Source organism: Erythrolamprus reginae, chromosome 6 (assembly GCF_031021105.1).
Source record: "Erythrolamprus reginae isolate rEryReg1 chromosome 6, rEryReg1.hap1, whole genome shotgun sequence".
Taxonomy (NCBI): domain Eukaryota; kingdom Metazoa; phylum Chordata; class Lepidosauria; order Squamata; family Dipsadidae; genus Erythrolamprus; species Erythrolamprus reginae.
This window is the reverse complement of record NC_091955.1, coordinates 10,975,293-11,047,381: the sequence shown is the minus strand read 5'-3', so window position 1 is coordinate 11,047,381 and position 72,089 is coordinate 10,975,293. Positions and strand designations below refer to the sequence as shown.

Here is a 72,089-nt window from a genome sequence, read left to right as displayed (position 1 = left end):
CCTTAAAACCCACCTTTGCCGTTAGGCATGGGGGAATTGAATCATCTCCCCCGGGCCTATACAATTTAAGTATGGTATGTCTGTGTGTATGTATGTATGTTTTAATAGCGGGGATTTTAATGTTTTATTTTTTAATCGTTAAAATTATTAGATTTGTTATGAACTGTTTTCTATTGTTGTTGTGAGCCGCCTCGAGTCTGCGGAGAGGGGCGGCATACAAATCTAATAAATAGATAGATAGATAGATAGATAGATAGATAGATAGATAGATAGATAGATAGATAGATAGATAAATAAGCAATAAAGCCAGGGTTTAATCCCCAATCTCCAATGTTTCTTAGAAGCCTTAGAGACTTTTAAGAGAGTGATGGCAGAGATGGATATGCTGTCAAAGAAACTAGAAGGGAAAGAAGACTCAGAAAATTATAAGATATGGGAGAATTTTTATCATTGGCTAGAACAGGACTAGGCAAAGTTGGCTCCTCTATGACAGGTGGACTTCAACTCCCAGAATTCCTGAGCTAGCATGATTGGCTCAGGAATTCTGGGAGTTGAAGTCCACAAGTCATGAGAAGTGACAAACTTACCTACCCCCTAGGCTAGAGGAAAGGAAGGATAAAAGAAAAGAAACTATATAGAAAGATAATGCCTGGGGAGGGCAAAAGCAGCTTCCTCTGCCCCCTGGAGCCCTCTGGAGGCTGGAAATGGCCTGTTCCTCAACTTCTGGTGGGCCCAGTAGGCTTGTGTTTTGCCCTCTAAGCTCCAACGGCTTCCTTGGAGCTGTAGGAGGGTAAAAACACCTTCCCAGAGCCTCTGTGAGCCAAAAATCACCTGGCTGGAGCACACATGCATGTTGGAGCTGAGCTAGGGCAACGGCTCATGTGCCAACAGATATGGCTCTGTGTGTGCCACCTGTGGCACCCGTGCCATAGGTTTGCCATCACTGTCCTATAGGATCCATTTCTTCCTTTCTACATAATGGCCTGATCTACACTAACTGGTCAGAAATCAGTTCAAATGCTTAGAGGAAGAATGTATTGCTGGTACCGACTGTTATTTTAAAGAAACCTATAGCTTTAAAACCATGTGCCGTAGGATAATAAATAACAAACGGACTCAATAAAACAAAGCATTTATTTTCCCTGCTCAATTGTATGGAAATCCTTCGTGTAGATGGCCATGTGGAAGAACCTTTGGAAGGACCTGGCATTCATTATACCAGGGGTCGGCAACCTTAAATACTCAGAGAACCACAAAGTTTCTAACTGGAATCCCCTCCATTAAATTTTGGAGCCAACCGGAAGTCCTGTTCCCCCACCATGGAGTCACCTCCTAGTATGGCATCCTTTTTCCTCTACTTGTCCTAGCCCAGGGGTAGGAAAGTTGGCTCTTCTATGACATGGACTTCAACTCCCAGAATTCCTGAGTTAGCATGATGGGCTCAGGAATTCTGGGAGTTGAAGTCCACAAGTCATACAAGAGCCAACTTTGCCTACCTCGATCTTAACCGAAAGCCCTATCAATTGTGAAGCCGACCGGCGACAGGGAGCTACAGCAGAAGGCTCAAAAGAGCCACAGGTTGCCGACCCCTGAATTATACAAATGTGTTCGGTGGGTTTGAATTAATAGGCCAGGCAATTTTTTTCTCTTTCGCTTCTCTGTTGAAAGAATCATATATGGTGTCTTTGGAAACAGTTTTTGGTGCAACGGGCAATTCTGAGATCCCGACATAATTTTTCTTGGCCATCTTGGAGCTGGTGGTGATAGTATAGGCGTTACTCCGGTAACATTTCATGGAGGACATACAGAAAGTCTCCCTTACCCCCCTCCTGAAGTTGGCATTATATGCCGAATACAACGTAGGTTTCAAGGCCGAGGAACTAAACGAGATCCAAGTCACCACCAGAAAAACCAAGGAGCTTTTCCTGCGATCGGCCTCGAGTGGGTGCCACAGCTGCACCACGTAAAACGGGAGCCACGCGAGGAGGAAGAGAGCATTTAACATCAGGAACATTTTAATGGTTTTCACTTTGGTCCTAGGCACCACGTTCATCGTTCTCCGGACGGTTCTGCCCTCGCTCCCGATTTTCCAAATGTGCTTGATGACTTTTTGGTAAAAGTAAAGGATGAGGATCGATGGAATCAGGAAAGCCACTAATACGTGGATGATGCTATAAACGGCGCCATCCCAAGAATAAGGAGGGAAAAAACGGCAGTGGTGTTCTCTGTCCAAGCCTCCGAAAATAAAAACTGGAGACATCAAGGCCGCGCTGAAGATCCAAGACCCTGCAATCATCTTTTTGGCTTTTTCCCTCGTCACCTTGAAACTTAGCGGGTAGACGATGGTGTAGAACCTGTCAATGCAGATGGAGAGCAAGACGTAAATTTGAACCCCGGGGGTGACGTACTGAAAATACCGGATTGTTTTGCACATCATATTTCCCAAGGTCCATCCGTCGGACGCCAACTGGAACAGGACAAGCGGTGTGCACCCGACGCTAACCAGCAAGTCTGCACAGGCCATGGAGACCACGAAATAATTGGTGGTCGATTGAGTCCTTCTGCTCCTGTAGATGACGAGGCAAACCAGGGAGTTTCCGAAAACGGACAATAACCACAACACACCCCAAAGCAAGCTGGCAATGATAATTTCTCCAGGCATCAACTCATAGTGCAAAGCTGTGCCGTTTTTCTCAAGCCCAGGCTCCTTGGATAAAGTGGTGGCCTCGTGGTTTCCCAAAGGATTCGTGGTTTCTGTCGGAGGGTGGCTTTGTTGCAGGAGACCTGAGGTTGGAGGGAGAAGAGGCATGGTGTGGCGATCCGTGTCTTGGGACAGCAGCATAGCCAGCCTTCCTCCTTAGAGGACTGTATGGGGAGAAAGATCTCATCAGTTGTTTTAGGAGTAAAGGAATAATAACATAGAAACATAGAAGATTGAAGGCAGAAAAAGATCTCATGGTCCATCTAGTCTGTCCTTATACTATCTCCTGTATTTTATCTTAGGGTGGATATTATTATTATTATTATTATTATTATTATTATTATTATTATTATTATTATTATTAATTGGATTTATATGCCTCCCCTCATCCCAGGCATGTTTACATTCAGTTACTGTGGATTTACCAACCATGTCTGCTGGGAGTTTGTTCCAAGCATCTACTCCTCTTTCCTAAAACACGATCTAAGTATTGCCCACAAGATCATATGCTGCAATGTTCTACCTGTCAATGACAACTTCAGCTTCAACTGCAACAACACAAGAGCATGCAACAGATTCAAACTTAATGTTAACCGCTCCAAACGTGACTGTAAAAAATATGACTTCAGCAACTGAGTTGTCGAAGCATGGAACTCATTACCTGACTCAGTAGTGTCAACTCCTAACCTCCAACATTTTTCCCTTAGACTATCCACAATTGACCTCTCCAGGTTCCTTAGAGGTCAGTAAGGGGCGTGCATAAGGGCACCAGGGTGCCTTCCATCCCCTGTCCAATTGTCTCTCCTTATCTCATTTATCTTTTCTTCCTTTCAAATATGTTCACCTATACTTTTATATCTTTTCTTCTATTCTTTTCTTTACTTATATTATTACATATCTTTCTCTTCAATGTGTATTATGTATTGGACAAAATAAATAAATAAATAAATAAATAAAAATAAATAAATAAATAAATAAATAAATAATATTTTCTCACGTTGCTTCTGATCTTTCCCCCAACTAACCTCAGATTGTGCCCCCTTGTTCTTGGGTTCCCTTTCCTATTATAAACACTTCCCTCCTGAACCTTATTTAACCCTTTAACATATTTAAATCTTTCGATCATGTCCCCCCTTTCCCTTCTGTCCTCCAGACCAGACAGATTGAGTTCATGAAGTCTTTCCTGATAGGTTTTGATGCTTAAGACCTTCCACCATTTTTGTAGCCCGTCTTTGGACCTGTTCAAAAGCAATACCCGGGAAAGCGAGCACTGATGAACTGGTAAGGAAGGTAAGTTCCCCCACATCAATCCCCACAGTCCTTGGAGCAGGAGCTGGCCAAAGGCCAACCACAACGTGACCATGGAGAGATTCAACCTATAAATAAGGAAGAACTTTCTGATGGTGAGAGCGCTCAACCAGTGGAACGGCTTGCCAGTCGAAGTTGTGAATGCCCAACACTCAACACTTTCAAAAAGAGTTTGGACTGCCATCTGTCTTGGGTAGTGTAGAGTCTCCTGCTTGAGTAGGGGTTAGACTAGATGACCTGCAAGGTCCCTTCCATCTCAAATAAATAAAATAAAAATGAATAAATAAATAAAAATAAAATGAAGAACAACGTTCAGGAAGAATTACAAAAGCATTTTGTGCAGAGTGTCTGCATGGGGAGATCAGGAGAGAAATCCCTGAAAACAGTGGAAGTGATGTGCCGGTGCCTGGAGGCTGTTGGGGCCTGGATGGGTGTCAACAAACTCAAACTCAATCCAGACAAGACGGAGTGGCTGTGGATCTTGCCTCCCAAGGACAATTCCATCTGTGCATCCATTACCCTGGGGGGGGGAATTATTGACCCCCTCAGAGAGGGTTTGCAACTTGGGCGTCCTCCTCGATCCACAGCTCACATTAGAGAAACATCTTTCAGCTGTGGCGAGGGGGGCGTTTGCCCAGGTTCGCCTGGTGCGCCAGTTGCAGCCCTATTTGGACCGGGAGTCATTGCTCACAGTCACTCATGCCCTCATCACCTTGAGGCTCAACTACTGTAACGCTCTCTACATGTGGCTACCTTTGAAAAGTGTTCGGAAACTTCAGATCGTGCAGAATGCAGCTGCGAGAGCAATCATGGGCTTCTCTAAGTATGCCCATATCACTCCAACACTCCGCAATCTGCATTGGTTGCTGATCAGTTTCCGGTCACAATTCAAAGTGTTGGTTATGACCTATAAAGCCCTTCATGGCACCGGACCAGAATATCTCCGGGACCGCCTTCTGCCGCACGAATCCCAGCGACCGGTTCGGTCCCACAGAGTTGGCCTTCTCCGGGTTCCGTCAACTAAACAATGTCGTCTGGCGGGACCCAGGGGAAGAGCCTTCTCTGTGGCGGCTCCGACCCTCTGGAACCAGCTCCCCCCTGAGATTAGGATTGCCCCCACCCTCCTTGCCTTTCGCAAACTCCTTAAAACCCATCTCTGCCGTTAGGCATGGGGGAACTGAAACATCTCCCCCTTGCCCATGTTGTTCTGGTGTTAGATTGATTGTGTGCTTGTTTTTTAATATTCTGGGGTTGTTTTTTATGAATTTTTTATCTTAAGATTGTAATTGGATTGGTGGGTATTGGATTTGTTATTATGTATTGTTTTTACCTTGTTGTGAGCCGCCCCGAGTTTGCAGAGAGGGGTGGCATATAAATCCAATAAATCTAGTCTAATCTAATCTAACATATAATTCTCCTAGCAATAGCCATCCCGAGTCTTCGGAGAGGGGCGGCATACAAATCTAATAAATTATTATTATTATTATTATTATTATTATTAATAATAATAATTGTATATAAAAGGGGCATGATTAGTACCTCACTTAGCACTTACGTTTCCAACATTTCTGGTGTTGCATTCCAGGACAGATGGATGTGTGCCACGATTACTTATGTTTTAAAAAATTAAACACTTATCCAAAGGATTTGGTTCAACTAACCATTTCCAAGAAAATAGCGTAATATAAACTGTAGACTCTTCATGTTTATAAACTACAGGCATATAGATGTCACATCCAGGTTTTTTATTTCTTGAACTGCTATGTCTTCCAGGGAAATATTTGCACAGGAGTCCAAGTGCCAATATTTTTTTTTCTGCATTTCACAATAGGTGTTATCTCAATAATTTGAAATATTATAACATACAATTGACTTAATCTGTTGGCAGATGAAATCCTATAGTAGGCTCCTAAAATTTGACTTCTTCCAAAGAGACAAAGGAGTAAAGACAGCTTTTGCTACTCTTCGTTGTTTACTACTAGCAGTCATTGAGTTGCCAAGGGTAAAGAGCTCCCACTTGAGTTGACATGAAAAATTATTATTATTATTATTATTGTTATTGTTGTTGTTGCTGCTGCTATTATTATTATTGTTGTTGCTGCTGCTGCTATTATTATTATTATTATTATTATTATTATTATTATTATTATATGCACTACCAGAAAATGTTGGAAATGAAAGTGCGAAGTGAGGTACTAATCATGCACTGTTTATATACAACTATGCTAGCAGAGTTATATGTTTTAGGAGTAAAAGAATAGTAACATAGAAACATAGAAGATTGACGGCAGAAAAAGACCTCCTGGTCCATCTAGTCTGCCCTTATACTATTTCCTGTATTTTATCTTAGGATGGACATATGTTTATCCCAGGCATGTTTAAATTCAATGACTGTGGATTTACCAGCCACGTCTGCTAGGAGTTTGTTCCAAGCATCTACTACTCTTTCAGTAAATTAATATTTTCTCACGTTGCTTCTGATCTCCCCCCCAACTAACCTTAGATTGTGCCCCCTTGTTCTTGTGTTCACTTTCCGATGAAAAACACTCCCCTCCTGAACCTTATTTAACCCTTTAACATATTTAAACGTTTCGATCATGTCCCCCCTTTTCCTTCTGTCCTCCAGACTCTACAGATTGAGTTCATTAAATCTTTCCTGATACGTTTTATGCTTAAGACCTTCCACCATTTTTGTAGCCCGTCTTTGGACCCCTTCAAAAGTGAGACTCGGGAAAGCGAGCACTTCTGAACTGGTAGGGAAGGTAAGTAGATTTCACTGGTGGCTTCACTCCGTCTTCTCTGTGGTAGCCCATGAGATATTGGAACACTGCTATCATGATACCCCTGATCCCTTTTTGTCATTAAAATAGACATACCCAGTTCCTGCAACCGTTCATATATTTTAGCCTCCAGAATAAAAGTCAAGATGGAGACTACCAACTGTTTGTGGGAAAGCTGTTCTGAAGGACCATCCCAGATACCAAATGGCATTGTTTCTGAGCCTCATCTACACTTTTCTCTAGTGGAGCACCAATAGAATTATTCCCGAGTAGACTGAACTAATTGAACAGAATCCAACAGGGAAATACATGCACTATTTTAAATCAGAGTTAGAATTTTAAATTAGCTACCTAATATGCTGCAACATTCTACCTGTCAATGACTACTTCAGCTTCAACCGCAACAACACAAGAGCATGCAACAGATTCAAACTTAATATTAACCGCTCCAAACGTGACTGTAAAAAATATGACTTCAGCAACCGAGTTGTCGAAGCGTGGAACTCATTACCTGACTCAGTAGTGTCAACCCCTAACCCCCAACATTTTTTCCCTTAGACTATCCACGATTGACCTCTCCAGGTTCCTTAGAGGTCAGTAAGGGGCGTGCATAAGTGCACCAGTGTGCCTTCCGTCCCCTGTCCACTTGTCTCTCCCTTATCTCATTTATCTTTTCTTCCTTTCAAATATGTTCACCTATACTTTTATATCTTTTCTTCTATTCTTTTCTTTATTTATATTACTACATATCTATTCTCATCAATGTGTATTATGTATTGGACTAAATAAACAAACAAACAAACAAACAAACAAACAAACAAACAAATAAATAAAATTAGCCAATTAGGTGGCAATTGGCAAAAACAATTGCTGCCAACTTGCCTTCCATTGAAGACCTGCATACTAAACACGTCCCAAAGTGGGCTGTGTAAATTCTTACAGACCCTTCACATCCTGGACACAAATTGTTTCAACTTCTACCCTTAAAACAATGCAACAGAGCACCGCACACCAGAAAACCCACCTTTGTCGTCAGGCATGGGGGAATTGAAACATCTCCCCCTGGGCATGTTTAATTTATATATGGTATGCGTGTGTGTATGTCTGTTAGTATATGGGGTCTTTTAAATCTTTAAACATTTTAAAAATTGTTAGATTATTTATGATTTGTTGTTACATGTTGTGAGCCGCCCCGAGTCTTCAGAGAGGGGCGGCATACAAATCGAATAAATAATAATAATAATAATAATAATAATAATAATAATAATAATAATAATAATAAACATCTAGACACAAGGACAGTTTTCCCCCAAATGCCATCATTCTGCTAAAGAGCTAATTCGCACAAGACTGTCAAATAATTTCCTAAATTTCTATCATTATTCTATTATTGTTTTATTAACTTCTATTATCCTTCTCTTCCTTGCTAGTATCTATCTCTTCCCACTTATTACTACAACCATGTTGTTTGCATCTTTCAATTTATACTGTTTTTAAAAAAATATGTTTTTATTATAATAGAAAGATTAAAAAAAAGAGCAAGTATATGTTGTTTTACATCTTATATCATCTCATAACATTTCAGAACATAATCATAATTATATAGTCGTTGAACTTGAGTTTTAAATATTTTGTACAAATGTTTTATATCATTTCAGAACGTAATTGTAATTATATAGCCGTTGTACTTAAATTCTAAGTGTTTTGTACAGATATTTTATACAATACTGCCCTTAATTTATACTGTTTTTATTTGTTTCCTAGTACAATTTGATAGCTTATTAGTAACCTCGATGAATACTGTGTATTTTATTCTCATGTACACTGAGAGCATCTGCACCAAAGACAAATTCCTTGTGTATCCAATCACACTTGGCCAATAAAGAATTCTATTATTCTATTCTATTCTATTCTATTCTAGTCCTATCCCCATCCCTATTCTATTTTAAATTAGAAACATGGGTTGCTAATTTCTATTGTAATTGGAATCGAATACAGTTTACATACCGATCCATCAATATTGTGAAATATAGTTAGCAACATTGTATTTCCTTTTAGTGATGGACATAAACTCACCTTTCTTTAGAAGAATATCCTTCTTATCAGCCTTATTGTATTGGTTATTGGATTTAATTGACAGTCTCCCTGGTTATTAGGTTTGTTTTCAATCCATTGTTTTAGGCACATGGATTTCTAGCTCTTGGCTTTATTTTTCATTTGTAGGATATGTAGAATTGTTAAAAGAAAATGTAAATTACCATAGCTTCATTAAAGCTATGATTTGGGCGTGAAGGCTTGGTTTCTTTTGTTAATTTCTGAAAGGGCTTCACAACTGCCTTTGGTGAGGAGACATTCAAACCGAGTCTCAGCATGTGTCATATAATAAGAAGCTAAAAAAATGCATGATTCAGTTCTAACACAAACAGGCAGCAGAATGGAACAAGATGTTTTGTCCAAAGTATGTACTTTTTCACAATGGCTGTATTTCAATGCATTTAACATTCAGAACCAAGGCAGAGATTTTAAAAAATGTGGGGGTTTGGGGGAGGGGGGGAATAATAAAAAGAGGTTTTTTTAAAAAAAAAACCCTCTGTGTTTGACCATTGGCGGGACCCAGGGGAAGAGCCTTCTCTGTGGCGGCCCCGACCCTCTGGAACCAACTCCCCCCAGAGATTAGAATTGCTCCCACCCTCCTTGCCTTTCGTAAGCTTCTTAAAACCCACCTCTGCCGCCAGGCATGGGGGAACTAAGATACTCTTTCCCCCTAGGCCTTTACAATTTTATGCATGGTATGTCTGTATGTATGTTTGGTTTTACAATAAGGGTTTTTAACTGTTTATATTGGATTGTCATATGCTGTTTACTACTGTTGTTAGCCGCCCCGAGTCTACGGAGAGGGGCGGCATACAAATCCAATCCAATCCAATCAAATTTCTTACTAGAGGGCAATCAAAAACATACCAAGTTAATGATAGAAGAGAATATCTTTAACTCAAGGTTAAATTGTGGAGTCCTTGATGCTCTCTAAGATTGGTTGTTTGCTTGCTTATCTCTGCCTTGGTTCTGAACGTTAAATGCATTGAAATATAGCAAGCATGAAAAAGTACATACTTTGGACAAAATGTCTTGTTCTATTCGCATCTTGGACATCAACACCCTCGAAAAAGTCCAAAGATACTTCACCAGAAGAGCCCTTCACTCCTCCACTCAAAACAGAATACCCTACGAAAATAGACTAACAATACTAGGTCTAGAAAGCTTAGAACTACGAAGCCTAAAACACGATCTAAGTATTGCCCACAGGATCATATGCTGCAACGTCCTGCCTGTCAATGACTACTTCAGCTTCAACCGCAACAACACAAGAGCACGCAACAGATTCAAACTTAATGTTAACCGCTCCAAACTTGACTGTAAAAAAATATGACTTTAACAATTGAGTTGTTGAAGCGTGGAACTCATTACCGGACTCAGCGGTGTCAACCCCTAACCCCCAACATTTTCCCCTTAGATTATCCATGATTGACCTCTCCAGGTTCCTAAGAGGTCATTAAGGGGCGTACATAAGTGCTCCAGTGTGCCTTTCATCCCCTGTCCAATTGTCTCTCTTTTATTTCATATATCTTCTCCTCTATTTTTATATCTTTTCTTCCATCCTTTTCTTTATATATATTACTACATGTCTATTCTCTTCAATACGTGTTCTGTCGGGCTCTCTGGTAGAATCCTCCCAAAAATTCACAGGTACAAATTTCAGACACACACACGTTTGAAAATTCAAAACAATGTTCTTTATAATGAAAATTCACTTAAACCAAGCCCTCTTTTGGTATAGCAAAGAGCACTCGTCTCCAAACAAACTGGTAATTTGTACAAATCCTTTATCAGTTCTGTGATACTTAGCTTGCAGCTGTGAGGCAATTCACAGTCCTTCTTCTTTCACAAAGTGAAACACACTTTGCCCTGGTTTAGTTTCAAAGTGGGGAAAAATCAGCACACAAAAGGTCAAAGTCAGTAAAGCAGTCACGAAACACAACGATCAGATAATCCTCCACAATGGCCAAACTCACAGGCTGCTATTTATAGCAGCCTCACTAATTACCACAGCCCCACCCAACCACAAGTGGCCTCATTTTCTTTGATAATAATCTCTCAGTTGTTGCTGCCTATGCATCGCTCTCCGCATGCGTGGCTGTATCATTAACTCTTGTTCTGAATCCAAGGAGGAGCTAGATAATTGATCTCCTTCTGAGCTGTCTGCCACACTCTCCTCATCCCTGTCACTCATGTCTTCTTGGTCAGAGGAGCCTTCATCAGCAGATTCCACCGGGGGGGCAAAACAGGCCTGCAGCATGTGGATGTCTCCCCCACATCCACAGTCCTTGGGGCAGGAGCAGGGCCAGAGTTAACCACAACAATACGTATTGTGTATTGGACAAATAAATAAATAAATAAATAAAATAAAATAAAATAAAATAAAATAAAATAATAAATAAATAAATAAAATAAAATAAAATAAATAAAATAAAATAAAATAAAATAAAATAAAATAAAATAAAATAAAATAAATAAAATAAAATAAAATAAAATAAAATAAAATAAAATAAATAAATAAAATAAAATAAAATAAAATAAATAAAATAAAAATAAAATAAAATAAAATAAAATAAAATAAATAAATTCTGCTGTCTGTTCATTTGTTTCATTACCCAGCTAGGTAACATCATCAGAGAAGATGAAGGACCCCATAGATACCAAGTTAATGCCTTTTCTTTGGTGAATTATCCTCTGCTTTGAATGCGAAGGCAAACAGATGCTCACAAAAGAAATGCTACGGAAATGTGACCTGGGGCGACAATGTGCTTGTCAGAAGAGAGGCTCAGCATGCCACCTCTGGCATGCGTGCCGTGGGCTCACCATCACAAGTATAGCCACACTAGCAAGGTCGAAAGGAAAATAATATTAAAAATTAAAATTGGAATGTTTTCCCCTGATCCTATCACTTGCTTCCCAGAAGGAAGAATGCAAGAACGACGCCTACCTGTTTCCAAGCACAATCCCCAATTAACACAAAGTTCCGCATGGGGAATTTTGGTTGCAAGGGCCAGCTTCATCTTGGAGACCCATTTCGATGATATTCGCTGCTGCTCGACACCTGGATGTTGGTCCTCCAAGGGTTAAATGAAAGTCAAACATGTTGCGCTTCCTTCTTTCCCTGGGGAAAAAAAAAGAAATAAGGTTTTGCTTGGAGCTCAGTGCTGACACCCCTTCCGAACGCTTGCCTAAGGGGATCGCATGGAAAATGAGTCACGTGGCTCTCCTCTCCAAGAGTTAAATTAAAACTCCCCCATCTCTTTTCAAGAAACAAAGAAAAGAAAGAAAGAGAAAGAAAGAAAGAAAGAAGGGGGGATGGAGAGAGAGAGAAAGAAAGAAAGGCGTGAGAGAGAGAGAGAAAGAAAGAAAGAAAGAAAGAAAGAAAGAAAGGGGGGATGGAGAGAGAGAGAAAGAAAGAAAGAAAGGCGTGAGAGAGAAAGAGAAAGAAAGAAAGAGAAAGAAAGAAAGAAAGAAAGAAAGAAAGAAAGGGGAATGGAGAGAGAGAAAGAAAGAAAGAAAGAAAAGCATGTGAGAGAAAGAAAGAAAGAAAGAGAAAGAAAGGAAGAAAGAAAGAAAGAAAGAAAGGGGGAGAGCGAGAGGGAGAAAGAGATAAAGAAAGAAAGAGGGAGAGAGAGAGAAAGAAAAGAAAAGAAAGAAAGAGAGAGGAAGGGAGAGAAAGAAAGAAAGAGGGAGGGAGGAAGAGAGGGAGGGAGAGAGAGCAGGAGAGAGAGACAAAGAAAGAAAGAAAGAAAGGGAGAGAGAAAGAAAGAGGGATGGAGGGAGAGAGAGAGAGAGAAAGAAAGAAAGAAGAAAAAAGGAAGGAAGGAGGGATGGAAGGAAGGAAGGAAGGAAGGAAGAAAGGAAAAAAATATTTGCTATTCAAGAACAATCCCTTTGCGCTAACCAAGAGTCCTCAAATTTATCTGCATACGTTCCTAACTCTTAGGGGGAACTTGCCTGTAATACGTGAGGAGGGGTGGGGGAATCCACACGTAACCCCCACCTTGTTGAAAGTCATTTATGCCGTAGGTAAATAAGGAACATTCAGCACCACGGACAGCGGCAGTCTCCGAAAGGAACGGCCATTCCTAAGAGTCTCGAAACAGTTGCTTCTCTTGGGAGATTCCATTAACCCCCTTTCCTCCCCCGCCCCCGGCGGCAGACATGATGAGATCCATAGAATCATAGACTCGCAGGGCTGGAAGGGACTTCGGAGGTCTTCTAGACCACCCCCCCTCCCCGCCTCCCCAAGGCAGGAGATCTTATTGCATCCCAGACCAATGGCTGTCCAAGCTATTCTTGGAAGTCTCCACTGATGCACCTACAACTCCCGGGGTGAATGGGGGGGCGAGTTAAGCCGTTATTGATTGATTATTGATTAATATTGATTAATTGATTAATTGATTGTTTTTATTGCCAGGAAATTCCTCCTTAGTTCCAGGTTATATATGATATATATATATATATATATATATATATATGTCACATTTTTTTTGCTGAATTTGAAAATTAAGGGAGACTAGGATAGATCTATTTCGGCCTTATTTTGGCCTCATCAGCTAGCCATACCCTCACTGGGACTTGAACCTGCAACCTTTGCCTTGTAAGGCAGAGAATTAACCTCTAGGCTACAGTATCCAATCCCTTCAGCTCTGCACCAGGGAAGGGTTACATTTTGTGTCGAATCACCCTGGTATATATATATCTATATATATGTTTTAAATGAGCTTCGCCCCTACTTCTTGTCCTGCGCCAAGAATGCCCCCCCTCTTCTTTTTTAAAAAATAAATATTTTTATTAATTTTTATAATATCAATCAACAATCGAACGTGCACACAACATATAGCAATGTGCTCAGTTTAAGTGAGAATAGCAACCCCCTCCAACTGAACTCTGTCCACCTGAACAACAACACTCCACTCTCACTTACCTTGGCCATCCCCCTCCAGGGGAAACGCTCCCCCCTGGCCACGATTCTTCTCCATCTCGTCCCCCCCACTGCCCTGCTCCATCCCTTTTCACCTCAAATGCTTCCAATCCCAAAGGAAGCAGGAAAATCAGATGGCATCCAGTTGCCGTCTCATGCTGACGTCCTGGTTGCCATGGAGCCCAGTGATTGTTGAAGAGGATGGGTGTGTGTGTGTTTTTTTTTGCAACAGTCACCCTAGGCCCCCTATAATAATCAGAGTGGAAGAGGAAAGAAGGGAGAAAACCAGGAATGACAAAGGAGATGGCATTTCCCCTAGATTCAGTAAAAAAAGCCTGGCTTCCAGGTTAAACTCTTATTTTTCTGCTCATGGTTTGCCTCCTGGAATTTACAGTCTATGTTCAATTCGGCCTCTTTTCCTGTGTGCTGGCTTCATCCTCACTGAATTCATCTTTAAAAGATCAAAGGACCCAGGGGGAGAGCCTTCTCTATGGCGGCCCCGACCCTCTGGAAGCAACTCCCCCCAGATATCAGAGTTGCCCCCACCCTCCTTGCCTTTTGTAAGCTCCTTAAAACTGTTAAAACTTTCGTCAGGCATGGGAGAACTGAGATATTCCCTTCCCCCTGGGCTTATTAAAAATTATGCATGGTATTTGTCTGTATGTATGATTGGTTTCTTAAATTAGGGTTTTAAAAAAAATAATTTAAATATTAGATTTGTTTATATTGTTTATTTATTTATTGTTAGAGTTGAAAAGGACCATGCCGGCCATCGAGTTCACCCCCTGCCCAAGCAGGAACCCTATAGTACACCAGTCAAGTGGCAGTTCAATCTTCTCTTAAAAATGTCCAGAGTGTTGGAGTTCACAACGTCCGCTGGTAGGTTGTTCCATTGGTTGATCGCTCTGACCGTCAGGAAGTTCCTCCTTATCTCCATGTTGAATCTCTCCTTGGTCAGCTTCCAGCCGTTGTTCTTCATCTGGCCCTCTGGTGCCCTGAAGAATAAAGTGATCCCCTCCTCTCTGTGACATCCCCTCGTATACTTGTAGACTGCTATCATGTCCGCTCTGGCCCTCCTTTTCTCTAGGCTATCCATGCCCAGTTCCCTCAGTCTCTCTTCGTAAGTCTTGGTTTCCAGTCCCTTAATCATCTTGGTTGCTCTTTTTTGCACCTTCTCCAGAGTTTCAATGTCTCTTTTGAAGTGTGGTGATCAGAACTGAATACAGTACTCCAGGTGTGGTTGGACCAGGGTGTAGTAGAGTGGTATTAAGACTTCCCTGGTCTTGGAGTGTATTCCCCTGTTGATGCATCTTAGGATTGTGTTGGCTTTTTTAGCTGCTGCTGCACATTGTTGGCTCATGTTTAGTTGATTGTCCACCAAGACTCCGAGGTCTCTTTCGCAGTCGCTACTGCTAAGAGGGGTTTCTCCCAGGTTGTATGTGTGTCCAGGTTTTTTTCTGCCTAGGTGAAGGGCTTTGCTCTTGTCGATGTTAAACATCATTTTGTTGGTGTGGGCCCACTGTGTTAGTCTGTTAGTCTGTCTAGGTATTTCTGCAATTTGAGCCTGTCTTCCAAGGTGTTGGCTACCCCCACCAGCTTGGTGTCATCTGTGAATTTGATCTTATTATTGTCTTATTATTGTTGTTAGCCACCCTGAGTCTACGGAGAGGGGCGGCATACAAATCTAATACCGAAATACCGAAATACCGAAATACCGAAATACCGAAATACCGAAATACCGAAATACCGAAATACCGAAATACCGAAATAACTAAATAACTAAATACCGAAATAACTAAATAACTAAATAACTAAATAACTAAATAACTAAATAACTAACTAAATAAATAAATAAGTAAGTAAGTAAGTAAATAAGTAAATAAGTAAATAAGTAAGTAAGTAAGTAAATAAGTAAATAAGTAAGTAAACAAAGAAACAAACAAACAAACAAACAAATAAATCCTTTTTTAGAAACCTTCTGTGGCCAAATGTCTATGAAATTCTCAATCATCCAGATCATAGTGATATCAAAAGCGGCTTTCGTTTTTTTGAAAAAGCATCTGGACTGATTTTTTTGTTTTTTTGAGGAAAAAGAAGACAATGTTTTGCTTCCTATCCTGGAAGATTCCTTCCTCAAAAAAATCACACCCATCGCCTTTTCAAGAATAAAAATCACTTTTGACATAACCTTTCTATGGCTTCTCACAGTTACCAAGCACATATATCTGGGTGAAATTACAGATATATTCTCATTGCCTGGTCTCAATAAACCATTTTGCTTTAATCATGTACCACAGGTAAAAGTTGGCCAAAACCAGCAATCAGGTCGATGGACAAGACTTGAGGGACATACTAGAGAATGGTTTCCACTTCTATTTAATAATTATGATAATGATAATAGTGATAATAGTGTTAATAGTGATAATAGTGATAATAGTGATAATAATGATGATAATGATAATAATGATGATAATGATAATGATGATGATGATGATGATAATAATGATAATAATAATAATAATAGAACAGAATAGAGTAGAGTAGAATAAATGCAGGGTTTTTTTGTCAACTAGCTGAACCTACATGATTACTCATGAAATCTCTGGGTTCCAAATTGTCCCTCTGCTGCCAGGAGAAAAAAAAAGGTGGGATCATTGTCGGACCAGATGTCCAGAAGTTGTGAACTGAGCCCTGGTTGTCTCACACGCCACATTTACGATGGCAATGATAACTACCAAGCCACCACCCCAAAGCTTGAGGAGCGATTTGAATCGACCAGTTTTGCACATTTATTATTATTATTATTATTATTATTATTATTATTATTATTATTATTATTATATTTGTACCCCGCCCCTTTCCGGAGACTTGGAGCGGAGGCCCGAGGCCCGTCACTATAGTCATTTGTGGTATTTATAAAAAATGGCAGAATGTCACCAAGAGTATAAAATTCTTGTTTTGTTGCGATATTCAATAGGAGAAGCTGACAAATATTGGTGTTTCTGAACAGAATATATCTACCCTGTTTCCCCGAAAATAAGACGTACCCCGAAAGTAAGGCATGTCAGAGGTTTTGCAGAATTTGCTAATATAAGGCACCCCCCGAAAATAAGGCATAGTCAAGTTTACATACGGTATGGTGGAAAAACATACGGTACCATTCAAAGCTGTTCATAGCGGTACCGTAATAATGTGGCGTCCCCTGCTGGCCCCTTCCATCGCTTTGTACCGTCCAGTACAACAGACACAGTCTGCTGCTGTCTCACCGCCATTACAGTCTCCACTACAGTGCGTAGACTGTAGTGCCTCTGGTGGCCGGAAGCTGCAATAGCGGGAGTATACTGCTGTACCATATAAGTGCCGTCGTTTGTGTGTGTGGGTGCCATACTGACAGGTACCGTACCGTAATCAGTGTACCGTATGGTACACTTTCTTTGGGGGTGTCAGCTTTTCTGCCTGTGAATTTGTCTTATTTGAGAAATACAAGGCACCCCCCGAAAATAAGACGTAGCACAACTTTTGGAGCAAAAATTAATATAAGACAGTGTCTTATTTTCGGGGAAACACGGTAGTAACAGATTAACAGAACTGGAAGGGACTTTGTAGATCATCTAGTCCACCCCCCACCCCCCAAGCAAGAGACCCTACATTATTTCTGACCCTACATTATTTCTTCTTGAAAGCTTCCAGTGATGAAGCTCCCCAACCTTCTGAAGGCAACTTCTGTTCCATGGGTTGATTGCTCTCACTGTCAGAAAATGTTTTCCTTATTTCCAGGTTGACTATCTCCTTGTTGAGTTTCCATCCATTATTCTTTGTCTGGCTTTCAGGTGCTTTGGAAAATAGCTTCATCCCTTCCTTTCTGTGGCAGGCCCTCAAATATTGGAAAATTGCTATCATGTCTCCCCTGGTCCTTCTCTTCATTATACTAGCCATGCCCAATTCCTGAAAACGTTCATCATATGTTTTAGCCTCCAGTCCCCTCATCATCTTGGTTGCTCTTCTCTGCACTCTTTCTAGAGTCTCAACATTTTTTTATAGTGTGGGGACCAAAACTGGATGTATTCTAGGTGTGGTCTTACTAAGACTAGTAATGACTAACTATAGATACCTCTCCCCCATTTCACCCCCATTCCCCCACCAAGCTTGCTGGATCTTTCCTACAGTTTGGGTGATAACATACTGTTACGTGCATTGAATTTATTACACCTTCTCAGAAATTCTTGCAACTGGTGTTGTAAAAAGTCCTAATTTTACCCTCCATGAGCAACTTTAAGGAGTTTTAAGTACACAAATCCAAGCAGAGATTCATCAGCACAACTGGAGGAGGAGGAGAAAGATGATGAAGAAGAAGAGGGGGAGGAGGAGGAGAAGGAGAAGGAGAACTAGAAGGAGGAGGAGGAGGAGGAGAAGAAGAAGGAGAATTAGAAGGAGGAGGAGAAGAAGGAGGAGAAGAAGAAGAAGAAGAAGAAGAAGAAGAAGAAGAAGAAGAAGAAGAAGAAGGAGAAGAACTAGAAGAAGGAGGAGGAGGAGGAGAAGAAGAAGAAGAAGAAGAAGGAGAAGAAGAAGGAGAAGAACTAGAAGGAGGAGGAGAAGAAGAAGAAGAAGAAGAAGGAGAAGGAGAAGAACTAGAAGAAGGAGGAGGAGGAGAAGAAGGAGAAGAAGAAGGAGAAGAAGAAGAAGAAGAAGAAGAAGAAGAAGGAGAAGAACTAGAAGGAGGAGGAGAAGAAGAAGAAGAAGAAGAAGAAGGAGAAGAACTAGAAGGAGGAGGAGGAGGAGGAGGAGGAGGAGAAGGAGAAGAAGAAGAAGAAGAAGAAGAAGAAGAAGGAGAAGAACTAGAAGAAGGAGAAGAAGAAGAAGAAGAAGAAGGAGAAGAAGAAGAAGGAGAAGAACTAGAAGGAGGAGGAGGAGGAAAAGAAGAAGAAGAAGAAGAAGAAGAAGAAGAAATAATGAAACCTAAAACAAAACTACAAATGTGGCAAAGAAAAATCCTAATGGAGAAGTTGTGCATTGCACAATTACATGTACATCCACCAGGTGAAGCTGTAGGACTGTTCATTAAATTCAATGGAAGATAGGAACTCAGACAACCTATTCTATTCTATTCTATTCTATTCTATTCCATTCCATTCCATTCCATTCCATTCTATTCCATTCCATTCTATTCTACTTACTTATTTGATTTCTATGCCGCCCTTCTCCTGAGACAGCATTATTTGTTGAGGAGCACAAGTAACATTTTAAGATTTTTGTATGGAATGCACAAGGTTCAGTATGATAACAGATTAGGCAAGTAGCTCAATTTTCCTTAATTGCCCTAAAAGTTCAGTTCTGGATAATGACTAAAATGATTAAAGTGTTTAGGGGTAAAAACATACTATTTAATTATTTCCTATTTTAGGAACTAAAATACTAAGGTACTAGAGAAGGAAGGACAATTTAAAAAAAACTATTAAGTATTCAATATATAGTGCATAAACTTACTACCTCCACTCCATCCCACCACTCCCATGGGGTCAGCAGTCCATTACTGATGGTCGGTGGAGAATTCTGGGAGTTAAATTCACATATTTCTTTTCTTTTTTTAAAAAAAATACTTTATTTATAAATACAAAGAAAAGAAGGGGGGAAAGAAGGGGGAAGGAAAGGATGAAGAAAAAAAAGGGGGAGGTAGGAAAAGGGGATACAAAATCAAGAGACATGGAAAGGTAGTAACATTTTACATCATACATTATACATCGTAGCACATATTTTCCTTAATATCGTTATAATGTTTCTTAAACAATGTAAATAAACAATATCCTTACTGTTACCAACTATATCTTAAATTAGAATAGTAAATCTTACATCTCATTTCCAGTAATTTATCAATTTCTAGTATGTATATGTATCTATATATTTTGGATAATAGTAAATGTTCTGTCTGGGTCCCCCCAGACACAACACCAACCAAAAAGAGTAGTCAGACACACTGGTAAAAAGCAAAGGCAGTTTATATACAGTGGTACCTCGAGATACGAGTTTAATTCGTTCCGGACCTGGGCTCTTAAGTCGAGCAGCTCTTATCTCGAACGACTTTTCCCCATAGGAATTAATGTAAATAATTTTAATTGGTTCCAGCCCTCAAAAAACTCACAAAGTTAGTCTAAATTATGCAGAAAGACATGTTTTTAATGAAGAAATGTACATGTACATATAAATGAATAATGAAGTTTCTTTCACTTAACTTGTAAACTTTCTTAAACTTTTAAATTTACATATGTTCAACTTCTCTGCCACCCAATCCTGTAGGACAGAGGTCCCCAACCCTTTTTGCACCAGGGACCGGCTTTAAGCGATCAAGAGAGGAATGGGTGAATGAATGGACGGAGGGTGGGAAGGAAGGAAGGAAAGAGGGAAGGGACAGGAACAGAGGAAGGAAGCAAGGAAACTTATGAAAGGGGAGAGTAAGAGAAGAATGAGTGAAGGGAGGGAGGGAGGGAAGAAGGTGGGAAGGAGAAAGAAAAGAAGAAATAGAGGAAGGGAAGGTAAAAGAGAGAAAGAAAAAGAGCAAGAAAGAAAGCAAGAAAGAAAGCAAGAAAGAAAGAAAGGGGGAAGGGACAGGAACAGAGGAAGGAATCAAGGAAACTTATGAAAGGGGAGAGTAAGAGAGGAATGAGTGAAGGGAGGGAGGGAAGAAGGTGGGAAGGAGAAAGAAAAGAAGAAATAGAGGAAGGGAAGGTAAAAGAGAGAAAGAAAAAGAGCAAGAAAGAAAGCTGCAAGCACCCCCCCGAGCCCCCCAGGCCGGCTGCAACCTTTTAAAACACGCGCGCCGCTTCGCAGCTGTCTCCTGAAGCCGAACGCGGAAGTTAGCGTTCGGCTTCAGGAGACAGCTCCTTGGCGCTTGTATCTCGAATTTGGGCTTGTAAGTAGAACAAAAATATCTCTCCCCTCCCAGCTCTTATCTCGAGTTGCTCTTAAGTAGAGCAGCTCTTATGTCGGGGTTCCACTGTACTGGAAAGCAAACACAGGTAACAAAAACTGTTCTTACAGACAGGAACACGATGAAGCTTCACAGAGGTTTCATGAAGGCCAGGCAATAAAACAGGATTCTTGCTGGCAAAAACAACACTGGAGATAATAAACCCCACGCCTCCCCCAAGTCTTTCAGCCTTCTAGGCCACAAGCCAAGATCAGAGATGCCGAGAATCGAAGCAAGGTCACAGGACTCCCAGTTGATAACTCTCCACAAGACTGTAAGGGCGGGCCTGCCTTTTCAACCCTGCTGAGGAGAACCACACCCAAACCCAGCTGTTGCCAATTCAGGGATGGAAATACCTTTCTAATTGGCCCCTTCTTTGAGCTGCACGTCTCTGCCTCATGTCTATTATAGCCTGTGTGTCTTCATCCAATGAATCCAGGCTACCAGCTGGGGAGAGCCCCCCCCGGGGGTCTCAGGCTGCTCTCCCTCCTCCTCTTCCTGACGTTCCTCTCCCCCGTCTGCCTGGTCCTCCCCCTCCTGGTCACTGTCCTCCTCCTCTGGGCATGGATCCGGCAGAGCTCCAGCCGGTCCCTGAGGAGCCTCAGGCTGAATCACAACAAGTAAATAGATGAAAGTATTTTACAAATGGGGCGAGTAAAGGCAAAGGGGTATGAAAATATTAAAGTTTATTTAGAAAGAGAAAGATTTAGGGTTGAAAAAGAAAAGAAAAAGAAGTTTGGAAAGAAAAGAAAGAAAATGTGAAAAACAAGAAATTTGCGTGTGACGCAGACGTTTTTAGGTAATGCGACATTGTATAAGGAGATAATAGGAGCTGTATATGTATAGTGTAATAAGTATATTTTTGTATATAAAGAAAAGAGGTGTAAAAATTGACACATATTTCAAAGATGCCAACACTGAAAAATACTGACGTGGAGGATTATAAAGAGAAGAAAGGATACGGTATTTTCTCCAGTTCTTATCATACCGGGAAAAGAAAGATAAATAAAAAAGAATGAATGCTTCACCATGGAAGGGACTGTGGGAATTCCTAAAAGGTAAAGGTTCCCCTCACACATATGTGCTAGTTGTTCTCGACTCTAGAGGGCGGTGCTCATTTCCATTTCTAAGCTGAAGAGCTGATGACATCTCCGTGGCCATGTGGCTATGTGGCCAACATGACTAAATGCCAAAGGCGCATGGAATGCTGTAACTTTCTGTTCTGCCGGCGTGTCCCAACCGCCTGTAATTACAGGGTAATTAGTCCAGAAAGACCCACACCACATGATAGACGGAAAACCAAAAGTTTTTATAAACAGAAAAACAGAAACAGCTCCCTTTTTAAATGTCAAAGGGATTTTCTGGTACACACAAGGCACAGGGTAAATGCAATCCAATTGCTCACCCAATAACTGGGGAATTGAGTCCAATTCTAAAGTCCAGAAAGTCCACACACAGTCTTGAACAGCAAAAACCACGATCTTGACGAAACTATGAATCAGATAAACTGCCATGAGGCTATAACACCAGGTTGCACTTTTATCTGTAGCACTAATTACAGCAGCCCCACCCAACCACAGGTGGCCTCACTTATCTCCTGTAATAATCCTTCAGTTGTTTTCTCCTATGTATCACTCTACGCATGCGTGGGTCTGTCATAAGTTCTTGTTCAGAATCCAGGGATGATACAGATGATTAATCTCCTCCTGGGCTGTCTGCCAAACTCCCCTCTTCCAAGTCACCCCCACCTTCTTCTTCTTCCGAGGAAACTTCACTACCTGACTCTGTCGGCAATAAAACAGGCCTTTGACATGTGGATGTTTCCCCTGCATCCACCTCCACATTCCTTGGGGCAGGAGCTGGGCCAGAGCCAACCACAACACCTTCCCACCAAAGATCGTTCATAGTTTTGTACTTGCATTTTACATGTTTTTGAACTGCTAAGTTTGCAGAAGCTGGGACAAGTAACGGGAGCTCAGCCCATTAGGCAGCACTAAGGATTCGAACTGTTGACCTGCCGACGTTCTGATCAACAAGCTCAAATTCTTCTTAGCCACTGAACCACCACGTCCATAACGATGATTCCCAAACCGGAATAGCTTTTAATAATAATAATAATAATAATAATAATAATAATAATAATAATAATAATAATTATAATTATAATTATAATTATAATTATAATTATAATTATAATTATAATTATAATTATAATTATAATTATAATAATAATTATAATTATAATTATAATTATAATTATAATTATAATTATAATTATAATTATAATTATAATTATAATTATAATTATAATTATAATTATTATTATAATTATTATTATAATTATAATTATAATTATAATTATAATTATAATTATAATTATTATTATAATTATTATTATAATTATAATTATAATTATAATTATAATTATTATTATTATTTATTAGATTTGTATGCCGCCCCTCTCTGAAGACTCGGGGCAGCTCACAACAGTAATAAAAACAGTATGACAATGGAACAAATTTAATAATAAAAATTATATTAAAAATCCCAACTGTTAAAAACCATACAACACATACATACCAAACATAAAATATAAGAAAGCCTGGGGGAGATGTCTTAGTTCCCCCATGCCTGGCGATATAGGTGGGTCTTGAGTAACTTGCGAAAGACAAGGAGGGCAGGGGCTGTTCTAATCTCCGGGGGGAGTTGATTCCAGAGAGCTGGGGCCGCCACAGAGAAGGGTCTTCCCCTGGGGCCCGCCAAATGACATTGTTTGGTCGACAGGATCCGGAGAAGGCCAACTCTGTGGGACCTTATTGGCCGCTGGGATTCGTGCGGTAGAAGGCGGTTCCGGAGGTATTCTGGTCCAATGCCATGAAGGGCTTTAAAGGTCATTATCAACACTTTGAATTGTGACCAGAAACTGATTGGCAGGGGAGAAGGCATATTTATCAAGGTTCTCTGTAGAATAGCAAGCAACCTCCTGCTGGGAACATAAATGTCTCTAATGTATTATGATGGCAACACTTCCCTATCTTGATGTGACATCATTGAACAGTGTGTTCTGTCTTTGTCCCTGGCCAGCCCAACCAATCCATTATTATTAGGGTAGGGCAAGATTAATGATTGTCAGCCTTCTGGCCAGGCACAACAGTTAATCTCACCTCTTCTGATACTCATCACCCACGTGCAGAAACAGCAGCAGGAATTGATAAATACAGGATGCGTTCCAAAAGTAATGCGATTATTTTTTTAAAAAAGTAATTTATTGAACAGATTTGCACAAACACTTAAAATTCTTCAAAGGACTGTCCTTGGGACTCTGCACTTTTTTTCCAGTGACTCTGCCATGACCGGTACGAGCCCTGGAAGGCGTCTTTGGGACCTCTCGCAAGGTCTTCGTCACGGTTGATTGGATCTCTTCTATGGATGAAAAACGCGCCTTGCCACAACATGGTACGAGTCCATGAGTTCCTGGCCTAACACCAGGTGCCAATGCTGCCCCACCCTCCCTATAGTCCTGATGTCGCCCTAGCAGACTTCTTTTTGTTCCCAGCCCTGGCAGTAAAAATTTTGGCAGCCCATCACTGCCGACCATAATAATAATTAATAATAATAATTTATTGGATTTGTATGCCGCCCCTCTCCGCAGACTCGGGGCGGCTAACAACAATAATAAACACAACATGTACAATCCAATAATAAAAAACAACTAAAAACCCCTATTATAAACCCAAACATACACACAAACATACCATGCATAACTTGTAATGGCCTAGGGGGAAGAGCTATCTCAACTCCCCCATGCCTGGCGGTATAAATGAGTCTTGAGTAGTTTACGAAAAACAGGGAGGGTGGGGACAGTTCTAATCTCCGGGGGGAGTTGGTTCCAGAGGGCCGGGGCCACCACAGAGAAGGCTCTTCCCCTGGGGCCCACCAAATGACATTGTTTAGTCGACGGGACCCGGAGAAGGCCAACTCTGTGGGACCTTATTGGTCGCTGGGATTCGTGCGGTAGCAGGCGGTTCCGGAGGTAATCTGGTCCATTGCCATGTAGGGCTTTAAAGGTCATGACCAACACTTTGAATTGTGACCGGAAACTGATTGGCAGTCAATGCAAGCCACGGAGTGTTGAAGAAACGTGGGCGAATCTTGGAAGCCCCACAATGGCTCTCGCGGCTGCGTTCTGCATGATCTGAAGTTTCCGAACACTTTTCAAAGGTAGCCCCATGTAGAGAGTGTTGCAGTACTTTTCAGATGTAAGTACTTCAACTTCCAGATTTTCCCAGGTAGCAAGCCGGCTAGAGAATTCTGGGAATTGAAATCCACACCTCATAAACTTACTAAGGTTGGTAAAACACTGCTCTGAGTTATGTAATATTTATTATATTTTTATAGTTGTCTTATCATATTATAAGGCATAACAAACAACATGCTGTTTAGATAAAGCTATATTTATACTGTGTTCTCTAGCAATTATTAACTCACTTATATTTAGATAACTTAAATGTTTAAAGATAGAGCGAAAAAAGGTCTACTAGTAGTCCCTGCTTAATGACTAGTCACTTAAAAAAAGTCTTTATTAACCCAAAAGATACTTATGACCCAAGTTTGGAGTTACGACCGCAGTACCCTCACCCATGTCGTCATGTGACTGCATTTTTGAATACTTTGACAGCCAGTTGCAATATTCTGTAGTCACGTGATTAAATTTAAAATCTTTTTCTTTCCTTTTTTGCAGAAAACTTCCCAGCAAAACAACCCACCATTGATTTAAGGCTCACTACAAAAAAGGTTATAAAATCAGTTTGTCTCAATGTAAGACTTTCTGACTTATGACACTCCCACAGTCACATGATCATCAAGCCACTCCCACCTGGCCATACCCACAAAATAAGCCACACCCACAGTGTGGTAGTAAAAAAAATGTGTAGCCCTTCACTGCCTGCAGTAGTCAAACCATCCAGATAGGTTGCAAAACCATTCCTTCTTTTTTTCATCGTGGACCTCAAGTGTAAGCTAGTCCACCTATTTAATTTTAGATTTAAGTACTGCTTAAAATATTGCTACTTAATGTTCTGTCTGGGTCACTCCAGAAGCCAAGACCAACCCAAAAAGAGAAGCCAGACACACCGGTAAAAGGCAAAGGCACTTTATAAAATTCAAGAAAAACACAGGTAACAGAAAATGTCCTTACAAACAGGAAAACGCTGTATCTTCAGATATATTTATGAAGGCAAAAGTCCATGCAGCAATACAGAATTCTTGCTGCCAAGACGAGGCTTTAGATAGCAGACCTACACCTCCCACGGGTCTTCCAAACTGCTGGGCCACAAGCCAGGAACAGAGACGCCGAGAACAAAGCAGGGCACCGTAACTCCAACTGATAACACTCCACATGGCTTCAAGGGCTTGCCTGCCTTTTAAACCCTGCTAAGGAGGACCACACTCAAGCCCAGCTGTTCCTAATTCAGTGCTGATAATACTTCTTTAATTGCTCCCTTCTTTGATCTGAACGTCTCTGTCGCATGTCAATGATGGCTTGTGCTTCATCACCTAATGACTCCAAGCTTCTGGCTGGGGAGAGCCCCCCCCCCCGGGGCTCTCTTGCTGTTCTCCTTCATCCCATTCCTGACTTTCCTCTCCCCCGTCTGACTGTTCAGCCCCCTCCTCTTCGCTGTCATCCTCCTCCGGGCATGGAGCCAGCAAAGACACAGCCGGTCCCTGAGCAGCCTCAGGCTGAACCACAACACTTAATATTAAGCAATACTTAAATATTGCTTTGAATATTTGCTTAATGCTTCCCACTTGCTTTCGGATGGGGGTTGTGAATTAAACCCTCTTCCGCAGGTCAGCTAACTGAAAGATTTAGAAAATTAGATTGGCAGTTGTAAACATTTGTAACCCCAGGTGACCTGCTCGTTTCTGACTCCACCCAAGTTCTTGGCAGGTGTTCAAAAGTCCTGGCAAAAGCTTCAGACATCCGCAGCGACGGGTGCCAACGGATTGTTTTGTCTGTAGATGTGGCAGAGAGATGAGGAAGTTCAGAACTGATGGCCCCCTTAATATGTTCCTCGCAAAATATGGAATTCCACACCTCCTCTGCCAGGGACATCCAGAATTAGATTTCTGCAAAATAACACCGCTCCCCAGGATGTTGTTTGTCTCCCTAACCTTTTGTCTGTGACCTCATGCAATTTTCAAATGTTGACCGTAGCAGGATGGGAATGGAAGGGAACAGATGAGAAGAATCTGGACAGGCTGACCTATCCAGATTCCTAAGAGGTCAGTAAGGGGCGAGTACAAGTGCACTAGAGCAGTGTTTCCCAACCTTTTTTGAGCCGGGGCACATTATTCATATTTTCAAAATCCTGGGGAACATTGAAAGGGGGGGCGAGGGGGGGCGGGCTAAAGAAAAGTTTGGACAAAAGAACCCTCTCTCTTCCTCCCTTTCGCTCTATTTCTCCCTCTTTCTCTCTCCCTCCTTCCCTTCCTCTATGTCTTTCTCTCTCCCTTGCTCTCTCTCTCTCTCTCTCTTGCTATCTCTTTCTTGATTTTTTCTCTCTTTCTTGCTCTTTCTCTCTCTTTCACTGTCTCTTGCTATATGTCTCTTTCTTTCTCTTTGCCTCTCTTGCTATCTCTCTTTCTCTCTCTTTCTCTCTTTCTCTCTCTCTGTCTCTCTTGCTATGTCTCTCTTTCTTTCTCTTTCTCTCTCTCTCTGTGCCTCTCTTGCTAAGTCTCTCTTTCTCTCTTGCTATGTCTCTCTTTCTTTTTCTCTCTCTCTGCCTCTCTTGCTATGTCTCTCTTTCTCTCTCTCTTTCACTCTCTTTCTCTGCCTCTCTTGCTGACTTTCTTTCTTGCTCTGTCTCTCTCTCTCTGCCTCTCTTGCTAAGTCTCTCTTTTTCTCTTGCTATGTCTCTCTTTCTTTTTCTCTCTCTCTGCCTCTCTTACTATGTCTCTCTTTCTCTCGTGCTATGTCTCTCTTTCTTTTTCTCTCTCTCTGCCTCTCTTGCTATGTCTCTCTTTCTCTCTCTCTTTCTCTATCTCTCTTTCTCTGCCTCTCTTGCTGTCTCTCTTTCTCTGCCTCTCTTGCTATGTCTCTCTTTCTTTCTCTCTCTCTCTCTCTCTGCCTCTCTTATATGTCTCTCTTTCTTTCTCTCTTTCTCTCTCTCTCAGCTGACTGCAAGTGGGAGCCCTGACGGCGGCAGCTGGATGTGCTGCTGGACGCCGTATATGCCAGGCCCGCAGCGCCAGCATGTATGGCGCCCAGCAGCACGTCCAACCGCCACCGTCAGGGCTCCCGCTTGCAGTCAGCTGAGAGAGAGAGAGCTCCCTCTCGCCGCTGCCTGGAGCTCCCTCTCGCCGCCGCCATCTCCCCGCGACTGCCTGCGGCCGCTGCAGCCCCCCCCGCTCCCACCGCCAGTGCCCTCCCGCCGGGCCCCAAAGGACACTTGCCGCCGATGCCAGGGAAGCTCCAGCTGGGCGAGGCGCTGCCAGTGCCTCCGACCTGGGGCTCCCACTCGCAGCTGTCCCCCGGCTCCTGCTTGATGCCGCGGTTTCTGGCGCTCTCCTGCTGGGCCCCAAAGAAGGAAGGCGGGAAAAAGGCACGAAGAATGAAGCTCTCCTTCTTCCTGCCTTCCTTCTTTGGGGCCCAGCAGGAGAGCGCCGAAAACCGCGGCATCGAGCAGGAGCCAGGGGACAGCTGCGAGCGGGAGCTCCAGGTCGGCACTGGCAGCGCCCTGCCCAGCTGGAGCTTCCCTAGGAGCTTCGCGGCACACCTGACCGTGTCTCGCGGCACACTAGTGTGCCGCGGCACACCGGTTGGGAAACGCTGCACTAGAGTGCCTTCCGTCCCCTGTCCTATTGCTCTCCCATATCTCCTATACGTTTCTTCTATTCCTATATCTCTTCTTCTATTGACAAAATTGAACAGGTCCAAAGACGGGCTACAAGAATGGTGGAAGGTCTTAAGCATAAAACGTATCAGGAAAGACTTCATGAACTCAATCTGTATAGTCTGGAGGACAGAAGGAAAAGGGGGGACACGATCGAAACATTTAAATATGTTAATGGATTAAATAAGGTCCAGGAGGGAAGTGTTTTTAACAGGAAAGTGAACACAAGAACAAGGGGACACAATCTGAAGTTAGTTGGGGGAAAGATCAAAAGCAACATGAGAAAATATTATTTTAGTGAAAGAGTAGTAGATCCTTGGAACAAACTTCCAGCAGACGTGGTTGGTAAATCCACAGTAACCGAATTTAAACATGCCTGGGATAAACATATATCCATCCTAAGATAAAATACAAAAAATAGTATAAGGGCAGACTAGATGGACCATGAGGTCTTTTTCTGCAGTCAGTCTTCTATGTTTCTATGTTTCTATGTTTCTATTCTCTCATTTTATACAAATTGAACCTCATTTACTGCAATAGGAAAAACATACCCAGAGCTCAGAAGGGGAATAAAAAGAAAAAAAATTCAAACTTTTTCTACCGGTTCTGCGTATCTGACCGTGCCAGTAGGAGCCTATCACTGACTATAGGTCACCTAGATATGTAGCTGGGATATGGGATTTAAACTTAGCTTTGGTCACTGAGCTGCGGACCTATATAAGAATCAGGGGGAGGTCTTTCTTTTTTTTAAAAAGTTTTTCTTTATTTTTTCTACCAACTTTACATCCATAGATATACCCTAATATCGATATATTAGACACTTAGAAATTTTCCCCAAATATCATTAATGAATATCCTACATTTGCATTGTTTATACTTTTATCTCCTGTTTGTTTTCCTTCTATATTTCGGGTTACACCCTCCCTCTATCTCCCTCTCTTCCCTTTAACTTATTTCTCCTTCTCTCCCTCTTACCTACTTCCCTCCTACCTCTCTCCTCTTCCTTCCTACTTCCTCTTCCCTTTTCTTGACCTTCCCTGGGTATGCCAACCCCCACTCAGTAAAAGACCTTGGAATAATAATATCAAATGATCTAAGTGCCAAAGCCCACTGCAACAATATCGCCAAAAAGGCTTCTAGAGTTGTTAACCTGATCCTACGCAGCTTCTGCTCTGGCAATCTCACGCTACTCACCAGAGCCTACAAAACTTTTGCCAGACCCATCCTTGAATACAGTTCATCTGTCTGGAACCCATACCACATCTCGGACATCAACACCCTTGAAAATGTCCAAAGATACTTCACCAGAAGAGCCCTTCACTCCTCCACTCGAAACAGAATACCCTACGAAAGCAGACTTTCAATCCTAGGTCTAGAAAGCTTAGAACTACGTCACCTAAAACACGATCTAAGTATTGCCCACAAGATCATATGCTGCAACGTTCTACCTGTCAATGACTATTTCAGCTTCAACTGCAACAACACAAGAGCACGCAACAGATTCAAACTTAATATTAACCACTCCAAACTTGACTGTAAAAAATATGACTTCAGCAACCGAGTTGTTGAAGCGTGGAACTCATTACCGGACTCAGTAGTGTCAACCCCTAACCCCAAACATTTTTCCCTTAGACTATCCATGATTGACCTCTCCAGGTTCCTTAGAGGTCAGTAAGGGGCGTGCATAAGTGCACCAGTCTGCCTTCCGTCCACTGTCCAATTGTCTCTCCCTTATCTCATTTATCTTTTCTTCCTTTCAAATATGTTCACCTATACTTTTATATCTTTTCTTCTATTCTTTTCTTTATTTATATTATTACATATCTTTCTCTTCAAGGTGTATTATGTATTGGACAAAATAAATAAATAAAAATAAATAAATATTTCTAATCTTAATCTCCCCTTGCCTATGTAGTTTGTGTATGATATGACTGTGTGTATGTTTTTTATATATTGGGGTCTTTTTCTTTTTAGACTTTTTAAATGTAAAAGTGTTATTTTAGATTTGAATTATTAGATTTGTTACCATGTATTGTTTTTATCACTGTTGTGAGCCGCCCCGAGTCTGCGGAGAGGGGCGGCATACAAATCTAATAAATAATAATAATAATAATAATAATAATAATAATAATAATAATAATAATAATAATAATAATAATAGTAGTAATAATAATAATCTGTTATGTGGTTGACAGATGAGTTATCCCGAGCTTTAAGTTTACCCCAACATTGGTGCTATTCTTAAACTAACATCTTCCCTTTATCTATATTTAAATATATAATTTATGTTTAATATATATAATTTATTCTTCTAGGTCAGTGGTTCTCAATCTTTCTAATGCATGGATTCTGTTGCTTGTATACGTTTCCGGAGAAACCTATATATGGCAAATTTTTGGGCAGCTTCTTAGTTTTTTGTCTTAAGGCAGCGCTTCTCAACCTTTCTAATACCGCGACCCCTTAATACAGTTCCTCGTGTTGTGGTGACCCCCAGCCATAAGTCTAGCGCCAATTCTCCCAACAGAGCTTTAAGATGATTGGCAGGAAGGTCAGAGGGACACCCCCCACTGTAAATGTCTGATTGATCGGATTGTAAAAAATATGTTCCAAGGCGCCAGAATAGAAGCTTTAGTTCCTAACACCATGGGAGATTTGTCTTTTCCCGTGGTCTTAGGCGACCCCTGTGAAACGGTCGTTCGATCCCCCCAAAGAGGTTCTCAACCTGACCCTCAGGTTGGAAATCTCTGAGTTAGACACAACCTGCTGGTCTTCTGCCCCAGTCTACTCTATTTCCTTGGCTCTCTTCAATAGCTCATGTTGTGCAATGCTTCCCCGACCCTCCCTCCCTCCTTTCTTTCTTTCTTTCTTTCTTTCTTTCTTTCTTTCTTTCTTTCTTTCTTTCTTTCTTTCTTTCTTTCTTTCCTTCCTTTCTATCCCCTCTTTCTTTCTTTCCATCCTTTCTTCTTTCCTTCTTTTTTTCCTTCCTTCCCTCCCCCTCTTTCTTTTTCTTTCTTTCTTTCTTTCTTTCATTCTTTCTTTCTTTCATTCCTTCTTTCTTTCTTTCCTTCCTTCTTTCTTTCTTTCTTTTTTCTTTCTTTCTTTCTTTCATTCTTTCTTTCTTTCATTCTTTCTTTCTTTCCTTCTTTCTTTCCTTTCTATCCCCTCTTTCTTTCTTTCTTTCCTTTCTATCCCCTCTTTCTTTCTTTCTTTCTTTCTTTTTTCCATTCATTCTTTCTTTCTTTCATTCTTTCTTTCTTTCCTTCCCTCCCCCTTCTCTTTCTTTCTTTCTTTCATTCCTTCTTTCTTTCTTTCTTTCCTTCCTTCCTTCTTTCTTTCTTTCTTTCTTTCTTTCTTTCTAGCTCTAGTTCTCACCAGTGACTCACACTATCCGGAAAAAAACCCACTCTCGGTTGAATATTGGTGTGTGTGTGTGTGTGTGTGTGTGTGGTTTTTGTGTGTGTTGTAAACAGAGGAGAGAAAGCCACATGGTTTCGGGCTCTGTGAGAGAAAGACGTTTGCAAACAAGGGAGCCACACAATCATTCTCCCTTCCTCCCTCCGCCCCACTCCCATTCTGAGATCCTCTTGTTATTTATAGCTTCAGAGTTCTGGATGTTCCATGAGGACAGGCTGGTTCAGCAGAGGACAACCCAATCAAAAACACAACACACACACACACACACACTGGGCGGTAAGTTCATGATTTCTCCCTTCCTTTTTTCCACTGCTAAAATATATTTTCCCATTGCTGCCCTGACCTACATCTTCAAAAATGGCGCCGCCTAAATATCAACGCTACCTAACATTCCTGGCCTCCAGAGTTCCACCCATCAAAGGCTTTTGTCTTTCTATGCGGCTTCTGGTGGTTGATCACCCTTCTGGTTTGTTGATGCAAACTCTGATCCTCCTCTACCACCCTCCCTCCCTCCCTCCAGCCCCAAAGAGAAAGGCAGGGGTTTGCCCGGATGACTAATCAAAGCTTGTAGAGAAGAGAAAAAGTTGAACCTGTGAGGAAATTGTCACATTGCCAGGGGGGAAGTTCCACACGAAGGCGCAGAGCAGTGATGGCTAACCTTTTCCAGACCGAGTGGCTGACACATGTGCGTATGCGCAAGTGGTAGGAGTGAAGGGCTGCCCGTCGCCGGCACTGCCAGTGACCAAAGCAGGCTCATGCATGTCTGCAGGGGTGGGAAGCAGGCAGGACGCGGTGGAACGCAGTTCCACCGGTGGTAATGAAGATGCGTGCACAGCTCCAGCTGATCGGCGGCTGTCACTTCCTGGATTACTGGTCTTTTATTTTATTTTTTTATTTATTCATTTGTCCAATACATAAATACATAGGAAGAAAATAGACATGTGATAATATAAAAGAGGGTGAAAGTGAACTTAGAGGAGAGGATATATGAAAGGAAGAGAATATATAAGATAGGTGAAAGAAAGGAAAGACAATTGGACAGGGGACGAAAGGCACACCAGTGCACTTATGTACGCCCCTTACTGGCCTCTTAGGAACCTGGAGAGGTCAATCGTGGAGAGTCTAAGGGAGAAGTGTTGGAGGTTAGGGGTTGACACTATTGAGTCCGGTAATGAGTTCCACGCTTCGATAACTCGATTGTTGAAATATATTTTTTTTTACAGTCAAGTTTGGAGCGGTTCGTATTAAGTTTGAACCTGTTGCATGCTCTTGTGTTGTTGCGGTTGAAGCTGAAGTAGTCATTGACAGGTAGGACATTGCAGCATATGATCTTGTGGGCAATACTCAGATCGTGTTTTAGGCGCCGTAGTTCTAGGCTTTCTAGGCCCAGGATTGTTAGTCTATTGTTAGTAGGATATTCTGTTTCGAGTGGAGGAGTGAAGGGCTCTTCTGGTGAAATATCTTTGGACATTTTCAAGGGTGTTGATGTCCGAGATGTGGTATGGGTTCCAGACAGATGAAATGTATTCAAGGATGGGTCTGGCAAAAGTTTTGTAGGCTCTTGTGAGTAGAGTGAGATTGCCGGAGCAGAAGCTGCGTAAGATCAGGTTAACAACTCTAGAGGCTTTTTTGGAGATATTGTTGCAGTGGGCTTTAGCACTTAGGTCATTCGATATTAGTATTGGTCTTGGCTCGGCTCTCCTTTTTTTCCCTGCTGCGTCTGCGCTCCTTGCTTTTCCCCTCTTTCCTCCTTCCTGGCCTCGGACGAGCTTCCCTCTCTCCTGCCCGGCTCCCCTCCAGCCTCACGCGGCCACCTCCCGCCTGAGGTGCAAGCAGAAGGCATGGGTGGAAGCGCCGCTGGCAGCATTTATGCTTCTGGCAGCACCCGTTCGCCTGGCTACCCAGCCTGAGGTGGGGGGCAGCCGACCCATGAAGGGGAGCGTGGGAAACGTGAAGCAAATTGTCACCCCAGCGAGCGACACTGGTAAGATTGTAAGTCGAGGACTTAACAGTTCACTTGAACGATGATGATCATGTCAAGACACTCCCACTGGATCACATGGCCGGCAAGCCACACCCACAAAATAAACCACACCCACAGTGTGGCAGTAAAAATTTTGCCTGCCCATTACTGGGTGTCTGGTGTGCACTCACGCGCACATCGACATAAGATTCAACTTCTACACTTGCGCAAGAAATTTCACACGAGGATGCTTGTGCACATGAGATTTTGCCGATGTTTGGCGATTTCTTTCATTCCGCGCACTCGCGGAAGCAAAGTAAAGAGCCCCAAATCGGCGAAATCCCACGGGCGTGTATGAAGTATTTCTTAGCAAAAGAGGCTCAGGCAGAAATGAAGAGAAACCAACCTTAGAACTAGCAGAACGATAGAACTAGCGAAGAGAAACAGAATCTCCTCAGCTGCGTCCGACAGTTCTTTTATACGAGCTGTCCATTGGGGCAGCCAATCGCAAGCTTGCATTTTCCCGCCGTTTTGTAAACCAATCGGCTTCCTCCTCGGCTGTCTCCGGGAAGATGCCAGGACGCAACAAAGTGAGCATCTTCGTGACGGATTTCGCCTCCTGCGCATGCGCATGTGCAGAATCTCACGTGGGCATGTGCAGGCATGCATTGGGGATGTGGAGATGAGTGCGCATCTCCATTTTTCCAACTGGGATTGCGTACCAGACCATCCGGTATTGAGGTTTGACTACTGCAATGCTCTCTACATGGGGCTACCTTTGAAGAATGTTCAGAAAGTGCAAATTGTGCAGAACACAGCCCCGCGAGCAGTCATGGGTACATGTCTCTCCAGCACTCCGTGGTCTGCATTGTCTGCCAATTGGTTTCCGTACACAATTGGGCGTAGACCAGTGGTTCTCAACCTAGGGGTCACGACCCCTTTGGGAGGTCGAACGACCGTTTCACAGGGGGCTCCTAAGACCATGGGAAAAGGCAAATTTCCCATGGTGTTTGGAACTAAAGCTTCTATTCTGGTGCCATGGAACATATTTTATGTCCGACCAATCAGGGGTTTACAGTGGGGGTGTCCCTCTGACCTCCCTGCCAATTAGCTTAAACCTCTGTTGGGAGAAATGGCGCTAGACTTATGGTTGGGGGTCACCACAACACAAGGAACTGTATTAAGGGGTCGCGGCATTAAAAGGTTGAGAACCACTGGCATAGAGGAAGAGGGCAGGGGTTGCACTGTGGTGGGGAAAGGGCTATCAAAAACCTTAAGGCAGGGGTTCCCAACCTGGGGGTCGGGATCCCTTTGGGGGGGGGTCGCTTAAGACCATGGTGATAAGATAAATTTCCCACGGTGTTCGGAACTAAAGTTTCTATTCTGGCGCCTTGGAATATATTTTTAGAATCTGGCCAATCAGGCGTTTACAGTGCGGGTGTCCCTCTGACCTCCCTGCCAATCAGCTTACAGCTCTGTTGGGAGAATTATTATTATTATTATTATTATTATTATTATTATTATTATTATTATTATTATTAATTAGATTTGTATGCCGCCCCTCTCCGTAGACTCGGGGCGGCTCACAACAGCAATAAAAAAATTCATGACAAATCTAATAATTTTAAAACATTTTTTAAAAAAAACCCGTTATTAAGCAGACATACACACAGACATACCATACATAAATTGTATACACCCGGGGGAGATATCTCAATTCCCCCATGCCTGGGGGCAAAGGTGGGTTTTAAGGAGTTTACGAAAGGCAAGGAGGGTGGGGGCAGTTGTAATCTCTGGGGGGGGAGCTGGTTCCAGAGAGTCGGGGCCGCCACAGAGAAGGCTCTTCCCCTGGGACCCACCAAACGACAGAGAATTGGTGCTAGACTTATGGTTGGGGGTCACCACAACACGAGGAACTGTATTATGGGGTTGCGACATTAGAAAGGTGGAGAACCACTGCCTTACGGGCTTTGGCATGCAGCTGAACCCTGGAGGAGGGAAATTCCTTCTCTCCAGACTGCCGAAACGATTGATAATAGAACGCAAGCGACGTGGCTAGACCTTTACCTTGCTAAGCCGCCATGAGTCACAATGAGCTCACCACTGCTACTTCCACCGGTCTTTCCTGAAGTGGGAGACTGTCTGGAATTCTTCCAGAGAAATCCCAAATAGAAGTGAAGAAGCTTCTTGGATGAGGGGTGAAACCAGAGGTGGGTTGCTCCCAGTTTGGACTGGGGGGTGGGACACGCAGTGGGGGGTAATAAATTTATGCACTATTTATTGAATACTTAATAGTTTTTAAATTGTCCTTTCTTCTCTAGTACCTTGGTAGGATCCTTAATTACATTTAAAATAGGAAATAATTAAACAGTATGTTTTAACAAGCAGGTATAACAAGAGGTATAACAAGCAGGAAGAGGGAGATTATGATCCCGCTGTATAGAGCGCTGGTGAGACCCCATTTGGAGTACTGTGTTCAGTTCTGGAGACCTCACCTATAAAAAGATATGGATAAAATTGACAGGCTACAAGAATGGTGGAAGGTCTTAAGCATAAAACGTATCAGGAAAGACTCCATGAACTCAATCTGTAGAGTCTGGAGGACAGAAGGAAAAGGGGGGACATGATCGAAACATTTAAATATGTTAAAGGGTTAAATAAGGTCCAGGAGGGAAGTGTTTTTAATAGGAAAGTGAACACAAGAACAAGGGGGCACAATCTGAAGTTAGTTGGGGGAAAGATCAAAAGCAACATGAGAAAATATTATTTGACTGAAAGAGTCGTAGATCCTTGGAACAAACTTCCAGCAGACGTGGTAGATAAATCCACAGTAACTGAATTTAAACATGCCTTGGATAAACATATATCCATCCTAAGATAAAATACAGAAAATAGTATAAGGGCAGACTAGATGGACCAGGAGGTCTTTTTCTGCCGTCAGACTTCTATGTTTTTACCCATAAACACTTTAATTATTTTAATCACTATCTAGAACTGAACTTTTACAGCAGTTGAACAAAATCGAGCTACTTGCCTGCCCTGTTATCATACTGAACCTTGTGGGTTCGGTACAGAACCTTCAAATGTGACTGTGCTCCTCAACCCATACCGCTGTCTATCATTTAACCTTTTTGTGGCTCTTCAAATAATGGGACTTAATCAACTGAAAAAAAGAGTCCAAGCACCTATTTGAAAACTTATCTTGGTCGGTAAGCCACTCCCACCCAGTCAAATGACCTTTAAGCCACCCCAGTCACATGATTGTCAAGCCACTCCCACCCGATCATATGGCTGACAAGCCACTCCTACCCAGTCACATGACCATCAAGCCACACCCACAAAGTAAGGTGTTGTGGTTCCGTCTGAGGCCCCTCCGGGAACGGCTGACCTTCTGTCGGTTTCCAGCTCAGAGGGAGAGGCTGAGGAACAGGAGGTGCAGACAGACGAGGAGGAGGAATCCCAGGCTGAAGAAGAGGGAGGACAGCCAGAGTCCCACCAGGGGGAGCTCTCCCCAGCAAGCAGCCTGGATTCCTTAGAGGAAAATGCACAAGCCATAATTGATCTGCGACAACGAAGAGCTACTCAGAGACGGAATCAATTGGCTAAGTACTTTCAGCATTAAAGTGGCAACAGCTGGGTTTGGGTGTGGTGCTCTTGGGAAAGGCTAAAAGGCAGACCCACCCTTCCTGGCTTGTGGAGTTTTATCTTTGAGAGTCGTGGGACCTGGCTGTGAACTTTGGCGTCTTGGAATCCTGGTTTGTGCCTTTGACTATTGAAACCTTGGGGGGGGGGGGGGGTGCCAGCAAGAAGCTTGCTGTATTGTCTGGACATCAGGACCCTGCTGTAACGTATTATAGCCTGTCTGTTGGGAAGAACAGGTTTTCCTCTGTGCTTATTTTTTCCAGCTATAAAATACTTTTGGCTTTTACCAGAGTGTCTGGCTGTTTTTTCCAGTTGGTGTTGAGGTCTGGGGGAACCCAGACAGAACATAAGCCAGGCCCACCGTGAGGCAGTAAATCACCGCATAGGCTGGGATGGCTTCCTGCAACCTTCTGCCAGTGAAAAAGTTGCTTGAGAGAGCTGCCTGCAGCTCTCCCAAACTCCGTTTTCGTTCACAGAAGCAACGTGATAGAAACAGAAGATTGATGGCAGAAAAAGACCTCCTGGTCCATCTAGTCTGCCTGGTTCCAAGTATCATCTACTCCTCTTTCAGTCAAATAATATTCCCTCCTGAAACTTATTTAACCCTTGAACATATTTAAATGTTTCGATCATGTCCCCCCTTTCCCTTCTGTCCTCCGGAAACATAGAAAAACATAGAAGATTGACGGCAGAAAAAGACCTCCTGGTCCATCTCGTCTGCCTTGATACTATTTCCTGTATTTTGTCTTAGGATGGATCTATGTTTATCCAACCCCGTCTGCTGGGAGTTTGTTCCAGGCATCTACTACTCTTTCCATCAAATAATATTTTCTCACCTTGTTTCTGATCTTTCCCCCAACTAACCTCTTGTATTCACTTTCCTATTAAAAACACTTCCCTCCTGAATCTTATTTAACCCTTTGACATATTTAAATGCTTTGATCATGTCCCCCCTTTCCCTTCTGTCCTCCAGAGTAGACAGATGGAGTTCATGAAGTCTTTCCTGATACGTTTTATGCTTAAGACATATCAGGAAAGACTTCATGAACTCCATCTGCAACGTAGGCCTCTGTTTTCAAGGGGTCTCCACAGGCCAGATCTAAGCACCCCACACGCCAGAACTGGGTCCCAGGCTTTGGGTCTGACAGCCCTGATCTTAATTATGAATTATGAGCCACGTGGCCCAGTGGTTAGAGTGGCTCCCGGGTGCCTGCAATTTGGCAGTTTGAATCTCACCAGATTCAAGGTTGATTCAGCCTTCCGAGTTGGGTAAAACGAGGACCCAAATTGTTGGGGACAATATGGTGACTCTGTAAACCGCTTAGAGAGGGCTGCAAAGCTCTTTAAAAGCGGTATATAAGTGCTATTGCTAAATTGAATAAATCAAAGAAGGTTCGGGCAATTTCTAGCAGAGTTAAAATGGTCTCTGTTCTGTCGAGCTCTCTGGTAGAATCCTCCCAAAAATGCACAGATACAATTTCAGACACACACACGTTTGAAAATTCAAAACAATGTTTTTTATAATGAAAATTCACATAAACTAAGCCCTCTTTTAGTATAGCCAAGAGCACTGGTCTCCAAACAAACTGGTAATTTGTACAAGTCCCTTATCAGTTCTGAGATACTTAGCTTGCAGCTGTGAGGCAATTCACAGTCCTTCTTCTTTCACAAAGTGAAACACACTTTGCCCTGGTTTAGTTTCAAAGCGGGGGGAAAAATCAGCACACAAAGGTCAAAGTCAGCAAAGCAGTCACGAAACACAACGATCAGATAATCCTCCACAATGGCCAAACCCACAGGCTGCTCTTTATAGCAGCCTCACTAATGACCACAGCCCCACCCAACCACAGGTGGCCTCATTTTCTTTGATAATAATCTCTCAGTTGTTATTGCCTATGCATCGCTCTCCGCATGCGTGGCTGTATCATTAACTCTTGTTCTGAATCCAAGGAGGAGCTAGATAATTGATCTCCTTCTGAGCTGTCTGCCACACTCTCCTCCTCCCTGTCACTCATGTCTTCTTGGTCAGAGGAGCCTTCATCAGCAGATTCCACCGGGGGCAAAACAGGCCTGCAGCATGTGGATGTCTCCCCCACATCCACAGTCCTTGGGGCAGGAGCTGGGCCAGAGCTAACCACAACACCCTCTTAACTTCGAACCTTCATTCTGACCCAGAAAACCTGTGCAAATAACAGATCTGGTGCAGCTAATAAAATGTCACACCTAATCTTCTATTCAAGAACTAGCTAGGTCAGGTTGTCTCCGATAACACTTTGAAATTGCTATCATAGAGATAACGAACACCTGTCACCGGATCTCACAGGATTGTATTAGAGCCTTGGATATAATGTGTGAAAGCCTGACGTGTAATATAAATAATATTCTTTCTTTTTAAGGTCAAGAACTGAAGTAGTTGGGGTGGGCGTAGCAAGGATTACATGCATTTATTTTATTTAGAAATTTTATGCAGCCGCCCATCTCAAATACACAAATCTCAAAGCAGAAAAGAGTTTTACAAAAACAATTATAAACCCCCAAGGGGAGAATAAATAACCGAGGCACTTCATAACTATCTCATAAAATGCACGTACATCAGGATCTTCTAACATCCTGGCCTTTATGCCTAAGGGGGGAAAATTCCCATGTTTTAACAGTCTTAGAGGTACAAGATCACTTGAATTTCACCAGAGAAGCTATTTACGTGTAACCATAAGCTTATTGTGATTGAATTTTGTTTCACACTTCCAATACAGTGATACCTCGTCTTACTAACCCCTCGTCATACAAACTTTTCGAGATACAAACCCGGGGTTTAAGATTTTTTTGCCTCTTCTTCCAAACTATTTTCACCTTACAAACCCAAGCCGCCGCCACTGGGATACCCCGCCTCCGGACTTCTGTTGCCAGCGAAGCATCCGTTTTTGCGCTGCTGGGTTTCCCCTGAGGCTCCCCTCCATGGGAAACACCACCTCTGGACTTCCGTGTTTTTGTGATGCTGCAGGGGAATTCCAGCAGAAGAATCCCAGCAGTGCAAAAATGGGCACTTCGCTGGCAACGGAAGTCCGGAGGTGGGGTTTCCCAGCGAGGGGAGCCTCAGTGAAATCGGAGCATCGCAAAAACACAGAGGTCTGGAGGTGCGGTTTCGAGGACTTCCGTGTTTTTGTGATGCTGTGATTTCACTGATGCTCCCTTTGCTGGGAAACCCCACCTCCGGACTTCCGTTGCCAGTGAAGTGCTTGTTTTTGCGATGCTGGGATTCCCCTGCTGGGATTCCCCTGCAGCATTAAAAAACACAGAAATCCGGAGGTGGGGTTTCCCATGGAGGGGAGCCTCAGGGGAATCCCAGCAGTGCAAAAATGGGCGCTTCGGCTGGCAAAAGGGGTGAATTATGGGCTTGCATGCATTAATCGCTTTTCCATTGATTCCTATGGGAAACATTGTTTCATCTTACAAACTTTTCACCTTAAGAACTTCGTCCCGGAACCAATTAAGTTTGTAAGACGAGGTATCACTGTACTTATATAATAAACTGTCATGCTGTCCTATTTGCACAGAATTGAAAGAAAGATAATGCGATGATTATGAAAAAAATGCTAGAATATTCTGAAATGATCAAACTAAGCTTGGAGCTAAGAGAAAGAGAGGAAACAGAATATTATCAAATTTGGAATAGATGGTACGATTGGTTCGAAAAGAAAAGCAAAATTAATGTCTAAATTAAAATAAGAATGAAGTATGCGAAGAAATGAAACAAAGAAAGAATGTGAGAGATGTAACTTGGTTGTAAGGTATATAGTGTTCATAAATATGAATAAGGGTCTGAATCTTTGGGATAATAGGTAACAGAGTACAGTGTTCGCTCGATTTTCGCGGGGGGATGCGTTCCGAGACCGCCCGCGAAAGTCTAATTTCCGCGAAGTAGAGATGCGGAAGTAAAAACACCATTTTTGGCTATGGACAATATCACAAGCCTTCCCTTAACACTTTAAACCCCTAAATTACCATTTCCCATTCCCTTAGCAACCATTTACTCACCATTATTAGTGGTACTCACCATTGAATAAGACACTTAGTGATCCTGATATTTATAAACATAATTATTTATTAAAAATAATAATAATTTTTTTGTTATTTATTTGCAAAAAGTATTAGTTTGGCGATGACGTATGACATCATCGGGCGGGAAAAACCGTGGTATAGAAAAAAAAACCGTGAAGTATTTTTTAATTAATATTTTTTGAAAAACCGTGGTAGTGTTCCCTCGATTTTCGTGGGTTCGAATTTTGCGAATAGCTTATACCACGGTTTTTCAAAAAATATGAATAGTTTGCAACCGTTATCAATGTGTGTTCAATTGCAACCATCACAAATGACGGTTTGTCAAATGGGCAGCATGCAAAAAGTAAATGCCGCATGGTGGGGCCTAGGGGAGCGCCTTCTCTGTGGCAGCCCCAGCTCTCTGGAATCAACTCTCCCTGGAGATTCATACTGCTGCCCCCCCCCCAGCCTTTTGTAAAGCCTTAAAAATGCATCTTCGCCAACAGGTCTGCGGTCATTGAATTTTATTTATTTATTTATTTATTCATTCATTCATTCATTCATTCATTCATTCATTCATTCTTTGTCCAATATACAATACAGATGAAAGAGAATAGACATTAAGTAATATAAAGATAGGAAGTAAAAAAGAAGAGAAGTAGATGGGAAGGAGAGAATATATATGATATATGGGATAAGGAAAGACAATTGGACAGGGGACGATAGGCACACTAGTCACTAGTGCACTTATGTACGCCCCTTACTGGCCTCTTAGGAACCTGGAGAGGTCAATCGTGGAGAGTCTAGGGGAGAAATGTTGGGGGTTGGGGGTTGACGAGCTCCACGCTTCGAAAACTCGATTGTTAAAGTCATATTTTTTACAATCAAGTTTGGAGCGATTAATATTAAGTTTGAATCTGTTGCGTGCTCTTGTGTTGTTGCGGTTGAAGCTGAAGTAGTCGTTGACCGGAAGGACATTGCAGCGTATATACTTATCCTGGCCTATGATTGAATTGATAAAAGTATGTTAGTATGAAACATGAATGATTGATTTTAAATGAATTGGGGTTTAGAATGTGATATCTCTTAGGGTTTTTTTAACATGTTTTTAGATTTGATGCTTTTAGTATGTTAAAAGTTAGATTTCTCACGTATTGTATTTGTCCTGTTGTAAGCCACCCTGAGTCTCAGGAGAAGGATAGCATAGAAATCTAATAAACAGCCTTCTCTTCAGCCTTGAAAAATGGCGTTTAAGAGGTGACTTGATCGAAGTGTATAAAATCATGCATGGGATAGAAAAGGTGGATAGAGAAACATTCTTTTCTCTATCAATCAATACTAGGACTCCCTAAAGCTCATAGGTAAGAAAGTGAGGACAAATAAAGGGAAATATTTCTTCATCCAGAGGGTCCTTGGTTTATTGAATTCACTTCCAGAAGAGGTCGTGACAGCTGTCAGCCTGGAGAGCTTCAAGGCAGGATTAGACAGATTCGTGGATGCCAAGTGTATCGGTGGTTATTGAAACGGATGTCCAAGTGCTGCTTCTATGTTGGTGGAGGCAGGCAGGATTCCCTTGAGTACCATTTGTTGGGGGTCAAGGGAAAGGGAGGGTTTTGCCATCTCTTTCTGCTCAAGATCCCCATGGACAATTGGTGGGCCACTGTGTGACACAGAATGCTGGACTCGATGGGCTTTGGCCCGATTCAACATGACTCTTCTTATGTTTGCCCAGGTTCGCCTGGTGCACCAGTTGCGGCTCTATTTGGACAGGGACTCACTGCTCACAGTCACTCATGCCCTCATCACCTCGAGGTTCGATTACTGCAACACTCTCTACATGGGGCTACCTTTGAAAAGTGTTCGGAAACTTCAGATCGTGCAGAATGCAGCCGCGAGAGCCATCGTGGGGCTTCCAAGATCCGCCCACATTTCTTTAACACTCCGTGCCTTGCATTGGCTGCCGATCAGTTTCCGGTCACAATTCAAAGTGTTGGTCATGACCTTTAAAGCCCTGCGTGGCATGGGACCAGATTACCTCCGGAACCGCCTGCTAGCGCACGAATCCCAGCGACCAATAAGGTCCCACAGAGTTGGCCTTCTCCGGGTTCCGTCGACTAAACAATGTCGTTTGGCGGGCCCCAGGGGAAGAGCCTTCTCTGTGGCGGCCCCGGCCCTCTGGAACCAACTCACCCCGGAGATTAGAACTGCCCCCACCCTTCCTGTCTTTTGTAAACTACTCAAGACTCATTTATGCCGCCAGGCATGGGGGAGTTGAGATATTCCTTCCCCCTAGGCCATTACAAGTTATGCATGGTATGTTTGTGAGTATGTTTGGTTTTATTATAAGGGTTTTTAGTTATTTTATTAATTGGATTTCTACATGTTGTTTTTTATCATTGTTGTTAGCTGCCCCGAGTCTACGGAGAGGGGTGGCATACAAATCCAATAAATAATAATAATAATAATAATAATAACAACAACAACAACTTTTCTCTTTATCATTATAAAATTGTGCTTGGATTCAACCGGTGTGTCTGGCTTATCTTTTTGGGTTGGTCATAGTCTCCAGAGTGACTCAGACAGAACACCAAGCAACCAACCAAGCAACCAAGCAACCAAGCAACCAAGCAACCAAGCAACCAAGCAACCAAGCAACCAAGCAACCAACCAACCAATGTTCTTATGTTCTTAATCCACGTAAGAGACTTGTCCTGCTTCCTTCCTGCCACCCCCAACCTCAGAGACTTTTTGAAGGCTCACTGCTCATCTTCATCAGACTACAGATTGGTTTATGGCAGTGATGGCGAACCTTTTTCCCCTCGGGTGCCGAAAAAGCATGGGTGTGCACTATTATGCATACGCGAGTGCTCACACCTATAATTCAATGCCTTGGGAGGGCAAAAACAGCTTCCCCTGCCCTCTGGAGGCCCTCTAGACAGTGTTTCCCAACCTTGGCAACTTGAAGATATCTGGACTTCAACTCCCAGGATTCCCCAGCCAGCATTCGCTAGCTGGGGAATTCTGAGAGTTGAAGTCCAAATATCTTCAAGTTGCCAAGGTTGGGAAACACTGTTCTAGAGGCCTGTTTCCCAACTTCTGGTGAGCCCAGTAGGCTTGTGTTTTACCCTACCCAGGCTACAAAGTCTTCCCTGAAGCCGGGAGAGGGTAAACTCCCTCCCCCATCCTCCTGGAGGCTCTCTGGAAGCCAAAACACCCTCCTAGAGCATCTGTGTGAGCCAAAAACCAGCAGACCAGCATACATATGCATTTTGTAGCTAATTTATTTATTTATTTTGTCCAATACATAATACACATTGAAGAGAAAGACATGTAATAATATAAATAAAGAAAAGAATAGAAGAAAAGATATAAAAGTATAGGTGAACATATTTGAAAGGAAGAAAAGATAAATGAGATAAGGAGAGACAATTGGACAGGGGAAGGAAGGCACACTGGTGCACTTATGCACGCCCCTTACTGACCTCTAAGGAACCTGGAGAGGTCAATCATGGATAGTCTAAGGGAAAAATGTTGGGGGTTAGGGGTTGACACTACTGAGTCAGGTAATGAGTCCCACGCTTCGACAACTTGATTGCTGAAGTCATATTTTTTACAGTCAAGTTTGGAGCGGTTAATATTAAGTTTGAATCTGTTGCGTGCCAGCGGATATGGCTTCGCGTGCCACCTGTGGCTCCCTTGCCATAGGTTCACCATCACTGGTTGATGGAATTCCCTTCCAGAAGAGGTCGCGACAGCTGTCAGCCTGGATAGCTTCAAGGCAGGATTAGGCAGATTCATGGATGCCAAGTGTATTGGTGGTTATTGGAACAGATGTCCAAGTGCCGCCTCTATGTTGGCTGAGACAGGCAGGATTCCCTTGGGTACCCTTTGTTGGGGGTCGAGGGAAAGGGAGGGTTTTGCCTTCTCTTTCTGCTCAAGATCCCCATGGACAATTGGTGGGCCACTGTGTGACACAGAATGCTGGACTCGATGGGCTTTGGCCCGATTCAGCACGGCTCAACAACGATCGTGAGAAAAACACTCTTTTTTCCCTGCGATGTCATAACATAGAACGGTCACTAACTGGGTTAATAACCGAAAAAAGAACAGACATACATAAGGTTAAAATAAAAAATTAAAGATAGTACAAAAGCAAACCAAATATAGATAATAGGAAAGTGAACACAAGAACAAGGGGACACAATCTGAAGTTAGTTGGGGGAAAGACCAAAAGCAACATGAGAAAATATTATTTTACTGAAAGAGTAGTAGATCCTTGGAACAAACTTCCAGCAGACGTGGTAGATAAATCCACAGTAACTGAATTTAAACATGCCTGGGATAAACATATATCCATCCTAAGATAAAATACAGAAAATAGTATAAGGGCAGACTAGATGGACCATGAGGTCTTTTTCTGCCGTCAGACTTCTATGTTTCTATGTTTCTAATACTTTATTTATTTGTTGACAAATTCTTTTTACCTATGTTATCATTGTTATCGCTACATAGGTATATAGATGTATATATATGTATAATTTATGTATGTATGCGTGTATAATTTCGCTGATATGATTATCCGTGAATTTACAACTAGACAAACTGCAAGGATGCAGCAGGGGAGGGGGGAGGGATGGGATTATATGTTGTACTGCCTTATAACAGACATTCTACAATTGTATTTTGTGTGTTTTTTAAATTTGTATATAATTCAATAAAACTTTTTTTTTTTTTTAAAAAGAACGGTCACTAACTGAACGGTCGTACGCCCAGGACTATCCGTACCCAGCTATTTCCGTTCTGATGGAGAACTCGTTATATTCCCACCCCCCTTTTGATAGCCAAACAATTTGCATCTAAATCCTGGGGCTATGTCCTGATTTGAACTGCACGGATTCCATTTCCCCCTCCTGAGGGAGATGTTATTATTTTCCCTTTTCCTCACTCGGGATCCCTGATGTCAATTGATCCTTTGGCAGCAACAACAACAACAGCAGCGAGCTCCAAATTGGGAGGTTCCCAACCTACTCCGAGCTTGTTATCTTCGCCTCACCTGGTTTCGGTTTACTCCTCCCTTGAGGCTTGCGCAACGCTATGCAAAACGACCCTCTCCATCCCTCGCTCTCCACTGTATGTTTTTGGCTCCTAGGTTTGCTTTATTTGGCAAAAGTTTCCCAGGCGGGGGAGGGAGGGGAGAACCCGGAGAAGGGTGGAGATGGGGGGGGGCGGGGTTGTGGGAACGAGTCACGTTGCAAATCCACGTGCCCCCCCGCCGGGGGGGGTGTTGGCCCGCAGCCCAGAATGAGAAAGTTTCATCCAGCGCGCGGAGCGTAAAAAAGCGCAACCGATTTGCAAAGCTGTTGCAAACCCCAGGCGGGGGTGGTGGGGTGAGGGCGTAGAAGGGAGGGCGGGAAGAAAACGGAGAGGAGCAGCCGAGCGAGGAGGACGGGAGAGGCAGCCAGCCGCCTTTAAGGACCGCGGAAGGGAAGGTGGTTCGGCGGCGGCGCCCCGCGAAATTTGAAAAGCGGCCGGGCTTCTGCGCTCCGCGTTGCGCTGCGCTCTGCGCGGTTCCCGACGTTCCAGGAGGAGGAAGAGGTGGCGGGGGTGACAAGAGGGCTGCGGCTCCGAGGTGAGCAACCGAGCCCCCTCTTGGGCACCGTCCCCCGGCTTTAAAGGAAGGGCGATCCGGGTGGCAGCGCCGGGTCAAGCGCAAAGGCGCGTCTGGGGACCACGGGGGTCTTAGAGGACTGTTGGCTAGGGATGGGAAACGGGGGTAGTAAGAGAATAAGGCTGGCCCCAGGGCCGGGGGGGCAGGGAACCCACCCACCCATCGAATGAGTGCCTTCCAGAAGTTGTGAATGCCCCAACACTGGAAGTTTTGAAGATGTTGGATAACCATCTGACTGAAGTATTGTAGGGTTTCCTGCCTAAGCAGGGGGTTGGACTAGAAGACCTCTAAGGTCCCTTTCAACTCTGTAAAACCGTAATACACAGCAAACAAGAGTGATATACGTATTGGATTTCGTATCACAATATAAGTTGAACACTTCCCAAGCGTCTAGAACTGTGTGGTGTCTTTTCATATGATGCGCGCAGATCCAAGTATGGTGGCCTTTTGCAAATGATGATTTTGTCAATGTTTCTTGTTTTCAAATGCCCGCTGAGGTCTTTTGGCACAGCACCCAAGGTGCCGATTACCATTTGAATAACCTGTACTGGTTTATGCCAGAGTCGTTGTAGTTTGATTTTAAATTTTTCTTGTTGTTTTTCAACAATTCAGCTCTCATCTGGTATGGGGACATCAACGATCCATTATTATTATTATTATTATTGTTGTTATTATTTATGATGATGATCATGATGATGATGATTATTATTATTTACAAAACAGTAATATACAGCAAAATGAAATTGATATGCTGGATTGCTGTGTATTACCGTTTTTGTGAATAACAACAACAACAACAATAATCTACAATTATATCACAGCAGCCAGTTGTTTTGCCTGTCTGTCTGTCTGTCTGTCTGTCTGTCTGTCTGTCTGTCTGTCTGTCTGTCTCTCTCTCTCTCTCTCTCTCTCTCTCTCTCTCTCTCTCTCTATCTATCTATCTATCTATCTATCTATCTATCTATCTACATATCTATGTATCCATGTATCTTTCTATCCATCTATCTATCTATCTATCTATCTATCTATCTATCTATCTATCTATCTATCTATCATCTATCTATCATCTATCTATCTATCTATCATCTATCTATCTATCTATCTATCTATCTATCTATCTATCTATCTATCATCTATCTACATATCTATGTATCCATGTATCTTTCTATCTATCTATCTATCTATCTATCTATCTATCTATCTATCTATCTATCATCTATCTATCATCTATCTATCTATCTATCTATCTATCTATCTATCTATCTATCTATCTATCTATCTATCTTCTATGCCACCCTTCTCCTCAGACTTGTCTCACAACAAGAAGAAATATAACATCTAGAAATCTTAACTCTAAAAACAAATCGTGGGACTACACAATCTCCTTCTTCGAAAAGGGCAATTCAGGACGATGTAGGCGATGTTGACGAGATGTTTCCTTCACCCTTGACATCTGGATGGTGCTCCTCCAAAGCAGTGCGGTTAATAATAACTGGGAGTTGTGGGAGTGGAAAGCCAACAGACCTGGAGGGCACTTGTTGGAGAAGGCAGTTCAGAACCCCCCAAAAATCTTCTCCAGGCAGCTGCACTTCAGGGGAAGAGAGCCAAGAAAAACAAGTGGAGTCCTGCACACCGTGACATCGAGATTGGGTGTGATGTCATTGTGGCTTCTCATAACCTCCCCGGAATGCAGGGAAGACTCCCCGGTTGGGCGGGGCCTAGGGGAAGAGCCTTCTCTGTGGGGGCCCCAGCCCTCTGGAATCAATTCCCCCCCAAAGACCCCTACTGCCCCCACTATCCTCACCTTCTGAAAGAGCATTAAGACTCATTTATGCCGCCAGGCCTGGGACCATTAGATTCTTGCCCCCTGGCTGATGAATGGACTGAGATAAACTGATTGAATGGGAATGACTGGTTTTTATGGGTTTTTTAGTTTTATATTTTATATTTAATTAATTGGACCCGAAATGTTATGTATTGTTTTATTATATATTGTGAACTACCCCGAATCCTCGAAGAGGGGTGGCATAAAAGTGTTGTTGTTGTTGTTGTTGTTGTTGTTGTTATTATTATTATTATTATTATTATTATTATTATTATTATTATGTCAGTACAACTCAGCAAACGAAATCACTATGCTGGATTTCGTATTTCATCACCAGTCGGGCGCTTCCCAAGCACCTAGGACTGCGTGATGTAGCGGCGAATTATGTGTGCCGATCCCAGTAAAGGGGCCTTTTGCAATTGACAGATGGAGATTTTGTCAATTCCGATGGTTTTCAAATGTCCCCTGAGATCCTTTGGCACTGCCCCCAGCGTGCCAAGTACCACTGGGACCACTTTCACTGGCTTATGCCAGAGTCGTTGCAGTTCGATTTTTAGATCTTCGTATTTCACTAATTTCTCTAGCTGCTTCTCCTCAATTCTGTTGTCCCCTGGGATTGCGATGTCGATGATCCATGCTTTCTTTTTCTCCACGATCACAATGTCTGGTGTGTTATTCTTCCAAATTCGGTCAGTCTGAAGTCAGAAGTCCCACAGTAGTTTTGCTTGCTCATTTTCAACCACTTTTTCGGGCTTATGATCCCACCAGTTCTTTGCCACTGGTAAATGGTAGTTCCGGCACAAGTTCCAGTGTATCATCTGTGCCACAGCATCGTGTCTATGCTTGTAGTCAGTCTGTGCAATCTTTTTGCAGCAGCTGAGTATTATTATTATTATTATTATTATTATTATTATTATTATTATTATCATTAATAATAATAATATATTAATGATAATGATAACAACAACAATAATATTAATGATAATGGTAATAACAACAACAATAACATCCTTGTATCCTTACTCAATCTGAGTATTGTGTTGGCAGTTCTGTGCTAGTAAAAACTTCAGAAGAGAAGGATTTAGGGGTCGTGATCTCTGACAGTCTCAAAATGGGTGAACAGTGCGGTCAGGAGGTAGGAAAAGCAAGTAGAATGCTTGGCTGCATAGCTAGAGGTATAACAAGCAGGAAGAGGGAAATTGTGATCCCGCTGTATAGAGCGCTGGTGAGACCACATTTGGAATACTGTGTCCTGTCTGGAGACCTCACCTACAAAAAGATATGGATAAAATTGAACGGGTCCAAAGATGGGCTACAAAATTGGTGGAAGGTCTTAAGCATAAAATGTATCAGGAAAGACTTAATGAACTCAATCTGTATAGTCTGGAGGACAGAAGGGAAAGGGGGGGACATGATTGAAACATTTAAATATGTTAAAGGGTTAAATAAGTTTCAGGAGGGAAGTGTTTTTAATAGGAAAGTGAACACAAAAACAAGGGGGCACAATCTGAGGTTAGTTGGGGGAAAGATCAGAAGCAACATGAGAAAATATTATTTTACTGAAAGAGTAGTAGATGCATAGGACAAACTTCCAGCAGACATGGTTGGTAAATCCACAATAATTGAATTTAAACATGCCTGGGATAAACATATATCCATTGTAAGATAAAATACAGGAAATGGTATAAAGGCAGACTAGATGGACCATGAGGTCTTTTTCTGCCGTCAATCTTCTATGTTTCTATGTTTCTATGAAATTTCGCTTGCTGTGCATACGCAGAAGTCAAATCTCACATGTGCACGTGTCGGGGTTGTGGAGATATGTGTGCATCCCAATTTCCGCTACCGGAACTCCGATCCCAGTCGTACCAGATGCAAAATTGCTATTGGTCAGCAACCTTAAACACTCAAAGCCACTAAGGCCCTAAATGGAAGCTGATTCAATTCTGGAGCCGACCGGAAGTCCAGTTCCCCCACCATAGAGTCTACTCCTAGAGCAGCATCCTTTTTCCTCTACCTGTCCTATCTTCCTAGAGCGGCATCATTTTTCCTCTACCTGTCCGATCTTCCTCGAGCGGCACCCTTTTTCCTCTACCTGTCCTATCTTCCTAGAGCGGCATCCTTTTTCCTCTACCTGTCCTATCTTCCTAGAGCGGCATCCTTTTTCCTCTACCTGTCCTATCTTCCTAGAGCGGCATCCTTTTTCCTCTACCTGTCCTATCTTCCTAGAGCGGCATCCTTTTTCCTCTACCTGTCCTATCTTCCTAGAGCGGCATCCTTTTTCCTCTATCTGTCCTATCTTCCTAGAGCGGCATCCTTTTCCCTCTACCTGTCCTATCTGACAGTCCTTTCAATTCTGGAGCCAACTGGTGACAGGGAGCCACAGCAAAGGGATGAAAGAGACACATGCGGCTCCAGAGCCATGGGTTGCTGACCACTGGATGGTTTGCTCCTCTTTGGCGCTACCGCAACATTATTGTTGCTGACCGTGGATTAAAAGACCAAACCAACTCCAATTTCGGCTCAGTGCCCTTCTTAAAAAAAAAAATCCCACAGAGAGATGTCCAAAAGTGATCATCGGCTCATTTTCCAACCTGGAAATGAAAATCTATGATTTATTTATTATTTTATTTTATTTTATTTTATTTTATTTTATTTTATTTTATTTTATTTTATTTTATTTTATTTTATTTTATTTTATTTTATTTTATTTTATTTTATTTTATTTTATTTTATTTTATTTTATTTTATTTTATTTTATTTTATTTTATTTTATTTTATTATTTTTTTGTTCGTTTGTTCGTTTGTTCGTTCATTCATTCATTCATTCATTCATTTATTGGATTTGCATGGCACCCTTCTCCATGGATTCGGGGCGGCTCATAACAAACAAAGAATACATAATAAAACAATTTGATCCAATTAATAGCAGTTAAAAGACTTAAAAAACATCCTAAAAACTAAAAACATTCAATTATCGTTCACTCACTCAATCAATAATTTAGATCTGATTTCATAAGTTCCCTTTCCCCTGGATTTTCAGGCTTGGATTATCCACACCTGGAGATTTCCTGCCAGGTGTGAATAACAGCCGATTTGCCAATAGGGATTTTTACTAGGGAGGAAGTGTGCTTCCAGAAGGAGAAACCCAGATTGACCTATCAAGACCTCGGATGACTTGTTCAGGGGCTTTCCAGGTGATTCCATCACTTCATGATTAGCATAAGGTTCCACCCAATGGAAAAGAGGAAGTTAAAAGAACGGGGAATGTCTATTTTAATGAAAAGAAGGACCAGGGGAGACATGATAGCAGTGTTCCAATATCTCAGGGGCTGCCACAAAGAAGAAAGAGCCAACCTATTCTTCAAATGGGTGGAAACTAAACAAGGAGAGAACCAATTTAGAATTAAGGAGAAATTTCCTGACAGAACAATTAATCAGTGGAACAGCTTGCCTCCAGAAGTTGTGAATGTTCCAACACTGGAAGTTTTTAAGAAGATGTTAGATAACCATTTGTCTGAAGTGGAGAGGGGTGGCATATAAGTCCAATAAATAAATAGATAGATAGATAGATAGATAGATAGATGATAGATGATGGATGGATGGATGGATGGATGGATGGATAGATGATAGATAGATAGATAGATAGATAGATAGATGATAGAAGATAGATGATGGATGGATGGATGGATGGATGGATAGATGATAGATAGATAGATAGATAGATAGATAGATGATAGAAGATAGATGATGGATGGATGGATGGATGGATAGATGATAGATAGATAGATAGATAGATAGATGATGGATGATAGATGATAGATGATAGATGATGGATGGATAGATGATAGATAGATTGATAGATGATAGATGATAGATGATGGATGGATAGATGATAGATAGATAGATGATAGATGATAGAAGATAGATGATGGATGGATGGATGGATAGATGATAGATAGATGATAGATAGATAGATAGATAGAAAGAAAGAAGCTACTGGTTTTAAGAAACCGGGGTTTTAGGATGTTTCTAGATTTAGATTTCTAGATGTTTTGTATTTTTCTTGTTGTCAGCCGCCCAGAGTCTGAGGAGAAGGGCGGCATAGAAGTCGAATTAATTAATTATCACTATATAATATATTCAACCTAGTAAATCCACAAGTCTTAACATGGCTAAGTTTGGGGACCCCTACTATAAGAAGTGCCAGGAACCAACACGTTCCCTTTATCTCCCCCCAGATCCCAAATCCCACTGCTTTCCTCCAGAACCACCGGTCCGTCTGCCCTCCCTGTCGGTCTCCTTAAACCCAACGAACTCGGGATCCAAAGCCCGGCTGCGCACTCTTGGCTCCCGCGGCGGAATACATTCTTTCGCGGGCTGGCGCGCAAGTGCGCGCTTTGCGCGTCTTCCGCGGCGGTTTTTCGTCCGTTCGGGGCTTCCCAGAAGGCGGGGAAGTTTCCCGCCGCGGGAACCGCGAAGGCGAAAGCGTTGCCCGCTTCGGCAACCGCCGAGCCCGGCCCCACGGAAGCGCCGCTGGCTGGCTCGCTGCGTAATTGCGCGCTCCCTTCCCTTCTCTGCAACGCCGGCCGCGCAGAGAGGTGCGTCTCAGAACCGAGTCCTGCTGCTGCTGGGAAGGAGGCAGCCCCGCTGAGCTTGCCTGGCTCTGGATTTTGGTCCTTGGACGGGAGACCACGGGGAAAGGCCGTTGGGAAGCTAGGCTGGGAAGCCGGGAAGGATTTTGAAGGCGCGTCCCAGCGGATTCAACCAGAGCCGGTTTTTTTTTCAAAAGCTGAGGGTGGATCAAGAGCAGGTAAAAAAGCCAGGTTGGAACGGCGGAAACTGGGCTGGGGGGAAAAAGATTTGGGAAAGGCTGGGCTCTCCTGGAATGGAAGAGGACTTCGAGGGGAGATCAGGGCCTTTGTCTCTGGAGCAGGCATGGCTTGGGTTCCCACGCTGAACAGGGTCCTGGGTTCTCAAGACATTTTCCAAGGCCAGATTGTCTCTGGGAGCAGGGCAGGCAGGCTGACCCTTGCCAGGGAAAGGGGAAGGATGGCACGGATGAGCAGGGGGTGGAGATGAAGGCATCAGGACTAGAAGGCTGGGGGAGGGAAGAATCCTCAGGTTATGGCCAAAGGTGTGGAAGTGGGAGTCATGATAGTGGGATCGAAACTTGGATGGAGCAGAGACTAGAAAAGAAAGAGTGGACTGGAGTGGACTGTAATGTAATGGGAATAGGGAATGGAAGAATAGAATAGAATAGAATATATAATAATTATTGTTGTTGTTATTATTATTATTATTGTTGTTGTTGTTATTATTATTATTGTTGTTGTTGTTATTATTATTATTATTATCATTATTTAGATTTGTATGCCGCCCCTCTCCGAAGATTCAGGGCGGCTCACAAGAATAGAATATAGAATAAATATATATAGAATATAGAATAAAATAGAATGGAATGGAATGATAGGATAGAATAGAATAGAATATAGAATGGAATGGAATAGGGAATGGAAGAATAGAACAGAACAGAATATAGAATAAAATAGAATGGAATTGAAGAATAGAATATAATTAGAATAGAATAGAATATTGAATGAAATAGAATGGAATGGAATAGGGAATGGAAGAATAGAATATAGGATAAATATATATAGAATATAAAATAAAATAGAATGGAATGGAATGGAATGATAGAATAGAATGGGATAGAATTGAATATAGAATGGAATGGAATAGGGAATGGAAGAATAGAACAGAACAGAACAGAACATAGAATAAAATAGAATGGAATGGAAGAATAGAATGTAATTAGAATAGAATAGAATGAAATAGAATGGAATGGAATAGGGAATGGAAGAATAGAATATAATTAGAATAGAATAGAGAATAAAATAGAATGGAATGATAGAATAGAATAGAATAGGATAGAATATAGAATGGAATGGAATGGAATAGGGAATGGAAGAATAGAACAGAACAGAATATAGAATAGAATGGAATGGAAGAATAGAATATAATTAGAATAGAATAGAATAGAGAATAAAATGGAATGGAATGGAATTCTCAGTTCAAGGCAATGTTTCTCATATTGACAACTTAACTTTAAGAAGTGTGGACCTCAAATCCCAGAATTCCCCAGCCCGCAGGTTGCAAAACACAGCTCTAAGGTTTGGCCCCTAGGTATTACCAGGAACGGAGCTTGCCAGAGATAGAGTCCCAGGACTTAATTCTCAGTTCCCCTCTGTGAATCGAAGAAAGCAACATTGAGTTTGTTTTGTTCTCAACAGGCTCTTGGTATTTGACGCTCTTTTCAACGGACGGACGGGCAGCCGGGAGAGAAGATGGACCTGATTTCGGCCAAAGCAGCCCCCACCAAGAGGAACCTCTTTGGGCCAGTGGACCACGACCAATTGCTGCAGGAGTTCCAGAGCATGATGAGATCCAGCATGGAGCAGGCGAAGCAACGGTGGAACTTCGACTTCTTCCAAGATACGCCCATCGTGGGGCTTCTGCAATGGGAAGAGCTGCGGGGCCACGAGGTTCCCGCCTTCTACCGCACGCACATCGCCAGGGAGTCTCGCCCGCCTCTGCAGCCCTTCAACAGGACTGTGGACTGCAGAGAAGGGAAAATTCAACTCCAGGGTCGAGAGGCGGAAAGAGCCAGGCCGAGCAAAACGGCGACGGTGGGCAAGAAGCGAAGACAGACGTATTTGACAGGTAGGTAGTAGGTCAGTGATGGCAAACCTTTTTTCCCCTCGGGTGCCGAAAGAGTGTGGGCACATACTAATGCATATGCACGAGTGCCCACACCCATATGCTACAACGTCTTGCCTGTCGGCAACTACTTCAGCTTCAGCTTCAACCACAACAACACAAGAGCACACAACAGATTTAAATTTAATATTAACTGCTCCAAACTTGACTGTAAAAAATATGACTTCAGTAACCGAGTTGTCGAAGCGTGGGACTCATTACCGGACTCCATAGTGTCATCCATAAACCCTCAACACTTTACCCTTAGATTATCTATGGTTGACCTATCCAGATTCCTAAGAGGTCAGTAAGGGGCGAGTACAAGTGCACTAGAGTGCCTTCCGTGCCCTGTCCTATTGCTCTCCTATATCTCCTATACCTTTCTTCTATTCCTATATCTCTTCTTCTATTCTACCTCCAGAACCGCCTTCTACCGCACGAATACCAAAGGCCGATAAGGTCCCACGGAGTTGGCCTTTTCCGGGTCCCGTCGACTAAACAATGTCGTTTGGTGGGCCCCAGGGGAAGAGCCTTCTCTGTGGCGGTCCCGGCCCTCTGGAATCAACTACCCCCAGAGATTAGAACTGCCCCCACCCTCCTTGTCTTTCGCAAATTACTTAAGACCCACCTGTATCGCCAGGCATGGGGGAACTGAGACACTTCCTCCAGGCTTTTATATTTTATGTTTGGTATGAGTGTGCTGCCTGGTTTTAAATGATGGGGTTTTAGATGTTTTTAATATTAGATTTGTTTCATTGTAATATTGTTTTATTATTGTTGTGAGCCGCCCCGAGTCTTTGGAGAGGGGCGGCATACAAATCTAATAAATAATAATAATAATAATAATAATAATAATAATAATAATTATTATTATTATTATTATTATTATTATTATTATGTCAGTACAACACAGCAAACGAAATCACTATGTTGGATTTCGTATTTCATCACCAGTCGGGCACTTCCCAAGCACCTAGGACTGTGTGATGTAGTGGCGAATTATGTTTGCCGATCCCAGTAAAGCGGCCTTTTGCAATTGACAGATGGAGATTTGTCAATTCCGATGGTTTTCAAGTGTTCACTAAGATCCATTGGCACTGCGCCCAGCGTGCCAAGTACCACTGGGACCACTTTCATGGGCTTATGCCATAGTCGTTGCAGCTCAGTTTTTAGATCTTCGTATTTCACTAATTTCTCTAGCTGCTTCTCTTCAATTCTGCTGTCTCCTGGGATTTCAATGTTGATGATCCATACTTTCTTTTTCTCCACGATCACAATGTCTGGTGTATTATGCTTCAGAATTGGGTCAGTCTGAAGTTGGAAGTCCCACAGTAGTTTTGCTTGCTCATTTTCGACCACTTTTTCGGGCTTATGATCCCACCAGTTCTTTGCCACTGGTAAATGGTAGTTCCGGCACAAGTTCCAGTAGATCATCTGTGCCACAGAATCATGTCTATGCTTGTAGTCATTCTGTGTGATCTTTTTGCAGCAGCTGAGTATATGATCGATTGTTTTATTATTATTATTATTATTATTATTATTATTATTATTATTATTATAGGGGTGGTGTCCAGTAATACGGCAATGCACACCTATGACTTGTTCCCCGCCCAAAATTTCTACCATCTCCTTTTTCATAACATTTCCACCCTGCTCACTCCAGAGAAATATTTCCATCTATCCCTCCTTGTCGTTACTTGTCGGCGTGGATTTTTTATTTATTTATTTATTTGTTTATTTATTCTTTTGCAGATTATTATACAACGAAGAAGCAGATCAGAACAGATATGAAAACACCTGTAAAGAAACTGGCCTTCTAAACTGCTGGATGGCTTCCCAGATATTATTTTTCCCGCTAAAAGAACTTCCAAGCTTATGTAACACTTCAGAGTGATCTCAACTGATAAAAACTCTTTGTAGCTGCGCGCAGAAGAACGGTGAAAACGGGAAACAGTTATTAAAAGAACAACAAACATTTATGGAATTTATAAATAAAACCTGAATAACTCAGGAAACTTTTTTTTAAAAAAAACTGATTGTCAAGTTTGAAAAAAACTGATTGCAAGCAACGATCATATTACAGAAAGAATTGCTTATCGTATTATTGTCAGAAGAGTTTAAAATACTGTGCATGAATCAACAGGGACTGGCACCACTTTCCGTGTTTTATTTTTTTTTACTTGTTTCATGTATATTAGGTTTTCATCTCAGCGTCAAAAAGCAGGAATGTTTACCAGCTTTGCGAATTTAAGTTTCGAAAGTCAGGTTTTTCAATATACACCCAACTATTATGTAAGGACCACATTTTAGCCCCTTTCATTTCCATTCAAATGTTATCTGTTGTACCATTTAGTACAGGTGCCTAACACACGCTAATAAGCCGCTTGAGTTTTTCAGCGAAACTTGCTAAATATTGCAAACAATCATCCCGGCACAGAGTTTAGGGGGGGGTAACAAAATGTTAACTCCTTCCTAGGGGGGCGCAATGGAAACTAATTGAGAAACACTGCTTTAGTGTGATGAAAATGTTTGCCACTCTCATTACCATAGAATATTGCATAAAAACAAATCAAATGAAAATAGCATTGGTAAATAAACTTGGTACTGTATAGATTATGTATTCATAGAATGGATGGTCATTCCTCTGTGTTATTTCGGAATTTTTTTTTCTTAAAAAAAATAAATCTTAAAATGTTGTCTTTGGACCCGTTCAATTTTGTCAATATCTTTTTGTAAGTGAGTTCTCCAGAACTGGAATACTGTGTTCAGTTCTGGAGACATCACCTACAAAAAGATATTGACAAAATTGAACGTGTCCAAAGACGGGCTACAAGAACGGTGGAAGGTCTTAAGTATAAAACGTATCAGGAAAGACTTCATGAACTCAATCTGTATAGTCTGGAGGACAGAAGGAAAAGGGGGGACATGATCCAAACATTTAAATATGTTAAAGGGTTAAATAAGGTCCAGGAGGGAAATGTTTTTAATAGGAAAGTGAACACAAGAACAAAGGGACACAATCTGAGGTTAGTTGGGGGAAAGATCAAAAGCAACATGAGAAAATATTATTTTACTGAAAGAGCAGTAGATCCTTGGAACAAACTTCCAGCAGACGTGGTTGGTCAATCCACAGTCACTGAATTTAAACATGCCTGGGATAAACATATATCCATCCCAAGATAAAACACAGGAAATAGTATAAGGGCAGACTAGATGGACCATGAGGTCTTTTTCTGCCGTCAATCTTCTATGTTTCTATGTTTCTATGTCATGTAAGGACAAATTGGGTTCTCCAAGGTGGCTGCGTGAAAATTAGAGCAGCATAGTTATTGTATCCCCAAAAACCAGAGCCAGTGGCGGAACTGTCCTTATTTATTCCAAAACAAGTTATTGGTGGATTTCCTGCCATTATTTCTCATCCCTCTTGAGCGTCAATTGCTGGCAGGAAACCCGTCACTCCTCTTAAGTTAGGCTGGGCGAGGATGAAAGCCTGAGAAGGATGCTAAATAATGGATAGTTTAGCCACCTTCTCCCAGGGATCCAAACCACAAATAGCAAGCACCAGAAGTGGAAGCAGGAGGGATGTGCATCACAGAGGCTATTTTTGAATTCTGGCCTAGTACTTTTCATTTCCCCCACTCACTTTCCAAGCGTCTATACCAGGGGTGGGCAATTAATTTTGCCATAGGGCTGCATGAGAAATTGGGATGGTTTTAGAGGGCTGGACTAATATAATTAACTCAGTTCTAGCCAATACTGCATATTATTGGGTAGAACTGAGTTGATTATATTATAATTATAAATTATAATTTTATATTATATTATATTATTATATTATTACATTACATTATATATTACATTATATTATATATTATATATTATATATTATATATTATATATTATATATTATATATTATATATTATATATTATATATTATATATTATATATTATATATTATATATTATATATTATATATTATATATTATATATTATATATTATATATTATATATTATATATTATATATTATATATTATATATTATACATTATAATATATATGTCACATGTTTTTGCTGAGTTTGAAAATTAAGCGAGACTAGGATAGATCTACTTCAGCCTTATTTTGGCCTCATTAGCTAGCCATACCCTCACTGGGACTTGAACCTGCAACCTTTGCCTTGTAAGGCAGAGAATTAACCTCTAGGCTACAGTATCCAATCCTTTCAAGCTCTGTACCAGGGAAGGGTTACATTTTGTGTCGAATCACCCTGGTGTATTGAAGGAACATCACAGCTCTTTATTTGCCTCTCGGCCCAACCCAGGGCCATTTCCAAGGCAGTTAATTTTATTGATAGCCGACAATTCTATCTGTATGTGTCACATGTTTTTGTTGAGTTTGAAAATTAAGGGAGACTAGGATATATATATAATATTAAATCTTGAACAGCCAGTTCTTATCTAGAAAACTTGGGCCAACCTCCGTGGGCCGGTCACAGACAGCTGGCGGTCCACATCCGGCCCTCGGGCCCCATTTTGCCCAGGTCTGGTCTATACAGTGGTACCTCTACTTAAGAATGCCTCTACTTAAGAACTTTTCTAGATAAGAACTGGGTGTTCAAGATTTTTTTTGCCTCTCTTAAGAACCATTTTCCACTTAACCCGAGGCCGGAAAAATTTCCCAGGAAAATTGAGAGCAGCACGAAGGCCTGGCCAGTTTCCTGCCATTCCCCCTTTAATCCCGGCCATCTTGGGCTTTTCTGGGCTGCCAGAGGAGCCTTTTGGTGGCGCTTAAGGAGGCTTTGGCAGTCCAGAGCGAACGGAGCATTTTCCTTTCTCTGGGCGCTGCCTCAGAGTCCCTCTTTTTTTTTTTTAAGCCTTAAAGATTTTTTTGATTCCCCTCACCTTCTTCCTTCGGCAGCGACTGTCCTCCTCCTCTTCCTCCTCCTCCTCTTCTTCTTCCTCCTCCTCCTCCCACCCAAATTCCGAGCTTTCATTTCTTTCCTAATGGGTTTGCAGGCATTATTTGCTTTTACATTGATTCCTATGGGAAAAATTGCTTGTACTTAAGAACATTTGTACTTAAGAACCTGGTCACGGAAAGAATTAAGTTCTTAAGTAGAGGCACCACTGTATTTCTAAAATGTATTCTGATCCGAAGCATAGCTCTTTGGCAGCATGGGACAATTCGCCCCACTAGGTGGGGGTTCCTACTTTCGCTGCTACCAGAACACTCCTGGAAACTGGCATGTGTATCCATGCGTTTGGCGGCTGGGTGCCTCTTCACATGGGATTCAGCTTCTGCACATGTGCCGGAAGCCAAGTGTCACACGAGGACGCACACAAGAGTGAGATTTCAGTGATTTTTGATGATATTTTTGCTTCCATGTACCTGCAGAAGCTAAAAAAAACAGTGAAAATCATTTAAATCTCACTCTTGCATACATCCTCATGTCCAGTCAACGAAGCAGTGGAAGTGATGTGCCGGTGCCTGGAGGCTGTTGGGGTCTGGATGGGTGTCAACAGACTCAAACTCAACCCGGATAAGACGGAGTGGCTGTGGGTCTTGCCTCCCAGGGATAATTCCATCTGTCCGTCCATAACCCTGGGGGAGGGAATTATTGACCCCCTCGGAGAGGGTCCGCAACTTGGGCGTCCTCCTCGATCCACAGCTCACATTAGAGAAACATCTTTCAGCTGTGGCGAGGGGGGCGTTTGCCCAGGTTCGCCTGGTGCACCAGTTGTGGCCCTATCTGGACCGGGACTCACTGCTCACAGTCACTCATGCCCTCATCACCTTGAGGTTCGACTACTGTAATGCTCTCTACATGGGGCTACCTTTGAAAAGTGTTCGGAAACTTCAGATCGTGCAAAATGCAGCTGTGAGAGCAATCATGGGCTTCCCTAAGTATGCCCATGTTACACCAACACTCCGCAGTCTGCATTGGTTGCCGATCAATTTCCGGTCACAATTCAAAGTGTTGGTTATGACCTATAAAGCCCTTCATGGCATCGGACCAGAATATCTCCGGGACCGCCTTCTGCCGCACGAATCCCAGCGACCGGTTAGGTCCCACAGAGTTGGCCTTCTTCGGGTCCCGTCGACTAAACAATGTCGTTTGGCGGGACCCAGGAGAAGAGCCTTCTCTGTGGCGGCCCTGACCCTCTGGAACCAGCTCCCCCCAGAGATCAGAACTGCTCCCACCCTCCTTGCTTTTCGTAAAGTTCTTAAGATCCATCTCTGCTGTCAGGCATGGGGGAACTGAGACATCTCCCCCGGGCCTATACAGTTTATACATGGTATGTTTGTGTGTATGCTTGCTTTTAATAATGGGGTTTTTAGTGTTTTTTAAATTCTTAGATTTGTTCTTACATTGTCTTATTGTTGTGAGCCGCCCCCAGTCTACGGAGAGGGGCGGCATACAAATCTAATAAATAAACATAAATAAATAAACATCCTCACATGAGATTTGGCTTCTGGTGTACGTGGAGAAGTTGAATCTCGCGCCGACACGCGCACCTGCCTGCCGGTCAGCTGGAACTGCGCACGCAACTCCATTTTCACTACCGGAACGGCAATCCCTCCCCCATTCTGGCTGCAACTCATTACTGCACCACACCCAACTCATCACGGCCAACTGAGTGTGGCCCACTTGCCATGGGACAACTCAATAAATTGTCATATTCAATTCAATGGACCAGTCAATCCTATAAATAAAATTATGACTAGTAGCCAACATGGCTTTGTTAAAAACAGATCATGCCAAACTAATCTTATTTAATTTTTTTTTTACAAAGTGACTAAATTAGTAGACCAGCGAAATGCTGTGGATGTAGTATATTTAGGCTTCATCAAGGCATATGACAAAGTAAACCATAACCCACTTGTGGCATCGGACCAGATTACTTAGGGCAGTGATTTTCAACCTTTTTTGAGCCATAGCACACTTTTTACATTTACGAAACCCTGGGGCACATTGAGCGGGGGGGGGGGGGGGAGGGGGGCTAAAAAAAGTTTGGACAAAAAATTTCTCTCTCTCTTCCTCCCCTTCGCTCTATTTCTTTCTCCCTCCCTCTTTCTCTCCCTTCCTTCCTCTTTCTTTCTTTCTCTCTCTCTCCATCCCTCTTTCTTTCTCTTCCTTCCCCTCTTTTTTGCTCTCTTTATCTCTCCCCCCTATGTCCCTCTATATCTTTCTCTCTCTCTCCTTCCCTCCCTCCCTCCCTTTCTCTCTCTCTCTTGCTTTCTTTCTATCTCTTGCTTTCTCTCTCTCTTGCTTTCTTTCTCTCTCTTGCTCTCTCTCTCTCTTTCTCTTGTTCTCTTTATCTCTCTCTTGCTTTCTTTCTATCTCTTGCTTTCTCTCTCTTGCTTTCTCTTGTTCTCTTTCTCTCTCTCTTGCTTTCTTTCTCTCTCTCTCTTGCTTTCTTTCTCTCTCTCTTGCTTTCTTTCTTGCTTTCTCTCTCTCTTGCTTTCTTTCTCTCTGAGCTTCGCGGCACACCTGACCATGTCTCGCGGCACACTGGTTGAAAAACACTGACTTAGGGGACCGCCTTCTGCCGCATGAATCCCAAAGGTTCACCCTCACTGACCTATATCTCTCTTCAACTTTATTTCATTTCCTCTCTATTCTCTGAAGTTTAGAGTGACATCTAGTGTTCGCAGCCCAAAATAATTTTCTTTGACCTGTTATGTTGAAATGTTGGCTGGGATCTATTCGTACTGGGGACTTTTAAATGGAATTTTTGGGTAGTCTCCCTCATTACCTTTGTTTTAAAAATAGCAGCGCAACTAGATGAATTTGATGAGAGTGACTACCTTGGGCCAGGCGCTTTCTCTCAGCCTACCCTACCTCACAGGGTTGTTGTGGAGGAAATAGGAGGAGAAAGGGATGCTGAATATGTTTGGCACCTTGGTTTATTTGTAAATATAATAAAGATGGGATAATATAAATTTATGCCAAATTACTGTACTTTGAAACTTGTTCTGTCGGGCTCTCTGGTAGACTCCTCCAAAAATTCACAGGTACAAATTTCAGACACACACACGTTTGAAAATTCAAAACAATGTTCTTTATCATGAAAATTCACTTAAACCAAGCCCTCTTTTGGTATAGCCAAGAGCACTCGTCTCCAAACAAATTGGTAATTTGTACAAGTCCCTTATCAATTCTGTGATACTTATCTTGCAGCTGTGAGGCAATTCACAGTCCTTCTTCTTTCACAAAGTGAAACACACTTTGCTGTGGTTTAGTTTCAAAACGGGGAAAAATCAGCACACAAAAGGTCAAAGTCAGTAAAGCAGTCACAAAACACAACGATCAGATAATCCTCCACAATGGCCAAACCCACAGGCTGCTATTTATAGCAGCCTCACTAATTACCACAGCCCCACCCAACCACAGGTGGCCTCATTTTCTTTGATAATAATCTCTCAGTTGTTGCTGCCTATGCATTGCTCTCCGCATGCGTGGCTGTATCATTAACTCTTGTTCCGAATCCAAGGAAGAGCGAGATAATTGATCTCCTTCTGAGCTGTCTGCCACACTCTCCTCCTCCCTGTCACTCATGTCTTCTTGGTCAGAGGAGCCTTCATCATCAGAGGGCAAAACACCGGGGGGAAAACAGGCCTGCGGCATGTGGATGTCTCCCCCACATCCACAGTCCTTGGGGCAGGAGCAGGGCCAGAGCTAACCACAACACAAAGTGACTAAATTAGTAGACCAGCGGATTGCTGTGGACGTATTATATTTAGGCTTCATCAAGGCATTCGACAAAGTAAACCGTAACCCACTTGTGGCATCGGACCAGATTACTTAGGGGACCACCTTCTGCCGCATGAATCCCAAAGGTTCACCATCACTGACCTATATCTCTCTTGAACTTTATTTCATCTCCTCTCTATTCTCTGAAGTTTATAGTGACATCTAGTGTTCGCAGCACAAAATAATTTTCTTTGACCTGTTATTCAATTCAATTTATTAGATTTGTATGCCGCCCCTCTCCGAAGACTCGGGGCGGCTCACAACAACAATAAAAACAGTACAACAAAAGAACAAATCTAATAATAAAATTACATTAAAAAACCCCAACAATTTAAAAACCATACAACACATACATACCAAACATAAAATATAAGAAAGCCTGGGGGAGATGTCTTAATTCCCCCATGCCTGGTGATATAGGTGGGTCTTGAGTAACTTGCAAAAGACAAGGAGGGTGGGGGCTGTTCTAATCTCCAGGGGGAGTTGATTCCAGAGGGCCAGGGCCGCCACAGAGAAGGCTCTTCCCCTGGGACCCGCCAAACGACATTGTTTGGTCGACGGGACCCGGAGAAGGCCAACTCTGTGGGACCTTATCGGCCGCTGTAAGAAATCTAATATGAAAATCTAAAATTCTAAAAAACCCATTTTCCTAAAAAAGAACAATTTCAATGATTCCCTGAATACCTATGGCAAGAAACTCACTTAACAAACGTTTTCATTGAACAACCAAAATCCTGGGCTCAATTGTGGTTTCAAGGACTACCTGTAGCCATACGGTTACCTGGGGTACTTTCTTTGGAAGGGAGGGAAAGGTTGTCAATTTCAGAGAGAAGGAAAAACTCCTGACATTATGATGGGACCAGAGTGAAAATGGACCATGAGCACAAGTGTCATGGCGATGTTTGATCGCTAGGGGGCTCTTCTGATCCGAGAACACCGCTGAGGAAAAAGCCAATTGAAGTCCTTGGTGAGGTTTCCACTAGGAGGACATGAGGAATCTATAAACAATAGAGTGGATTGCCCTCCCTTCCTCAACCTCTAGAATAGTGATGGCGAACCTTTTTTTGCCAAAAAGGGTGGTGGGTGCAGGCAGGACGGAAATGAAGATGTGTGTTACCAATTTAACATTTATTTTTTTATTTATTTCATTTATTTATTTTGTCCAATACACAATGAGGGTTTTAGTGAGTATATATCTATATACACATAGTAAAATACATGATGAAGGTTATAGAGGAGATACTCATAGTAAAATATATCTAAGAAAGAATAGAAAAGAAGACATAGTAATAGAACATATCAATGAAAGAATAGAAGGAGAGATATAGGAATAGAAGAAAGGTATAGGAGATATAGGAGAGCAATAGGACAGGGGACGGAAGGCACTCTAGTGCACTTGTACTCGCCCCTTACTGACCTCTTAGGAATCTGGATAGGTCAACCGTGGATAATCTAAGGGTAAAGTGTTGGGGGTTCGGGGATGACACTATGGAGTCCGGTAATGAGTTCCACGCTTCGACAACTCTGTTACTGAAGTCATATTTTTTACAGTCAAGTTTGGAGCTGTTAATATTAAGTTTAAATCTGTTGTGTGCTCTTGTGTTGTTGTGGTTGAAGCTGAAGTAGTTGCCGACAGGCAGGACGTTACAGCATATGATCTTGTGGGCAATACTTAGATCTTGTTTAAGGTGTCTTAGTTCTAGACTTTCTAGGCCCAGGATTGAAAGTCTAGTCTCATAGGGTATTCTGTTTCGAGTGGAGGAGTGAAGGGCTCTTCTGGTGAAGTATCTTTGGACATTTTCAAGGGTGTTGATGTCTGAGATGCGATATGGGTTCCAAACAGATGAGCTGTATTCTGCAGTTCACTTAAGCATGAAAAGAAAAGTAGCAAGATTGGGCAAAACTCACTTAACAAATTTAGAAATGAAATAGAAATAATATAAATATAGATAGATATAGATAACACCCTCAAAAATGTCCAAAGATACTTCACCAGAAGAGCCCTTCACTCCTCTACCCGAAACAGAATACCCTACGAAACTAGACTTACAATCCTGGGTCTTGAAAGCTTAGAGTTACGACGCCTTAAACATTATCTAAGTATTGCCCACAAGATTATATGCTGCAATGTCCTGCCTGTCAACGAGTACTTCAGCTTCAACCACAACAACACAGGAGCACACAACAGATTCAAGCTTAATATTAACCGCTCCAAACTTAACTGTAAAAAATACGACTTTAGTAATCGAGTTGTTGAAGCATGGAACTCACTACAGGACTCCGTAGTATCATCCCCTAACCCCCAACCCTTTACCCTTAGACTATCCACGGTTGACCTCTCCAGAGGTCAGTAAGGGGCGGCATACAAATCCAATAAACAAACAAACAAACAAACAAACAAACAAATAAATAAATAAAGGGGCGTACATAAGCGCACTAGAGTGCCTTCCGTCCCCTGTCCTATAGTCTCCCCTATATCTCATATATCTTCTCTACTATGTCTCTTTAAGCTTCCTTGTATATTATTGTGTATTGGACAAAATAAATAAAAATAAATATAGAGATAGATATAGAGATAGATAGATAGATAGATAGATGATAGATAGATATATGATAGATAGATAGATAGATAGATATATGATAGATAGACATATGATAGATAGATAGATAGATAGATAGATAGATAGATAGATGATAGATAGATATATGATAGATAGATAGATAGATAGATAGATAGATAGATATATGATAGATAGATATATGATAGATAGATAGATAGATAGATATAGATGAAGACAGGGGTGGGCTACTACCTGGATGGGGGGGACATAGCGGGGGTAGCGAAAATGGAGCTCTACCCCAGAGCATCCAATTTGCACTGAAAGATGTTGAAACAAAATGCATAAGCCACGCCTACAATGTGGTAGTAAAACCTTTGGTAGCCCATCACTGGATATAAATATAAGTATAAATATAAATATAAATATAAATATAAATATAAATATAAATATAAATATAAATATAAATATAAATATAAATATAAATATAAATATAAATATAAATATAAATATAAATATAAATATAAATATAAATATAAATATAAATATAAATATAAATATAAATATAAATATAAATATAAATATAAATATAAATATAAATATAAATATAAATATAAATATAAATATAAATATAAATATAAATATAAATATAAATATAAATATAAATATATGTCCATGTTTCACCATCACTCCGCAGTCTGCATTGGTTGCCGATCAATTTCCAGTCACAATTCAAAGTGTTGGTTATAACCTTTAAAGCCCTTCATGGCATCGGACCAGAATATCTCCGTGACCGCCTCCTGCCGCACGAATCCCAGCGACCGATTAGGTCCCACAGAGTGGGTCTTCTCCGGGTCCCGTCAACTAAACAATGTCGGTTGGCGGGCCCCAGGGGAAGAGTCTTCTCTGTGGCGGCACCGGCCCTCTGGAACCAACTCCCCCCGGAGATTAGAACTGCCCCTACCCTTCTTGCCTTCCGTAAACTCCTTAAGACCCACCTTTGCCGTCAGGCATGGGGAAATTAAACATCTCCCCTGGGCACGTTTAATTTATACATGGTATGCTTGTGTGTATGTCTGTTAGTATATGGGGTTTTTAAAAATCTTTAAATATTTTAATTAATTGGATTATTATGATTGTTTCACTTGTTGTGAACCGCCCCGAGTCTTCGGAGAGGGGCGGCATACAAACCCAAATAATAAATATAAATATAAATGTAAATGTAAATGTAAATGTAAATGTAAATGTAAATATAAATATAAATATAAATATAAATATAAATATAAATAGAAATAGAAATAGAAATAGAAATAGAAATAGAAATAGAAATAGAAATAGAAATAGAAATAGAAATAGAAATAGAAATAGAAATAGAAATAGAAACAGAAACAGAAACAGAAACAGAAATAGAAATAGAAATAACAGAACAGAACAGAATAGAATATAATAACAGATTTGGAAGGGACCTTGGAGGTCTTCCAGTCCATCCCCCTACTTGTTGTGGTTCCGTCTGAGGCCCCTCAGGGAACGGCTGACCTTCTGTCGGTTTCCAGCTCAGAGGGAGAGGCTGAGGAACAGGAGGTGCAGACAGACGAGGAGGAGGAATCCCAGGCTGAAGAAGAGGGAGGACAGCCAGAGTCCCACCAGGGGGAGCTCTCCCCAGCAAGCAGCCTGGATTCCTTAGAGGAAAATGCACAAGCCATAATTGATCTGCGACAAAGAAGAGCTACTCAGAGAAGAAATCAATTGGCTAAGTACTTTCAGCATTAAAGAGGCAACAGCTGGGTTTGGGTGTGGTGCTCTTGGGAAAGGCTAAAAGGCAGACCCACCCTTCCTGGCTTGTGGAGTTTTATCTTTGAGAGTCGTGGGACCTGGCTGTGAACTTTGGCGTCTTGGAATCCTGGTTTGTGCCTTTGACTATTGAAACCGTGGGGGGGGGGGGGGGTTTGCCAGCAAGAAGCTTGCTGTATTGTCTGGACATCAGGACCCTGCTGTAACGTATTATAGCCTGTCTGTTGGGAAGAACAGGTTTTCCTCTGTGCTTATTTTTTCCAGCTATAAAATACTTTTGGCTTTTACCAGAGTGTCTGGCTGTTTTTTCCAGTTGGTGTTGAGGTCTGGGGGAACCCAGACAGAACACTACTTAGGCAGGAAACTCTACCATTTCAGATAAATGGTTATCTATTAACGACTACTTCAGCTTCAACCACAACAACACATGAGCACACAACAGATACTAACTTAAAGTAAACCACTCCAAATTAGACTGCAGGAAATACGACTTTAGTAACTGAGTGGTTAATGCATGGGACTCACTACCGGACTCTGTAGTATTGTCACTAACCCCCAAAACTTTACCCTTAGACTATCCACTCTTGACCTCTCCCGATTCCTAAGAGGTCAGTAAGGAGTGTGCATAAGTGCACCAGTGTGCCTACTGTCCCCTGTCCTAATGTTTCTCTCTTACTAGTATCATGTATATAAACATTGTTATATCTTTGTATACTACCAATACATACTTGACAAAATAAATAAATAAAATAAACTCACTATGACTGCTTCAGTGCCTCCATCTAGCCCAGGGGTAGGCAAAGATGGCTCTTCTATGACTTGTGGACTCCAATCATGCTAGCTCCGGAATTCTGGGAGTTGAAGTCCACATGTCATAGAAGAGCCATCTTTGCCTACCCCTAATCTAGCCATCTCATTCTCTACCATCCCCTTCTTCTTTTGTCCTCAGTCTTTCCCAGCATTAGGCTCTTCTCCAGTGAGTCCTTCCTTCTCATTAGGTGGCCAAAGTATTTGAGTTTCATCTTTAGGATCTGGCCTTCTAAAGAGCAGTCAGGGTTGATCTCCTCTAGGACTGACCCGTTGGATCGCCTTGCAGTCTACGGGAGGAGTCTTCTCCAGCACCAGAGTTCAAAGGCCTCAATTCTTTGGCGCTCAACCTTCCTTATGGTCCAACTTTTACAGCTATACATTGCAACTTGGAAAACCATATTGCTGTGTGTAAAATTATTGCTGTGTACTAATTTGTGTGAGCTAATTTGCTTAGTTTAAAGTGCATGTGCACAGCTTTATTTTGGATAAACTGCTTTTCTGTTTACTTTACAACAGCATGTGTGTTTGAATTTACATTCCTGACTTAATTGGGGCTCGTAACATGAAGCCCGGCATAACAAATATGAGAGATGGGGGAGGAGGAAAGGAGGGAGAGAGGCAGAGACAAAAGGGGAGAGAGAGAGGGGCAGAGAGAGAGGGAAGGAGGAAGGGAGAGACAGAGACAGAGAGATAGAGACAGAGACAGAGAGGGAGACAGACAGAGACAGACAGATAGAGACAGAGACAGAGAGAGAGACACACACACACACACACAGACAGACATAGAGAGAGAAAGAGATAGAGACAGAGAGAGAGAGAGAGAGGGAGAGGGAGAGAGAGAGAGAGAAAGAGAGGCAGAGAGATAGAGACAGACAGACACAGACAGACACAGAGAGAGAGAGGGGGGGGCTAGTGTCCTCCATGCTGTGATCAAAGATATTGTGATGCACATAAAAAAGGTGGGGTTTGGATCACATGGTTGTGGCTGCCATCTTGAATTCTTCAAACCTTCCCTGCTGGCTCCCACGATGATTGGGCCAATGAAAGAGAAAGAAGGGGAGCTTCTTTCATTGAGAAACTTCATGCAAAAGATGGAACTATCTTCCATCTGGAAAGGTTCAATCCTTACCGCTCTAGGTAAGAGGGTTAGAGTTGTAGGATTTTACGAAACCCAAGTGGCCCACGAACCATATTTTTGCACATTTATTCATCGTCACCAGGTGATATTCAAAGCACCTTTGTTTTGGAGACCAGGAGAAGACTTCAACTGAATTTCCTTCCCACCAGTTCCACCGTAGGATCTCTCTCCTTGTGCATTCCATGCCAGTAACAAAAGCACATTCATGTCCGATGGGTGAAGAAGAAATGTGGTTTTCCTGAGACTCGGGGGACCGTCCGTGTTCCCTATTTCCATCCTCAAAAGAGCAGGTGCACCCAGCAGGTAAGAAGGAGAGAATGAGCCCTGCCATCCTTCTCACCGTACTTCTTTCCATCAAAACAAAAACATGCCTCAAGGAATTTAAAACCGGCTGTTTTTGTTCGGCGAATGCACGCCACTAGCAAACTGGTTTTTCCTGATTTATATTTCAAGGTGGGTGAAGAAGGGCTTGCCTTGAAAGGCCCATCTCGGCTCAACTCATGCCCTCATCACCTCGAGATTTGACTACTGTAACCGTCTCTACATGGGGCTACCTTTGAAAAGTGGTCGGAAACTTCAGATCGTGCAGAATGCAGCTGCGAGAGCAATCATGGGCTTCCCTAAATATGCCCATGTCTCACCAACACTCCGCAGTCTGCACTGGTTGCTGATCAATTTCCGGTCACAATTCAAAGTGTTGGCTTTGACGTATAAAGCCCTTCATGGCATCGGACCAGAATATCTCCGAGACCGCCTTCTGACGCACGAATCCCAGTGACCGATTAGGTCCCACAGAGTTGGCCTTCTCCGGGTCCTGTCGACTAAACAATGTCGTTTGGCGGGTCCCAGGGGAAGAGCCTTCTCTGTGGTGACCCCGGCCCTCTGGAACCAGCTCCCCCCTGAGATTAGAACTGCCCCCACCCTCCTTGCCTTTCGTAAACTCCTTAAAACCCACCTCTGCCGTCAGGCATGGGGGAATTGAGATAACTTTCCCCAGGCCTATATTGTTTATGTATGGTATGTTGTGTGCATGTTTTTTAAATTATGGGTTTTTAGTTTTA

General features: G+C 42.3%; 2 protein-coding genes across 4 annotated transcripts; one reads left to right on the top strand and one right to left on the bottom strand.

The window, feature by feature from the left end:
• Positions 1-1,594: 1,594 nt before the first annotated feature.
• On the bottom strand, positions 1,595-2,858 carry GPR19 (G protein-coupled receptor 19). The gene has a single exon (XM_070754709.1). The coding sequence runs from the start codon at positions 2,840-2,842 to the stop codon at positions 1,595-1,597; it is 1,248 nt and encodes a 415-aa protein (XP_070610810.1). The 5' UTR covers positions 2,843-2,858.
• Positions 2,859-47,026: 44,168 nt separating this feature from the next.
• On the top strand, positions 47,027-58,591 carry LOC139168927 (cyclin-dependent kinase inhibitor 1-like). 3 transcript variants are annotated; one of them, XM_070754705.1, is made up of 3 exons: positions 47,027-47,352; positions 55,510-55,939; positions 57,728-58,591. In XM_070754705.1, the coding sequence occupies exons 2-3, from the start codon at positions 55,564-55,566 to the stop codon at positions 57,793-57,795; spliced, it is 444 nt and encodes a 147-aa protein (XP_070610806.1). In that variant the 5' UTR covers positions 47,027-47,352; positions 55,510-55,563; the 3' UTR covers positions 57,796-58,591. The 3 variants fall into 3 exon arrangements, with proteins under 3 accessions (XP_070610806.1, XP_070610807.1, XP_070610809.1); XM_070754706.1 differs by lacking the exon at positions 47,027-47,352 and adding an exon at positions 53,627-54,029; XM_070754708.1 differs by lacking the exon at positions 47,027-47,352 and adding an exon at positions 53,658-53,817.
• The last annotated feature ends 13,498 nt before the right edge of the window (positions 58,592-72,089 follow it).

Coding starts and splice junctions, on each gene's coding strand:
- GPR19 (XM_070754709.1), bottom strand. CDS start 2,842: ATGCTGCTGTCCCAAGACACGGATCGCCACACCATGCCTCTTCTCCCT.
- LOC139168927 (XM_070754705.1), top strand. CDS start 55,564: ATGGACCTGATTTCGGCCAAAGCAGCCCCCACCAAGAGGAACCTCTTT. Junction 55,940..57,727: donor AAGACAGACGTATTTGACAG/GTAGGTAGTAGG, acceptor ATTCTTTTGCAG/ATTATTATACAACGAAGAAG.